The 72089-nt window shown below is 45.0% G+C and overlaps 1 protein-coding gene across 2 annotated transcripts; it reads left to right on the top strand.

The window, feature by feature from the left end:
• The first annotated feature begins 36471 nt into the window (after positions 1–36471).
• NPBWR2 (neuropeptides B and W receptor 2) lies at positions 36472–39726 on the top strand. Of its 2 annotated transcripts, XM_079982468.1 has the most exons (3): positions 36472–36887; positions 37324–37532; positions 37824–39726. In XM_079982468.1, the coding sequence occupies exon 3, from the start codon at positions 38303–38305 to the stop codon at positions 39365–39367; it is 1065 nt and encodes a 354-aa protein (XP_079838594.1). In that variant the 5' UTR covers positions 36472–36887; positions 37324–37532; positions 37824–38302; the 3' UTR covers positions 39368–39726. The 2 variants fall into 2 exon arrangements, with proteins under 2 accessions (XP_079838594.1, XP_079838593.1); XM_079982467.1 differs by lacking the exon at positions 36472–36887 and having other exon boundaries at positions 36935–37532.
• The last annotated feature ends 32363 nt before the right edge of the window (positions 39727–72089 follow it).

Genomic DNA, 72089 nt, shown 5'->3' with positions numbered 1-72089 from the left:
TAGTTGTTGAACATTTCAGAAACCAAACAGGCTTCTGGAATGGATTTCGTTCGACAAGCGAGGTTTGACTGTATCGGCTTTGCTAGGTTAAACTGCAAAAGAGAGAAAATGAGGGTTTTCACTGTCTCTTTTGCCCTGGGCTTTCATACTATAAGTCCATTTATGGCTCATCGTCCAAAAGCAGGTTTACTTCTTACTGAGTATTTGAGCAGAAAACAGTCTGTGTGCTGTTCCTTACAGATCTGCAAGTAAAAAGTTTAAAACTTATGGGTTTAAAAAACAAAAACTGAAAAGTCAAAGAGGGGGCTGCTGTATCCCTTGAGGGGCTGGGCTAGACCATGGGTGAAAAGCAGGAGTTGAAAATTCAGGGTATAATTCAGCAATTATTACACCTTAACCTTCTTTTCCATCCAACTAAGTTATAGTTAATTAACCACAATCACCTTTATGTTCCACTTCACCCAAAGGCCGTGGCTCTGCAGCTCAAGCGGAACCTCTCTAACAATGATAATAACCCATTCTCCTTTAGCAAGATTCTGGATCTGACATTTGTGGGTGTGGGGTTGCTGGGCACCCTCACCCTGACGTGTTGTTAGTCCGACAGCCCGGCTAATTGTTTGCTCTCCTTGTGGTTAATTGCAGGTGCTTTTGAGAGAGGGTTAAATGGACAATTCGCTAATTGCCAATCCAGCCCTCTGGAAATTACGGTAGTCTTGTTTAAGTCAGCAAGAAAGGAAAATGCATTGCTTCAGAGAAATGGGGTGAGGTTTAAAACAAGAATACAGTGGTACCTCGGGTTACATACGCTACAGGTTACATACGCTTCAGGTTACAGACTCCGCTAACCCAGAAATAGTGCTTCAGCTTAAGAACTTTGCTTCAGGATAAGAACAGAAATCGTGCTCTGGCGGCGCGGCAGCAGCAGGAGGCCCCATTAGCTAAAGTGGTGCTTCAGGTTAAGAACAGTTTCAGGTTAAGTATGGACCTCTGGAACGAATTAAGTACTTAACCCGAGGTACCACTGTATGTTGCAGTGCATCCTGAGCTCCAAAGATGAAAGCTCCAGCTCCGGACTTCATCATCTATATTTAGTGTTTTAGCATGGGGTGGTGAGTAATAATAATAATAATAATAATTTATTTATATCCCACCCTCCCCAGCTGAAGCCGGGCTCAGAGTGGCTAACAACAGTAAACATAGTTTACATAAAATCACAATCAATTAATTGAAATTCATTCAAAATCATTTCAGAGTCAGATTAATGGCAACCATTGGGCTAGAGTTCTATGAGGATTACAGAAAGAGAGGGGTCAGGCTGTGCCTTGGCCAAAGGCCTGGTGGAACAGCTCTGTCTTGCAGGCGCTGTGGAAAGATGTCAAGTCCCACAGGGCCCTAGTCTCTTGTGACAGAGCGTTCCACCAGGCCGGGGCCACGGCCGAAAAAGCCCTGGCTCTGGAAAATTAAGAGACCAGGATGAACAGAAGTTTCAAGAAATTTGGAGTAAATACTTGATGTATATAAGAGACAACTGTAAAACTTTAAAGACACTGGCAGGGTTAGAATAAAGTAAAACATAAAAAATGCATGATGTTAGAATTTATATACTTACCGAAGGAATGGAGGGAAGTCCGAAGCTCGGCAGAGCTTAGATAAATATGTGATTTATTTGTATAAGGTATGTATGTATGTATGTTCAATGGAAAATCAATAAAAAATTAATTAAAAAAGAAAAAAAAAGAAAAAGCCCTGGCTCTGGTTGAGGCCAGCCTAACCTAACCTCCTTGTGGCCCAGGATCTCCAATATGTTTTTTTTTGAAGACTGTTAGGTCCTCCATGGGACATACCAGGAGAGGCGGTCCTATAGGTACAAGAGTATAGGATGGGAAGGACTTTTTGTTTAATTCACCTTATGGTATTCCCCCTCCATTCCTAATGTTTACTTCCAGGACATCTACCAAGAGTTAGGTGCTCCAGCAAACTGATTCCTTCCCTCCATTTGGTTTTCAGCTGAAACCCTCCATATTCTGTGGCCCAGCCACTTTCACTGGTAGGATGTATGCAGTTTTGATCAATGCACACCTTTTGGGCAAGCAATTGCCCCGAATATAAAGTAGTTTTGTATGTTATTTTCACCAATTGATTGATTGGTTGGTTGGTTGCACTTTGGTCCTGTGTGTGTGTGTGTATGTGTGTGTATTTCTCATTGAAATACTGCACAAAATTCAGATAAGGATGACTTGGACTGTTTCAGTCCTCATATTGTTTCAGAAAGTGTGGATTTGTTAGATTTGCCCTTTAAATGTGGCCTAAACTGAATTCCCACCCACCCACACCATCCCTTGCTACTAGCCATTGAAAATGCATGGTACGTCCAGAACTAGAAGCATCAGTATGCCTCTGCATCCCAGTCACTGAAAATCCCGAGTGGGAGAATTTTGTTGCAAACAAGTCCTTCTGTTGGCTACTGCAAAACCCAGTGCCAGATTTACGTATAAGCTAAACAAGCTATAGCTTAGGGCCTCACTCTCTTGCGAGCGCAAAAAAAAGGAAAAGAAAACCTGGATGTACATTTCCAAAATATAAGTTTAAAAAGAAATAAAATAAAACCTACATACAGCAACAGTGTTTTGTGCGGTGTAGGCTCTTATGATGTAAGTAATGGGCCCCGCCTGCTGCTAGTCTGCTCCCTAAAATATCACTGGTTTGCTCATTTCTATATATAGGGTGCCTACATTCTGCATGGACTGGTTGCATAAAGGTAAAGGTAAAGGTACCCCTGCCCGTACGGGCCAGTCTTGACAGACTCTGGGGTTGTGTGCCCATCTCACTTAAGAAGCCAGGGGCCAGCGCTGTCCGGAGACACTTCCAGGTCACGTGGCCAGCGTGACATCGCTGCTCTGGTGAGCCAGAGCTGCACACGGAAAGGCCGTTTACCTTCCCGCTGGTAAGCGGTCCCTATTTATCTAATTGCACCCGGAGGTGCTTTCGAACTGCTAGGTTGGCAGGCGCTGGGACCGAGCAGCGGGAGCGCACCCCGCCGCAGGGATTCGAACTGCCGACCTTTCGATCGGCAAGTCCTAGGCGATGAGGCTTTAACCCACAGCACCACCTGTTGCATACTTCTTCTTAATTGTATATCAGTTCAACAATTACTTTGATAAAATACATATTTTGTTATGTGCAAATGGCTTTACATACCTATTAGGTCCATTAATTACCGCACAGTATATGTTCAACACAAAAAAACAGCTTGTTTGTTGTTGACAAAGGACAGCTGGACATATAAAGGGCCCCATTACCTCCAGTAGCTTAGGGCCTCATCAAACCTAAATCCAGCCCTGCTCCTGGAAGCTGTCAACGTGAGACAGCAGCCACACCCCACAAACGGCTTTGGCTGGCTGTCTAAACTACGTGGGGGTAACCGATGAGTCTCAAACCCTCGGTGAGTTAGGGACTTGTCTATTCCCTGCATTCGAAGACAGGCTCAGGCGGATTAAGAAAACAAGACCAATAGTGGGGCGAAGTGTTAAGAAGGTGGTTTCTGCTAGGGTTGTGATACGTCTGGACCAGTGCCGGATTTACGTATAAGCTAAACAAGCTATAGCTTAGGGCCCCACTCTCTTCCCCCCCCCCCAAAAAAAAAAAAATTATGGATGTACATTTCCAAAATATAAGATAAAAACAAATAAAATAAAACCTACATACATAGAATCATAGAATCATAGAGTTGGAAGAGACCACAAGGGCCATCGAGTCCAACCCCCTGCCAAGCAGGAAACACCATCAGAGCACTCCTGACATATGGTTGTTAAGCCTCTGCTTAAAGACCTCCAAAGAAGGAGACTCCACCACACTCCTTGGCAGCAAATTCCACTGTCCAACAGCTCTTACTGTCAGGAAGTTCTTCCTAATGTTTAGGTGGAATCTTTTTTCTTGTAGTTTGGAACCATTGCTCCATGTCCGCTTCTCTGGAGCAGCAGAAAATAACCTTTCTCCCTCCTCTGTTACATCCTTTTATATATTTGAACATGGCTATCATATCACCCCTTAACCTCCTCTTCTCCAGGCTAAACATGCCCAGCTCCCTTAGCCGTTCCTCATAAGGCATCATTTCCAGGCCTTTGACCATTTTGGTTGCCCTCCTCTGGACACGTTCCAGTTTGTCAGTGTCCTTCTTGAACTGTGGTGCCCAGAACTGGACACAGTACTCCAGGTGAGGTCTGACCAGAGCAGAATACAGTGGCACTATTACTTCCCTTGCTCTAGATGCTATACTCCTATTGATGCAGCCCAGAATTGCATTGGCTTTTTTAGCTGCCGCGTCACACTGTTGGCTCATGTCAAGTTTGTGGTCAACCAAGACTCCTAGATCCTTTTCACATGTACTGCTCTCAAGCCAGGTGTCACCCATCTTGTATTTGTGCCTCTCTTTTTTTTTTGCCCAAGTGCAATACTTTACATTTCTCCCTGTTAAAATTCATCTTGTTTGTTTTGGCCCAGTTCTCTAATCTGTCAAGGTCGTTTTGAAGTGTGATCCTGTCCTCTGGGGTGTTAGCCACCCCTCCCAGTTTGGTGTCATCTGCAAATTTGATCAGGATGCCCTTGAGTCCATCATCCAAGTTGTTGATAAAGAAACAGTAGTTGTTTCGTTGATACAGCAACAGTGTACTTTGATAAAATACATATTCTGTTATGTGCAAATGGCTTTAGATACCTATTAGGTCCATTAATTATTGTACAGCATATATTCAACACAAAAAACAGCTTGCTTGTTGTTGACAAAGAACAGCTGGACATATAAAGGGCCCCAGTACCTTCAGTAGCTTTGTTGTTGTTGTTTAGTCGTGTCCGACTCTTTGTGACCCCATGGACCAGAGCACGCCAGGCACTCCTGTCTTCCACTGCCTCCCGCAGTTTGGTCAAACTCATGCTGGTAGCTTCGAGAACACTGTCCAACCATCTCGTCCCCTTCTCCTTGTGCCCTCAATTTTTCCCAACATCAGGGTCTTTTCCAGGGAGTCTTCTCTTCTCATGAGGTGGCCAAAGTATTGGACCTCAGCTTCACGATCTGTCCTTCCAGTGAGCACTCAGGGCTGATTTCCTTCAGAATGGAGAGGTTTGATCTTCTTGCAGTCCATGGGACTCTCAAGAGTCTCCTCCAGCACCAAAATTCAAGAGCATCAATTCTTCGGCGATCAGCCTTCTTTATGGTCCAGCTGTCACTTCCATACATCAGTAGCTTAGGGCCTCATCAAACCTAAATCTGGCCCTGGCAAGACCACAATGATGAGCTAGATGGTCATTTGGCCTGCTCCTGTTCCTCTTATTCTGACTTTAAGGGTGGCACAATTTAATTTCCAAACTGATAGGAACTTGACCACCCAAGTTTGCTATTTGAGGGAAGGATACGTAGACAGAAGGACTTACGATAAGACATGGCATTTGCAAGCCTTTGAGACTTTTTCTGCAGGTTTCAGCTTGCTCAAAGAGTGCCAGAGTAAAAAAAGAAGAAGTGGCATGAGGTGGAAAGGCAGAAACTTTTAAATTAGGCAAAATCAGTCTACATTAGCAGGAGTTTTTTTCCAATAGGCTTTCAGATAAGCACAGGAACCAGATACAGCCAAAATGAGAGGTTTGTTTCTCTCTCACAAAAGGAGAACAAACAAAATTAAATTATTCCCCGCTGCTGCCATTTCAGAAGGATTTCCTATCATTAAAAGGTGTTTCATTTATCAGAGAAAGAGAGGAAATGTTACCAAAAATATCAAATGCTTCCAAGGATCATTGATGTTTCCAAGTTTTTCATGTCATTTTAGAGGGGAGCAGGGAATTTCATATATATTTTTTCCATTAAAAGGACACAAGAAAGTCATCCAATTATTTGGTTTCTATTCCTGGTTGGAAATTAAAGCAATAAAATATGATCTTGCTGTATCCTGTCATGCATTTGGTATCTGAACTGCACTTATTTGCTGAGGCTTACATAGATATTTGCTTGTGCGCAGTGAGTTATTGCATTTTTCCTCTTTTCAAAAACCATATTTTATTAATTTATAATCTGATATAATATTGCTCAAAGAAAATAGCAATAACAATAGTAATAACAGTATTACACAGGTTTTGTTTACTGCAAAATAAGAAAAACAAACAAGGAGAACAGAAACAACTAATCCTCTGCAAGGTTTTGGTCCAATCTAGAGGTAAAATATTCTATTTTAGCACCAGCAAAGCATCTATTAATTTGTTATACTTTATATTCTATTGCTTCGAAATTATACTATTCACATACTGTTATTATAAAAACCATGGCTTGCTTCATATCTAGAAATACATAATACAAATTTTGTGTTTCCTTATGTCCCTGAATAACCTCTATTGCTTCATGTGCCTTATTATTCCAATATATTGTAAATAAACTCCACTGTTGAACAAAATTGTTCTCTAATTGCATCCCTTCTCTAACTCTGATAATATCTCTAACTTAACCATGTATGCTAAACTCCAAACACTAAATAACCAAATTTCCTTTGTATGGAATATTGCTTCCCTTCCATTCTCAACAGAGAGCTTTCCGGGCAGCTGTTATAAAATGAAGTATCTTTCCTAGACCTTGTTGATCCAGCACTGCTTTATTATTAATAATAATAATTTTAAACAAGTTTTAACAAAAAAAGAAAAGACAGAACCCACATACATACAAAAGAAAACTAATTAGAAACCATAACAATATCGCTTCATTTTAGTTAACAAGACATTACATATTTCTTTGACTTCCGATTCACCTCCTTGTGTATTTTATCTGTCATTTACCTTTTCTCACTTTCTATTTTATCCATTCCTTATCTATAATTCTCTACATTTCTCAGTATCTCTTTTCCCCCACAAGATTCAGTCAAATCCTGTCAAAAGTTTCAATTTCCCACAATGCTCTTTTATATATTCTTTTTTTAAAAAATCATTTTTATTGATTTTCCAGTAAAAACGGCCAATTAACATAGCCATCACAATCCAATTAAAAACAATAAACTAAAATAAAAAAACAACCAAATTGACCTTTGAAGTGTTTCTCCAGTATCTTCCATCCTGCCTCTTCTTGTTCTTTTCATATTTTCCACATCCCGATCTTAACGCTCTTTTATATACAGTGGTACCTTGGGTTACATACACTTCAGGTTACAGACTCTGCTAACCCAGAAATAGTACCTCGGGTTAAGAACTTTGCTTCAGGATGAGAACAGAAATCACACAGCAGCGGCAGTGGGAGGCCCCATTAGCTAAAGTGGTACCTCAGGTAAAGAACAGTTTCAGGTTAAGAACGGACCTCCAGAACGAATTAAGTTCTTAACCCGAGGTTCCACTGTATTCTTTAAACTACACAAATATCACCCTCAAGAGATATTTGGGGATTTCATTTGACGTTTTAATCCTTCCCTTCCTCCATGACTCAGTTGTTCAGGGTGGTCTCAGAGATCATAGAATCATAGGACATACCCCCTGAGGGTACCCTAGTCCAACCCCTTGAAAAGCAGGAATCTCAGCTAACGCATCCAGTTCTGGGCACCACAGTTCAAGAAGGACACTGACAAACTGGAACGTGTCCAGAGGAGGGCAACCAAAATGGTCAAAGGCCTGGAAACGATGCCTTATGAGGAACGGCTAAGGGAGCTGGGCATGTTTAGCCTGGAGAAGAGGAGGTTAAGGGGTGATATGATAGCCATGTTCAAATATATAAAAGGATGTCACATAGAGGAGGGAGAAAGGTTGTTTTCTGCTGCTCCAGAGAAGCGGACACGGAGCAATGGCTCCAAACTACAAGAAAGAAGATTCCACCTAAACATTAGGAAGAACTTCCTGACAGTAAGAGCTGTCTGACAGTAGAATTTGCTGCCAAGGAGTGTGGTGGAGTCTCCTTCTTTGGAGGTCTTTAAGCAGAGGCTTGACAACCATATGTCAGGAGTGCTCTGATGGTGTTTCCTGCTTGGCAGGGGGTTGGACTCGATGGCCCTTGTGGTCTCTTCCAACTCTATGATTCTATGATTCTATGATTCTATGAAATATCGGCTTAAAAGCCTCCAAGGAAGGAGAGCCCACCACCTCCCAAGGGAGACTCTTCCACTGTCAACCAGCTCTTATACAGTGGTACCTCGGGTTATATACACTTCAGGTTCCATACGCTTCAGGTTACAGACTCCGCTAACCCAAGAATAGTGCTTCAGGTTAAGAACTTTGCTTCAGGATGAGAACAGAAATCGTGCTCCGGCGGCGTGGTGGCAGCAGGAGGCTCCATTAGCTAAAGTGGTGCTTCAGGTCAAGAACAGTTTCAGGTTAAGAACGGACCTCCGGAACGAATTAAGTACTTAACCAGAGGTACCACTGTCGTCAGGAAGTTCTTACTGATGTTTAGTCGGAATCTGCCGTCTTGTCATTTGAATCCATTGGTTTGGGTCGTACCCTTCAGAGCAGGCGAGAACGAGCTTGCTCCATCCTCATAGTAGATTTCTCCCTGGGTTCAATCCCTAGTGGCTCCTGGTAGAGCAGTGAGGGACCTGTGCCCGGAGTCGAGGTTTGCCAATGCTGGTCTCGGTTCCTTCCTTCCTTCTTTCCCTCCCTTCCTTTTTTCTTCCTTTCTTCCCTAAGAGTCTGGTCTGTCGCCACTGCCATGTCGCCCAGTGCTGAGGTCGGCTGCGCAAACGACTCATCACAACTTTGTTGTTGTTTTTTTAAATGATATTTTATTAAGTTTTAACAAGAAAAAAGTTATAAGACAATAAATAGAAAAAACACAAAAGAAATACAACACAAAAATACAAAAATACAAACATTTAACATAGAAAGAAAAATAAAAAATAAAAATCCCTCTTTTTAATTTCTCACAGTTCATTAACTTATTTTCCTGACTTCCTCACACCTCCCTTTTTTGTATTCCATTTAAAAACTGGTTCAGCAAATTCATACCCTGTTGATTTATCCTTAATTTTTTTTCTCACATATTATAGCTTCAAATTTTCATCTAGTATCAATTCATTCTTACATATTCTTATTTTGCCTTATTACTAGAACCCATTTCATTTCAACATCATCAACATTAAAATTTTTTGCAATGTTTCTGTAAATAAATTTTAAATTTCTTCCAGTCTTCTTCCACCAACTCTTCTCCCTGGTCTTGGATTCTGCCAGTCATTTCCGGACTCATCACGACTTTGAAGACAGCAGAGGAAGACACACCTTCTGCCTACTGGAGCATTTTGAAAAGACATCCATGGAAGAGGTATAAGATTTAGTGGAACAGCCTATGAAAAAAGCCAAGATGCAGGAATCAGGTGAACGACAAGGCAAGTGAACAGCACAGACGATAGTGATCAGAAACCTGAATCCTCAAGCCTTGGTTCAAACCTGTCCATGTCCAATGAAATTATGCCATGCAGTGATTACATCTCAAGGTCATCAAATGAATATAAAAAGGTAAAGGGACCCCTAACCATTAGGTCCAGTTGTGGCCGGCTCTGGGGTTGCAGCGCTCATCTCGCTTTACTGGCTGAGGGAGCCGGCGTACAGCTTCCGAGTCATGTGGCCAGCATGACTAAGCCGCTTCTGGTGAACCAGAGCAGCGCACGGAAACGCCGTTCACCTTCCCACCGGAGTGGTACCTATTTATCTACTTGCACTTTGACGTACTTTTGAACTGCTAGGTTGGCAGGAGCAGGGACCGAGCAACGGGAGCTCACCCAGTCGCGGGGATTTGAACCGCCAACCTTCTGATCGGCAAGTCTTAGGCTCTGTGGTTTAACCCACAGCGCCTCCCGCGTACCTGCACCCAAAACCCCAGAGAGCCTCTGCCAATTGGTGCCAACAATACTGGGCTAGATGGACCAATCACCTGACTCAGTATAAGGCAGCTTCCTAAGTTCCTGACGTTTCTCTCATTGCTCCCCGTGATGCCGTCAGGGCCTGTGCTCCCCCCTCTTACAAAATGTTTAGGGGTACTCTCATTTTGACCCAAGAAAATCACCATTTTATAGTTCAGATCAGGGGAAATACCACACATCCACATTCCACACTGCTTCACACATTAAACGCTTGCTTCGTCGGAGGCGCAGAAAACACGGGGAAAGGAAAGGAGGCCGCCATCAGAGGTAGTAACAACAAAAATGACCCATCACCGTGCTAGATTCCAACTCCTGCTTCACACATTAGACGCTCGCTTCCATCTGAGACCCAGGAAACACCGTGACAGGAAAGGAGGCCACCATTGGGGAGTTGCAATGGAACTGACGATTCACAGTGCTAGAGAATAAATTAGTAGTAGTAGTAGTAGTAGTAGTAGTAGTAGTATTTAAAAAATTAGTTTCTTCTCCTGTTAGATTCACAAAATGTTTAGGGGTATGCGTAACCCCGCATCCCCCCAGAAAAAAGCACTGGTCAGGGCATTCCTGACTTCGGCATTTTGACCACCAAATGATGAAAAGCCTGGGGAAACCCACAGAAATCTTGCAAAAGGAAAACCAGGAACGGGGCGCGGGGAGCTTTCTTATTTGTCTAATCCAGCCATTCTCAAACTGTGGGTCCCCAGATGTTGTTGAACTACAACTCCCATTACCCCTAGCTAGCAAAGCCAGAGCTCAGGGATGATGGGAGTTGTAGTCCAACAACATCTGGGGAATCTCTCCTTCTTCCTTTCCGCTCCCATGAGTAAAATACAAAGAAGTGAGGGCGGCTTGTTTAAGGTTTTTTATTTGCTTACTGCATGCAGGTCTGGTTGTTTGGATACCTGAATCCGAGGAACATATAGTGAGATTTGAGTCCTAATTCCTCATGCTTGGACAAGTGACTTTTCATGTAACAAGTGTTTGGGTAGCAGGACCTGTGTGCTGTTCCTTTCCCCTACTCTCCAAAATAAAAGCAACTTTTCTAAGGACACCCATAAAAGAAGAGAAGGTGGGATAGCCTGGATAATGTAACAGGTACTTTGGCTCTGAGCCCGATGGTTGCCTAATAATTTCGCGCCCTCCTTCCAGAGTGGTGAGTGGCTATTTGTAAAGAAATCCATTTCCAAAGTCGCTTGTCTGCCTTCCGCCTTATCTAAAGAAAAACAGCAATCGTTTGACTCTTGCTGCAAATAGGTTCAAATTGATATCCATTGTCCAGAGTCTGCAGCCCACTGAGCACTTACATATTAAAAAGGAGCTCATAATCATCACATGGTTATGGAAGCATCATATTCATGGCTGAAAGCAGGCATATTCAGGGGATAGAGAGGAGGGGGCAGGGGAGGGAGATGGGAAGGAAGGAACAGAGTTTTTAACTAACTGCTTTGAAGTCCGCCATCCCCTTTGCAAGGAATGCCTGAGATAATTGTTCCTTCCTGTGCAAGTAGTTTATTTAAAGCTGGGTTTCCCAAACTTGGGTCTCCAGCTGTTTTTCAACTACAACTCCCAGTGGGAGCCATTCAAAGCATCCAGCAGGTTTCCCTCCCACTTGCCAGCTTCTGCCAATGTGAATTCATAAGAGCAGCAATGCCTAGTGGGAGGAGTGACCTTCCAGATGCACAGAACTTCAACTCCCATCAGCTTCAAACAGCATGACCAATAATCAGGGGTGATGGGAGCTCAACAAGTGCCTGGAGAGCCACAGGGTAGCCACCTAGCGACTGCAGGGAATGCTGAGCCAATTGGATGCCCACGGTGCCCAAGCCTTGTTAAATCCGTGGGAAGACCTATGTCAGACCATTTAGGTCAGGGGGGACTGGACTGTGGGCCAAATCTGACCTGCCAAGCCACAGAAAGTAGCCCAGCAGATTCCCCCCCCCCCAAAAAAAGAAATAATTATCTCTCGCATTGGATCAGTGTTATGGACTGGCTAGATGCAGAAGAGTGGTGGGAGCAGTGGCCGAGCAAGCCGATTGGGCACCTGGGGTGGTGGGCATGCCCTGCGCCCAGGGGCAGGGCCAGCTGCCTGTGGGGTGGCGCCATTCGCCCATAGGGCAGGGTGAGCCGGGGCAGGACACTCCACAGGGTCTCCGAGGAGTCTGACTGCCTCTTCCCACTCAGCCGCCCTACAGCTGAGGGGGAGGCGGTGGGCGGACTGTTTGGGGCAGCGCGGAGCCTGCGGGCACCCAAGCCACCGTGTCACTCCCAGGAGAGTGTTAGGATATAGTTCGATTCTACCTTAAAAGGGTACAGGCATGACGTTTGTGTATCACATGCCTGTTTACTCCCAGCACTGTCTGCTGGGAACTTCCGTTGTATGTTGCATTTGCTATGTGGCTGTTTTGCTGGACACCCTGTGTGATCGCCACAAAATCTGGTGGCAGCAGTGGAATTCGAACCCACGCCCCCGAACAGCGGCGTAGCGTGGGTTGTCAGCACCCGGGGCAAGGCAAGTAATTTGCGCCCCCTAACCCGGGGCAAGGCAAGTAATATGCGCCCCTAACCCCTAACCTGCCACCGCTGCCAGCTTCTTCTTGCTGCTGCCTGGGCTGGTTGGGTGTGGTTCTCTCCCGCGCTCAGCACTGCGCTGGGTGGCCGCTGCACTGTCCCTCCCCCAGATAGTCCCTCCCTCCCTCGCTCTCTCTCCGCTCCGCACCGCAACGCACGCCTGGCACCCTCTCCCTCCACAGTGGGCAGCGACCCGGCAGCTCGGATCGGATTCGGACAGCCAGCACTACAGTGAGAGAGAGAGAGTGAGCCAGGTAGGGGCAGAGAGCTGCGAGTGCGAGCGCCCCCCCTCCCAAATGTTGCGCCCGGTGCGGCTGGCCCCCCCTGCACCCCCCACGCTATGCCACTGCCCCCGAAGACACAGGGCCCCCGGACATTTGACGGTCTATTGACCCTGTGCCACCACTGTGATTGCTTTTTCCACTGCCACCACCCCGTATCTCACAGAGACACACGGAGTCCAGTCAGCTGTTAACATAAACAAATAAACAAGTTTATTTTTAAATGCAGGAACAAGCTTATGGTTTCAGTTAGTTTTTCTTGACAGTTTCTTAATCTTAGTTTCTAACAACCTCAAACTGATTATCCCCAACTATCTATCTGACTCCACCTAACAATTCCTCTTACTCTCTCACAATACAACTCGACCAACGCACACCTAATCCTCCCTCTTCCTTCTTCAACTCCCAAACCTCAACTGACTTTCAAAATCTCCCACTCTAACTTTTACTCCTCCCTTACATTCCCACTGGCCAATCACATCACACTCATTTTAACCCTTTCCTTATGACCCACCTAGGAGGCAAACACCACAGAGACCATTGATCGTCCAGAGCCAGCTGGGGGCCTGCCTGATGCCCCCGTCTCCCCGGCAGTATCCCAATAACAGAGAGATGCATGGCTCAGGTGTGCTGCAGGCCCCCAGTGAGTGCCGTCTGCCATTTTGTCACCCCCCTCGTAGTGACACCCAGGGTGTACCGCCCCCACCGCACCTCCCTTCCTCTGCCCCTGGGTGGGAGGCACCAGCTGGGGAACCCCAAGAGAAGAAGAAGGCTCAGAGCCAGGGGTGGGATGACGATGAGTCATCAGAGGGAGAAGAGGGAGCAGACTGAGAGGAGAAGGGCAACCAAAATGGTCCAAGGCCTGGAAACGATGCCTTATGAGGAACGGCTAAGGGAGCTGGGCATGTTTAGCCTGGAGAAGAGGAGGTTAAGGGGTGATATGATAGCCATGTTCAAATATATAAAAGGATGTCACATAGAGGAGGGAGAAAGGTTGTTTTCTGCTGCTCCAGAGAAGCGGACACGGAGCAATGGATCCAAACTACAAGAAAGAAGATTCCACCTCAACATTAGGAAGAACTTCCTGACAGTAAGAGCTGTTCGACGGTGGAATTTGCTGCCAAGGAGTGTGGTGGAGTCTCCTTCTTTGGAGGTCTTTAAGCAGAGGCTTGACAACCATATGTCAGGAGTGCTCTGATGGTGTTCCCTGCTTAGCAGGGGGTTGGACTCGATGGCCCTTGTGGTCTCTTCCAACTCTATGATTCTATGATTCTATGATTCTAGGAGGTGTCGGGAGCTAGAGAGGTAACAGGACTTAGTGAGCAGGAAGAGGCTGTGGCAGAGAAGAGTCCAGAAGCAGAGGCAGAAGAGGAGGTTGAAGAGGATTATGAGTCAATTGTGGAGTTGGAAGGGACCCTGAGGATCATCCAGTCCAGTCCCCTGCTATACAGGAATATGCAGCTGTCCCACATGGGGATCGAACCTGCAACCTTGGCATAATCAGCACCACACTCTAACCAGGCTTCTGAAGAAGCCAATGAGTCTCTTGCAACCAGCTCCGCTCCCCCCTGGTCTCCCAGAACCTGAAGAGGTATGAAGAAGGCACAGCAAAGACAGACAAGGTGAAGGAGCCTCAGGTTGCTTTGGAAGGAATTGTCTCATTGGGGCAAGATTTACCGGGAAGAGTTGTTATGCTGGCCTCCCGAGCTGTTCAAATAAAGAGAGTTAACTTCACTGACACCATGAGAGGGGATAAAGCTCTCTTTTCTTTAAAGAGCGGCTTCTCACTCCAGCACTGGGGGTTGTGTGGCGGAAAGTGGCAGTTGTTAATCTTAAGAGCAGGCAGAGGGGTTATCTCCCATTGCAACACGGTGGGGTTTAGCACTGAGATCAGAGATGAAAGGTCTTCTCTGAAGGGCACCCAGAGGGATCGTTCATCACCTGGTTCATTGCTACAGCATCACAGTGCTGTGATTGGAGATTGTCCACATTCACAGCATACATATAAAGCTCTGCACCACCTCTCTAAATACTCACGGCTTTCCCCAAAGAATTATGAGAACTGTAATCCGAGAGTTGGTAGGAGACCCCCATTCTCCTCCCTGAGCTACAATCCCAGAGTTCCCTGGGGAGAGGGATTGATGGTCAAACCATTCTGAGAATTGTAGCTCTGGTAGGTTAAAAAAAAGCTAAAGAACCCCTGGACAGTTAAGTCCGGTCAAAGGTGACTGTGGGGTTGCGGTGCTCATCTCGCTTTCAGGCGGAGGGAGCTGGCGTTTGTCCACAGACAGCATGACTAAACTGCTTCTAGCACAATGGAACACCTTGACAGAAACCAGAGTGCACAGAAACACCGTTTACCTTCCTGCCACAGCAGTACCTATTTATCTATTTGCACTGGTGTGCTTTTGAACAGCTAGGTTGGCAGGAGCAGGGACAAAGCAACGGGAGCTCACTCTGTCGCAGGGATTCAAACTGCTGACCTTCTGATCGGCAAGCCCAAGAGGCTCAGTGGTTTAGACCATAGTGCCACCCACTTCCCTTCTCAGCTCTGGTAGAGGAAGGGGGTGTCTCCAAACAACAGCAGTGCAAGATTTGAATTACATCTGTGTTTTGGTTCACATCTTGTTTTGGGAAGTGAGAAGTAGGTAGATTTGCATTACAAATGTGAACCAAACAAATCCTCACTTCTGATCAGTGTTGAAAGTCTGAGTTTTTTATTTGTCGAATTTATAGTTCTCCTCCTTCCAATTCCATGGCTCATATAATGTGCAATCATTGTTTTTATTTGTTGATATTATTTCTACCTGCTGTTCTGTTCAGGAGGAAGCTCTCAACTCAAGCATCTCTCAATTCCTATATGGGAAACTGCCTTCTCACTCTTCTAAAAAATGAGAAACTAGACTGTCAGTGTTTTACCGTTACCCAGAAGAAGCAGGAGATGCCAACTTAGAATTCTCTAAGGTTGTATCTGATCATCTTGGATACTTATGGAAATGGATTGCCCTCAGCTGGTCTTGGACCCTTGGCAAATGCCCAGCCCTGGAACACTCTGCTTAGCTATCTAGTGCAAAAAATTCTAGTTGCCTCTTCTAGAAAAGGCAGAGGAAAAAGGAGAAGGTCTGGATTGGGGCCCATTTTTGAACAGGCCACTGGGGACATATTTCCTTTCCTTTTGATGCTGCTAATACCTACCTAATGTGCCATTATATTATTTCATCAGGAGGTTCAATAGGGCAGCCCTGCAAAAGGGAGAAAATTGTATCTTGAATTAAGCTGGCATCATCTTTTACCATCCACCAAAAGGCATCGCCGTGTTGAGTTTCTATCATTTCCTCTACTTTGACTGTGTTTCCTGTCTCAGGTGGGCTCTAACAGAAAAACGCAGCCTCTTTAGATGATGTCGATGATCTCTGCTGTCTGACTGCATTTTGCTAAAACAAAATGTGTTCCTCTTGCCAGTGCATGAACGCCTCCCTTGATAGAATGGTAATGTCACTCACCTGAGAGGTTTTGGAACTGAATTCCAGCTGATAAAAGCCCTGCCTCTTGCTCTAAGGATGTGTATGGATTTATTCAAAAGCACTCCTGGACACGTACTTCAGTGAAGAAATTCTTTCCCCAAAAAATCATATTACCTATAACAGTAATGTGAATGTGACTGATGTGTATGTAGGACTCTGTCATTTGACAACAGAGACTCTGTATTTACTATTGTTACCAAAGATAATATAATAAGACTCCCCCTTGCTTCCCTCTCAAGAAACGCTGTCTGTTAGCAATTTGTCCTTTGCTGATATTATTATTATTATTATTATTATTATTATTATTATTATTATTATTATGTGTATGTCAGGAACCATAGATGCCTGATCAAATGGAAGATGTCCACGGTTGTCATTTTAAAGCCCGCATAACACAGAGAAGGAAAAGGAGCTGGAAACTTATACCTAGTTATTTTGCTAGTAATTGTGTCCCAGCTCCTGGGTAGGCTATAGAATCATGCAGTAAGTGATTTATAGGCAATCTTATAGGGTGGGGGAGGAAGCAGTGCCAACTCTTTTTCACCTACCTGCTGTGAGTCAGAATTTAATGTTGGAAATCAAATTAACCCTTCTATTCCTCCCGGCAGCTTTTTTATTGCCTCACAGAATATAGTCTGAAACGCTGAAAAGATTTTACACGTGCAGCTCCATTAACTACACAGGCACTTAAAAGATTCCACTGGCTGTCTTTATGTTACCAGGACAAGTTCAGGGTTCTTGTATTAATTTACAAAAGCTTGAGAACTTGAGTCCAGGACTTTGACTAAGCCTCTTTTAAAGCCATCCAAGCTGCTGCAAAGACATCACTTGTCAGAGCGAATCCCATGGTTTAACAATGTGCTGAGTGAATAAGCACTTTCTTTTGTCTGTCCTCAGCCTTTCCTCGTTCTGTTTCATTGGATGACCCCAAGTTCTAGAGGCAGGGCCAGCCCAAGACATTTTGGCACCTGAGGTGAACGACAAAATGGCGCCCCTCTTATCACCAGGGAAGAAGGGGTGATTGAAGATCTACATCAGGAGCAAGCGGGGAATAAAGATCTACATCAGGAATTTGAGAAGGATGTTGACAAGCTGGAACATGTGCAGAGGAAACCAATAATAATAATAATAATAATATAATATTATTTATACCCCGCCCATCTGGCTGGGTTTCCACAGCCACTCTGGGTGGTTTCCAACAAATATTAAAATACAGTGGTCTGTTAAACATTAAAAGCTTCCCTAAAAAGGACTGCCTTCAGATGTCTTCTAAAACTTTGGTAGTTGTTGTTCTCTTTGACATCTGGTGGGAGGGCGTTCCACAGGGAAGGCGCCACTACTGAGAAGGCCCTCTGCCTGGTTCCCTGTAACTTGGGAACCGCCAGAAGGCCCTCAGAGCAGAAGAATGGGGGTGGAGACGCTCCTTCAGGTATACTGGGCCAAGGCCAGTTAGGGCTTTAATAGTCAGCACCAACACTTTGAATTGTGCTCAGAAACGTACTGGGAGCCAATGTAGATCTTTCAAGACTGGTGTTATGTGGTCTCGGTGGCCGCTCCCAGTCACCAGTCTAGCTGCCGCATTCTGGATTAATTGCAGTTTCCGGGTCACCTTCAAAGGTAGCCCCACATAGAGCGCATTGCAGTAGTCCAAATGAGAGATAACCAGAGCATGCACCACTCTGGCAAGACACAGGTAGGGTCTCAGCCTTCGTGCCAGATGGAGCTGGTAGACAGCTGCCCTAGACACAGAATTGACCTGCGCCTCCATGGACAGCTGTGAGTCCAGAATGACTCCCAGGCTGCTCACCTGGTCCTTCAGGGGCACAGTCTCCTGATAACCAAGCCTTATGAGGAACTGTTGAGGGAGTTGAGACTGAGAGGGTCTTCAAATGTCTAAAGGGCTGTCACACGGAAGTTGGAGCAAGGTTGTTTTCTCCTGCTCTGGAAGGTAGGTTTCAAACCAATGGCTTCAAGCTCCGAGAAAGGAGATTCCGACTAAATATCAGAAAGAACTTTCTGACAGTAAGAGCAGTTCAATAGGGGGAAAGTCTCCCTGAGGAGGTTGTGTATTATCCTTCATAGGAGGTTTTAAGCAGAGTTTGAATGGCCATTGTGGCATTTGCCTCCTAGGTGGGTCATTAGGAAAGGGTCAAATGAGTGAGAATGTGATTGGCCAGTGGGAATGCAAGGGGGGAGTAAAAGTTAGAGTGGGAGATTTTGAAAGTCAGTTGAGGTTTGGGAGGTGAAGAAGGAAGAGGGAGGATTAGGTGTGGGTTGGTTGAGTTGTACTGTGAGGGAGTAAGAGGAATTGTTAGGTGGAGTCAGATAGCTAGTTGGGGATAATCAGTTTGAAGTTGTTAGGAAGTAAGATTAAGAAACTGACAAGAAAAATTAATTGAAACCATAAGCTTGTTCCTGCATTTAAAAATAAACTTGATTATTTGCTTATGTTAACTACTGTCTGGACTCTGTGTGTCCCCCTGAGAACGGGGTGGTGGCAGCAAAGAAAGCAATCACAGTGGTGGCACAGGGTCAATAGACTGTCAAATGTCCGTGGGCCACAGCCATCTTTAGCTGAGATTTGTGCATTTCAGGGGTTGGACTAGATGATGTTTGGAGGACCTATCCAACTCTATGATTCTATGATCTGCTGCCCCTGTAGATCCTGCCACTGAGACAGTCATTTTACCTTGCCTCATGGATGGGCTGGTCCTGTCTAGAGGAAGTAAGAGTTAAGCCTATCCACTTTCTCTACACTGTGCTTTATATTATACACCTCTATTCAGCCCCCATTACTCACCATTTTTTTCTCAACTAAAAATGTAGCAGCTAATGCTGAAGAACTCTTTCCAGGATCCTCTAGAGATGCTACTTTCCAGAGCGCACAATACGAAGATAGTTAAGCCAATGATCTGGCCTACCTATTAAAAGGAACCTTGTTGCGTGGTTGTTGTTTTTTTTTGTTTTTTTTTTTGAGCTGGGCAAAAAACGCTCCTAAAATTGCAGCTTTACAAGAGGTAATAAAATGCTGCATTTGCTGAAAGGGATAATCAGATGATCTGCTTGTTAAGTAATTACAAACACTCAAGAGCAAACGAAATGGACCACATTGAGACATATCATTTACAGGCCCCTCTGCCTGCCGAGGTCTCTGACTTAGCATGGATTTCATAAAAGAGGCATCACTCCCCGATTCTCCCCAGGTTTGCTTTCATTAATTGATTTCCAGGCTGTGAGAGCTTTGCTTTCTTCCTCCCTCTGGAAACAATCCAGCATTTTGTTGTTCTTTCATGATGATGATGATGATGATGATGATGATGATGATCAAAATGTTTATAATCGAGTCAGTGGGGATGCTCTGTGCTACTGCATGAGTTCTGGCTTCTGCCTAGAATAATAATAATAACAGCAATGATAACAATAATAACAATGTTAAAAATAACAACAACAACAATAATTTATTTGTACCCTGCCCATCTGGCTGGGTTTCCCCAGCCACTCTGGGCGGCTTCCAACAAAGATTAAAAATACATTAAAATGTCACACATTAAAAACTTCCCTAAAGAGGACTGCCTTCAGATGTCTTCTAAAAGTCTGGTAGTTGTTGTTCTCTTTGACATCTGACGGGAGGGCGTTCCACAGGGCAGGTGCCACTACCGAGAAGGCCCTCTGCCTGGTTCCCTGTAGCTTTGCTTCTCACAGTGAGGGAACCGCCAGAAGGGCCTCAGCGCTGGACCTCAGCATCCGGGCAGAATGATGGGGGTGGAGACACTCCTTCAGGTATACAGGGCTGAGGCCATTTAGGGCTTTAAAGGTCAACACCAAGGGGAAACTCCTGTGACATTCGTCAGGCTAGAGGAGGTGTGCAGTATCTTCAGCCCTCCATATGTTGCTGAACTGTGGCTTCCATCAAGCTTGGATGTTAGCCATGCTTGCTGGACCTGGTGGGACTTGTAGTTCAGAAACATCTGGAGGGTCAGAGATTCCCCAAAGCTGGACTAGAGATTTAACAGAGAAAATAGGTCATTAGAGCGAACCCCCCCCACTCTCCACATTAAGGGATCTCCTAGATCAGCCTTCCCCAATAGCCCATCTAGTCCATCGCTAGCCCTAAAGCAAATCACTGAATTGCTGCAACCATTATTTCTGTCTCTATGCCAACCTGTTTCAAGCTGTATTCCTGTTGTTTTTATTTGGTCAAACTTGGCTATTGTTTGTTCCCTTGCAGTGGGTCCTTCTCAGCCTCAAGCAGATTTTGGCATTCCTCGCCTCCTAATGCCTCTCAGACTTTAAAGTGGTGGGGGGAAACCAACAGCAATTGCAGCATTCCTCTGGTGGTTGCTGTTCCTGCTGAAGCAGAGAGCACTTTCCCTTTTTTGGAAAAAGGAAAAAGTTTTGCTGCTTTCTCAAGACTCAATGTACTGGCATTCTGTCTGTGTCACGGAGCTTCCACAGAAAAGAATTGCCTGTCATGATGAGACCTCTAGTCTTCAAGCGCCTATTGGAGAGGGAAGGAGGGCCTATTGGAGATGGTTTTGCAAGTGGTTGGAACAATGAGTGTGTCAGAGGCAAAAGGAAAGAGGAGCCAGTTCTAAGGACTTCTGTTTAAAGGATCACTCTTTTCCTGCTCATTTTATTAGCACTGGCCCTGCTTTTAGGCGGAGAGAAGTAGCTGCCTTTTAAAAATAATAATAATTTTTTTTACTAATTTTCACAGTAAACAATCATTACATGAAAAAGAAAAGAACATAAAATAAAACATTTATATACAATCTTAATACTGAATCCATATTTTGGGATTCCTTGAATCCCCTGACTTCCCTCCACTCCCTCCCTGGTTCCTTTGTATTATTTTCATTTATGCATGTCAATAAAGGATATGCAGATGACACAACCTTGATGGCAGAAAGTGAGGAGGAATTAAAGAACCTTTTATTGAGGGTGAAAGAGGAGAGTGCAAAATATGGTCTGAAGCTCAACATCAAAAAAACGAAGATCATGGCTACTGGTCCCATCACCTCCTGGCAAATAGAAGGGGAAGAAATGGAGGCAGTGAGAGATTTTACTTTCTTGGGCTCCATGATCACTGCAGATGGTAACAACAGCCACGAAATTAAAAGACGCCTGCTTCTTGGGAGAAGGGCAATGACAGGCCTAGACAGCATCTTGAGAAGTAGAGACATCACCTTGCCAACAAAGGTCCATATAGTTAAAGCTATGGTTTTCCCAGTAGTGATGTATGGAAGTGAGAGCTGGACCATCAAGAAGGCTGATCGCCGAAGAATTGATGGTTTTGAATTATGGTGCTGGAGGAGACTCTTGAGAGTCCCATGGACTGCAAGAAGATCAAACCTCTCCATTCTGAAGGAAATCAGCCCTGAGTGCTCACTGGAAGGACAGATTGTGAAGCTGAGGCTCCAGTACTTTGGCCACCTCATGAGAAGAGAAGACTCCCTGGAGAAGACCCTGATGTTGGGAAAGATGGAGGGCACAAGGAGAAGGGGGCGACAGAGGACGAGATGGTTGGATAGTGTTTTCGAGGTTACCAGCATGAGTCTGACCAAGCTGCGGGGGGCAGTGGAGGACAGGAGTGCCTGGCGTTCTCTGGTCCATGGGGTCACGAAGAGTCGGACACGACTAAACGACTAAACAACAACAAAGGATATTTATTTCTAATTGCCTTCTCATTTCAACATTCCCCATAACATTATAAGTGGTTTTTTATTTTAAATCCTGCTGGTGTATTGACTTCCTTCCATTGCTTTTGTATATATGCAATAAACATTTCCCATTTCTTTTTTATATTTGTTGTCGTCTTGATTTCTTAGTTTCCCAGTTAATTTAGCCATTTCCGCATATTCCATTAACTTAATTTGCCAATCTTCTTTAGTAGGGACGAGAGGTAGCTGCCTTAGGTGGCCGATGCTGGGGAGATGAGGGACCAAAGAGGTACAGTGGTACCTTGGGCTATATACACTTCAGGTTACATATGCTTCAGGTTACAGACTTCGCTAACCTAGAAACAGTACCTCAGGTTAAGAACTTTGCTTCAGGATGAGAATAGAAACTGTGCTCCGGCGGTGCAACAGCAGCAGGAGGCCCCATTAGCTAAAGTGGTGCTTCAGGTTAAGAACAGTTTCAGGTTCAGAACAGACCTCCAGAACGAATTAAGTTCTTAACCCGAGGTACCACTGTATATCCCACTGGACCTGCCTTGCACTACTATGTACTGCCCATAGATGTGATGGATGACACCATCCTGCTTGCATCCAAGGAAGATAACATAGCCGATCTAGCTGGCTCCTGGAGCAGGAAAGAGTGATATTTGCCTCTTTCCTCTAGCAATGATAGAAGAAGAAAAAGAGTTTGGATTTGATATCCCACTTTATCACTACTCGAAGGAGTCTCAACGCAGCTAACAATCTCCTTTCCCTTCCTCCCCCACAGCAAACACTCTGTGAGGTGAGTGAGGCTGAGAGACTTCAGAGAAGTGTGACTGGCCCAAGGTCACCCAGCAGCTGCATGTGGAGGAGCAGGGAAGCGAACCCAGTTCACCAGATTACGAGTCCAATGCTCTTAACCACTACACCACACTGGCTCTCCAAATATGTCTTGGCTCCCAAATAAAACAGTGGGCGAGTGGTTGGCAGGTTGGTACATTTAAGGAGCCCTGGTGTCCTCAGCCACTGCTTGACCTGGCGGACCTCTGGTACCAGGCCAGATGTCTGATTTTGGTTTACCCAATACCATGCCAGAAGATAACTTGTCGCCAGAGATTCTGCAGACGTTTGCATGGGATTTTGTCATCTGGCTCTAAACTTGGATTCCTTTAAATACCATGCTATTTATTCCAAAGAGTATTTATGGGGAAACGGGGGTGGGGGGATCAATTTGCTTCCCACGGCCTTCCCATTGCGGATGGGTTATTTATGTTTAGGATGAGATTATGTGCCAAAGATTGCTTTTCTCTGCCTTCCATTCCATTTGTATGGAAATCACTTCCAAAAAACAACAACCCCGCTGTCATGGATTTTAATTTGCAAACCCACAGGCAAGACTTTCTGGCCTCTTAATTTTATTTATTGTTTGTTTTGGAAGCACTTTAGGATTATTGTGATTGTGTTGCGTTCCTTTCTTCCACTATGTCTGATTGTACACAAAGATTGCATCAAAGAAATCAAATTACTTTTAAACCGCATTGATATTATCTGCTGGGGAAAAGAGGTAACCAACTGGAATCTGTGTGGTTGGCAGACAAAGGGTGTCGAGGTCAAATCCAGCAATAGATACTGTGTGTGTGATTCTGGGAGCTGAGTCATCCCTCTGTCCCTGCACGTGCACGGTCCCTCATCTCACCAAGCAAGGCACCTTTTTGCAAATGCAGGTGTGGTCCCAGGGCCAAGACATAGGCAAAATCCTGTTTATTTCCACAGATTATCCTAGAGTTATAACTAGAGTTTCCACCAAACTTCAGGTCAGGTTTAAGGTGCTGGTTTTGACCTTTAAAGCCCTATGCGGCCTAAGACCCATGTACCTACGGGACCGCCTCTCCTGGTATGCCCCGCGGAGGACCTTAAGGTCCACAAATGACAACATTTTGGAGGTCCCAGGTCCCAGGGTGGTTAGATTGGTCTCAACTAGGGCCAGGGCCTTTTCAGTACCGGCCCCGACTTGGTGGAACGCTCTGTCCCAAGAGACCAGGGCCCTGTGGGACTTGACATCTTTCCGCAGGTCCTGCAAGTCAGAGCTGTTCCACCTGGTGTTTGGTTTGGACTCAGTCTGACCCTTATGTTTCCCTCCCATTATGGTTTTGATCTATGGGCTACTTTTAAAATGAGGCTGCATTTTAAATTGCATTTTAACCTGTATTTTAAATTGTTTTTCTTCCCCCTATTATGTTTTTACTGTAATTTTACTGGTGTTAGCTGCCCTGAGCCCAGCTCTGGCCAGGGAGGGCAGGGTATAAATAAAAATTGTTGTTGTTGTTGTTGTTGTTGTTGTTGTTATAGCTCCCATCATCCCCAATCAGCATGACCATTGATCAGGGATGAAAGATGGTTGCAGTCTGACAACAACTCTTTCTGAGGGCGGCAGATTCCCCAGCCCTGCCATATGGCATCCACCATAATGTTTTGTCTGGCCTGGTCTGAAAATGATACATTTGGAGCAGTGCCTTTCCCCAGACAAAGAGATGCTACAAAATAACGTCTGCTAAACAGCCTACATTTTCTTCTCAGCTGTGCCCCGTTATTTCAGTTTTAACACCCTCTGAATTTCCTAAGTGACATTCTGTCTAGCCGCCAGGATTCCTTTTCAATGGGTTTTGAAGGAAGAAACAACCAATTTACGTCCAATAAGCAGTGGACAACTGAGTTAAATGAGTGCTCTCCGCTCTGGAAAATGGTAGTCCAAAAGGGGAAGTGCTTTGCTAATGTTTGGTTCCAAATCCTTGGTATATCTTGACCCTTCCAATCGAAATGTTTCATTTGTGGCACTTTTTGTGTTTTCAATTTAGTGCCCCCCCCCATCTTCCTAACATGTCCCATTCCTCAACCATTTTTAAATGATACGCAAGATCTCTTGTCTTATGACACCCCCAAGACAAACACTTTGGAAACACAGAATTAGTTCTACTCAGAGTAAATCAGTGGGCATGACTCAGGTCCATTAATTTCAGTGGGTAAAGCCTAGTTGAATAAAATTCAGTAGCAGCAACTTAGAAAATAGTTTTATATAGCATTGAAAACCTTATATTTCTTCTTCAATAGACCAGCTGGCCAGTTGTGCTAAATCGTTACTGTTGTTTGTGGTTATTTATTCAATTCACATCCTTCTCTTCCTCCTAAAGTTGCTCAGGGCAGCAAACACATTCATCATAATAATGTTTAAAAAGCAGTCTAAAAGCAGTTAGGAGCTTGGGGGGGGGGCACAGCATGCAAACAACTACCATATTTTTCACTCTATAAGCCGCACCAGACCACAAGACACATCTAGTTTTTGGAGGAGGAAAACAAGGAAAAAAAATATTCTGAATCTCAGAAGCTAGAACAGCAAGAGGGATCACTGTACAGTGAAAGCAGCAATCCCTCTTGCTGTTCTGGCTTCTGGGATAACTGCGCAGCCTGCATTCGCTCCATAAGATGCACACACATTTCCCCTTACTTTTTAGAAGGGAAAAAGTGAGTCTTATAGAGCAAAAAATACGGTACGTTTAAAGCATCTCTCATCCAATGATCTCAGGGTTGCCAGGCCCTTTTCCTCCTGGAACAAAGTGAGAAGTGGGGTACCGCAGGACTTTGCCCAGGGCCTGGTTTTGCTCAACATCTTTATAAATGAGTTAGGTGAAAGAATTGAGGTGATGCACATCATATTTGCAGATGGCACTAAACTTGGATACCTCAGAAGAAAAGAAACAGGATTCAAGAGGACCTTAACAGATTGGAGAACTGGGCCCAAGCTAACCAAGTGAATTTGACTAGTGACAAATGTACAGTTCTACACGCAGGCAGGAATAATCAAATGTACAAATATAGGATGGGGGACACTTGGCTTTCCAGCAGTACATGTGAAAAAGCATCTAGGGGTCTCAGTAGACCACAAGCTTAACATGACTCAATAGTGTGATGCAGCAGCATTTAAAAAAAAAAGGCAATGCAATTTTAGGTTGCATCAACAGACATGTGATGTAATAGTTCCATTCTTTTCTGCCCTGGTCATCTGGAATACTGTGTCCAGTTCTGAGTGCCACAGTTTAAGACAGCTATTGACAAGCTGGAACATGTGCAGAGGAGATGATCAAGGGGCTGAAAAACAAGCCTTATGAGGAATGGTGGAAGGAGTTGTGGAGGTTTAGTCTGGAGAAGATAAGACAGAGAGGTGACATGATGAGGTCAGGAGTGCATGCAGGAGCCAGGCCCTGTGACCGGTAGGGCTTCGCAGGACTGGGACTTTCCTAAGTTTGTTCTCAAGAGGCAAGGGACAGCCACGCAGCTGAGGCCGATTGGTAACTCACGGCACCTGGTGGAAGGAGTATAAGGTCAGCATTTCCCTTTGGCACTTTGCCAGAGCAACATGCGTCCTGCCTTGCTGCGTTTGGCTTCTTGACTCCTTGCTTCTTGATCCTTGGACCCCTGACTTCATGACTCCTTGCTTCTTGATGCTCGGACCCCTGACTTCATGACTCCTTGCTTCTTGATGCTCGGACCCCTGACTTCATGACTCCTTGCTTCCTGACCCTCAGACCCCTGACTTCGTGACTCCTTGCTTCTTGATCCTCGGACCCCTGACTTCGTGACTCCTTGCTTCTTGATCCTCGGACCCCTGACTTTGTGACTCCTTGCTTCTTGATCCTCAGACCCCTGACTTCGTGACTCCTTGCTTCCTGACCCTCAGACCCCTGACTTTGTGACTCCTTGCTTCTGGATCCTCGGACCCTTGGCTTCTTGACTCATGGTTTCCTGATCCTCGGCTCTTGGCTTCTTGACTCCTGGATCTTGGACCCTTGACTTCCTGATTCCTGGCTTCCAAACTCTCATTCCTGCTCCCACCCCGCAGTCTTTTTTATTATTATTATTATTAAAATTTTTATTACATTTTCAGTTTACAGAAAAGAAAAAGAAGGACAAACCAGAAAAAAGAAAGAAAGAAAAACAATCCAACTTTCAAAATACATTTCCAAGTTACTAACTGGACTTCCCCACATCTCCCTCACCCTGCGTTCTTTACAATAAACATATCAGCAAATTATTACCTTGTTTCATATCTTATTTATATCTTTCAGAGTGTTTTACTTCTAAATTTAAAATACCTTTTGTCAAATATTTATACCTTAAGATAATACATAAAATAACTTTAAATTTCAACTTTTTCTTACTTATAACTTAACTTTCTATTTTCCTAATCTAATTGCAGGAGCTAAAATTTCCAAGTCATGCAGATTCTTAACATTCATACAACTTATAATGTTTTTGTAAATAGTCCTTAAATTTCTTCCAGTCCTCTTCCATTGTCTCTTCTCCCAGATCTCGGATTCTGCCAGTCATTTCAGCCAGTTCCATATAGTCCATCAACTGCGTCTGCCACTCTTCCAGCGTGGGAAGGTCTTGTATCTTCCAATATTTTGCAATGAGTATTCTTGCTGCTGTAGTTGCATACATAAAAAAAGTTCTATCCTTCTTTAACACCTTTTGGTCCACAATGCCCAGGAGGAAGGCCTCTGGTTTCTTAGGGAAGGTGTATCTAAACACCTTTTTTAACTCATTATAGATCATTTCCCAGAAGGCCTTCACTTTTGGACAAGTCCACCAGAGATGAAAGAATGTCCCTTCAGCCTCCTTACATTTCCAACATTTATTATCAGACCGATGATATATTTTTGCAAGTTTGACTGGGGTCATGTACCACCTATATATCATTTTCATAATATTTTCCTTCAAGGCATTACATGCCGTGAATTTCATTCCAGTGGTCCATAACCTTTCCCAGTCTTCTAACATAATGTTGTACCCAATATCCTGATCCCATTTTATCACCCCGCAGTCTTGCCCCCAGTCCCGACGTCCTCCACCAGGACTTTGACTGCCCATAAACCGGACCATGACACATGATAGTTATCTTCCAATATCTGAAGAGTTATCACATGGAAGATGGAGCAAGCATTTTTCCTGCCTCTCCAGAGGGTAGAATCCAAACCAATGAACTCAAGTTGCAAGGAAGGAGATTCCAACTAAACATTAAGAACTTTCTGGCAGTAAGAGCTGTCTGACTGTGGAAAGGACTCCCTGGGAAGGTGACGACTTCTCCTTCATTGGAGGTTTTTAAACAGAGGTTGGCTGGGCATCTATCAGGGATTCTTTAGTTGGGATTCCCGCATTGTAGGGGGTTGGAATAGATGACCATTCAGACTCCTTCCAACCCTACAATTTCATGATTTTATGAAACATCCAGGTAAATTAAACCTTTCCATCCCAGTTCAGAAGGGGCTGCCCTCCACTTCACTATGTTAAGGAACTTCGCCAGATTCTGCATTTAACCAAACTACTTGTCAAGTAAGAGTTACCTAATTAAAAAACAAAAAAGTGCTCTAGGCGACATGCACCGTAAGAAAGACAGAATAACAGCAATTCAGTAAAATTAGTCACAACAATAAAAGTCCAGCCATCAAACCCAGAAGGACATCCCATCAACCAATCCAAGTAACTGGCAAATAAGAAGTAACTTTAATTCAGCTACGAAAGCTAAAACAACAGTTGAGAGGCTGTATTTAGGAGTGCAACCCAGTCTTTTCTAAAGTTGCATAGCCAGGTCTGGAGCATCCCAGACTCACAGATGTCAGGGTCTAAGAGTCTAGAAAGTGAGGAGGAATTAAAGAACCTTTTAATGAGGGTGAAAGAGGAGAGCGCAAAATATGGTCTGAAGCTCAACATCAAAAAAACGAAGATCATGGCCACTGGTCCCATCACCTCCTGGCAAATAGAAGGGGAAGAAATGGAGGCAGTGAGAGATTTCACTTTCTTGGGTTCCATGATCACTGCAGATGGTGACAGCAGTCACGAAATTGAAAGATGCCTTCTCCTTGGGAGAAAGGCGATGGCAAACCTAGACAGCATTTTAAAAAACAGAGACATCACCTTGCCAACAAAGGTCCGTGTAGTTAAAGCTATGGTTTTCCCAGTAGTGATGTATGGAAGTGAGAGCTGGACCATAAAGAAGGCTGATCGCCGAAGAATTGATGCTTTTGAATTATGGTGCTGGAGGAGACTCTTGAGAGTCCCATGGACTGCAAGAAGATCAAACCCATCCATTCTGAAGGAAATCAGCCCTGAGTGCTCACTGGAAGGACAGATCCTGAAGCTGAGGCTCCAAGAATTTGGCTACCTAATGAGAAGAGAAGTCTCCCTGGAAAAGACCCTGATGTTGGGAAAGATGGAGGGCACAAGGAGAAGGGGATGACAGAGGACAAGATGTTTAGACACTGTTCTCGAAGGTACCAGCATGAGTCTGACCAAACTGCGGGAGGCAGTGGAAGACAGGAGTGCCTGGCATGCTCTGGTCCATGGGGTCATGAAGAGTCGGACACGAGTAAACGACTAAACAAAGAGTCTAGGCAGTTTCCTATGCCTAGGTAAGAAGAATAAGAAGAGGAAGAGTTTGGATTTGATATCCCACTTTATCACTACCCGAAGGAGTCTCAAAGCAGCTAACATTCTCCTTTCCCTTCCTCCCCCACAACAAAATAAAAAAATTCCTTCCAGTAGCACCTTAAAGACCAACTAAGTTAGTTCTTGGTATGAGCTTTCGTGTGCATGTATACTTCTTCAGATACCTTGATGCGTTTGGCTTCTTGACTCCTTGGTATCTGAAGAAGTGTGCATGCACACGAAAGCTCATACCAAGAACTAATTTAGTTGGTCTTTAAGGTGCTACTGGAAGGAATTTTTTTATTTTGTTTTGACTATGGCAGACCAACACGGCTACCTATCTGTATCCCCCACAACAAACGCTCTGTGAGGTGAGTGGGGCCGAGAGACTTCAGAGAAGTGTGACTGGCCCAAGGTCACCCAGCAGCTGCATGTGGAGGAGCGGGGAAGCGAACCTGGTTCACCAGATTACGAGTCCACCGCTCTTAACCACTACACCACACTGGCTCTCTAGGTAAGGGTTGCAGCTGTGTGGCAGAGCATCTGCTTGGTATGCAGAAGGCCCCAGGTTCAATCCCTGATATCTCCAAGTAGGGCTGGAAGGGAACTGTGCCTGGAGCCCTGGAAAGCCACTGTCATTGAGTGTAGACAATACTAAGTTAGATGGACTCAATGGTCCAACTGACTATAACGTGCTATGAGGAAGGCACGCTTGGCAAACCCTCACCGTGATCTACTCCTGCCCGGAAACCTATGTCCCCACTGTGGAAGGACGTATGGATCCAGAATTGGCCTCCACAGTCACTTACGGACTCACTTTCAAAACCATGTTTATGGAAGACAGTCTCCGAAGAAGAAGAAGCTACCTATGAACCTCTTCCTTCATTGAGGACAAGTGATCTTGCAAAAAAGGAAATAATCAGCTCAGCTTTAATACAAATTGGCCCCTGATCTTGCCCCATGGGAGTGGCGTCTGGTAGTGGAAGACCCCAGGCAGACCTCTAAATTATCCAGCTCTTTGCTGTGATTACAACTAATTTGGGGATTCAGTTGCTCAGCAGTGGAGAGAGAGAGAAAGAGGAGTCTATTGATTGCCTCCTTGCTCTCAAATTAACTTGGTTCCTTGACACTGCCTAAGGCCCATTAAGTCAAGATTCTCTCACTTCTTAATTACCCAAAGGGTGTTTGTGTCTTATCAGCAAAAGACAAGTATAGATTTCTGCTTCAGGGCCATCACTTGGAACATTTTCTCCACTCTGGGGTTTTTGCTCTCTGGCAATCGGCCCAATCAACCTTTTTTTTTATTTTTTAAGCAGCTCTGCTGTCAAGAGGAAAAGGGGATGTGTGGAATCCCAGCCTCCTCACAAAGACTTGGTTTGAAATGTGCACTTTGCTGCTCTTAACCGCAACACACTAACTGCTACAGACTTTTAAAGCCAGGATGTCACCAGGAACTGTTGGATCGCCCCCACTAGGGCTGCAGCTGAATCCCAATAACATGCAATGCAAAGCATTGGGCATTGTTAATCTTTGCTCATGCTTTGCAGGCCCCCTTGAAATTCCTTCAGATATTTGTTTCTAACACAGCAAGTTAAATCTGTGGTGGCAACCCCTGCCCACTTGTGAAATGTAGCAAAACCTATCAAGGTATCTTTTAAAACCTCTCCTAAAATTGCCCCAGTGGGGTACTCCATATCTGTAGCTTCTTTCCTCATTTAAATGGACTGAGTGCATTCGAACCTGCCCATCCCATTCTGGTCCTGTCCGCCTGCCTATCCAGTCATAATCCCAGCTGGCATCATGGTGAGGACCTTCTCCTTCCTGGATTTAGTGGGCAATCCTGTTGTAAACAAACATCTGCCCTTGTTGCCTTATGGGGTGTCCAAGAGCCCCTATAGAGTCCTTACGTAGGTTCCCTATTGAGCAGAAATCTGAGTGCGTTGTTTATCTCGTCTGACAGGTTACCTGTTAATGCTCACTTGATTGGATACCCTGGGGAGCCTGGCCAGTCTTTTGTGATGATAAATATTTAGTTCCTGAGCCAGGTCACAGGCTCACCCTATTCAAACGCAGACGTACTCTTAAGACAGGATTTGTGAAGGAAAAGACAATGGGGAGGCTTTTCCATTTTCCTTTGACCTTGCAGAGAAAACATTTGGTCAGTTTGGGAATCAAAAATGGTTTCAGGTCGGTCTTCCTGTGCTGATTTATGTATGTGCTTGGTTGGTACATTTATGAACATTTATTATATATCTAAGACTTTAAAATTCTTATCACAATCCTAACCCCTGGATGGCAATACTGGATGAAGCAGTGCAGCCAGCAACACATTCATGGCCCTGAAGCTCCTGCCAACCAGGACAGAAGGAAGGGGAGCCAGGTTACAAGCTGCACAGCAAAGAGGTCTAGATGGGGCCTGTTGCCATCATTGGATGGCTGCAGGGGTTGGCACAGGATCCAGCCTCACTACATTACAGGGGGTTCCACTGAACTAAGATTAGTCAAATTAAACTTCCAGCAAGTTCATTTCCTGGATAGCTCAGTTGGTTAGAGTGTGGTGCTGATAACGCCAAGGTTGCAGGTTTGATCCCTGCATGGGACAGCTGCATATTTACATTTCTCCCTAAAACCATACAATAAAAACCATATGAAAAGTTAAAACCGGAAATTAGCTAAGCATTATGGGAACATGTAGTCTTCATTGCCTGTGCAAGCTTGATGGAACAGAAAAGTTTCCAGCAAGTGTTTAAAAGCTGAAACAGTTTTGAAGGAAAGAGCTATCTGATCCCCCAAATTGACCCAGAACGTTGCTCAAATGCCCTTTAAAAAGAACCCCTCTCATCTCACCGATGTCATCACATCCAATTTGCATCTTAGACAGAAATGGTGGAGAAGCGTGGAGGGATAGGTTTGCATGAGGAGACATGCGTAATAGCACAAGAGAGAAGTGAAGGCAGGTGGCAGGGGGTGATTTAACGAGCCATTGGCTGAAGATGTAAATTGCAAGACTTCGCTCCAAACTTGCAGGGTGTCTGCAAGAGATGTTGGGATTTGTTTTCGAGCCCAGTGGTACAGAGATATCAGAAATGAGTAAGCCCATTGATTTCTTAATGCCTCGCTGCCTGCCAGCCATTGAATGAACATGGGAGGTGATGAGAATGAGGTAATCAGGAGGCTTTGCATATTGACATCTCTTGAGGTCTGCTGGAATCACATGTGGTGCTTCAAGAGTCTGGCTGCTCATCCAGAGAGGTTGAACAACTGGCCTGAAGATGGGGGGAACCTGAGGACCTCCGTATTCTGTCAGACTAAAACTCCCATTGCCCTTTGCCCATGTTGGCTGGATTTGATGGGAATTGGAGTCCTGAGATATCTGGAGGGCCACAGATTCAGCAAGGCTTGACAAACTTTTCCAGTGCTCATGAAACCTTACCAAATGGAAGTAAGCTTAGCTTAGGTTTAGGTTTATTAAATCTATACACCTTTTCCCACGTCAGTGGCGTTGTTGTGAGTTGGGACTAGGAGCAGCCAAGTCTGTCAATTTTGGTTCTCTAATTTTCTCATTTTTCCAATCTTAAAGGCAGCTCTCTACATCTCTGCAGCCATTCATGATTTTTATTTTTCTAAAAATCCTCATCGGCATTTTAGTGTGACTTTCTCCTATTAACACATTTTTGCATGCAGTTCTGACCAACACACACATTTGTGAGCTATTTGCCCTAATAGATTGCATTTTTGTAAGCTGTTTTCACTAATATGTGCACACTTTACCCTAGCACGTGCATTTTTGTACATGTTTTTAACTTGGAGTACTGCACTGCAAAATTTGGAGAAGTGTGAATTTTGAAAGAGAGCTGTGTTTTGGAAAATCCCAATCAGGTAAGTTCACCTCTGAATGTGATTTGAATCAAATTTCTCCTCCACCCCCCAGTTGTGGCTTCTGCATTACAGCAGTTTGAACTCTAACAAGCTGTTCTGGCCGTACAGAAAGGGTAATTAAAACTGTGCAGCAGGCTAGAACGTCAGCTCTAAAGTTGCCCGCAAAACAGATGCGATGGAGAGCTTGTTCCTTATGCTCAGGGCTTAAGTTGATTATGGCGACCTTCATGACTCCTCCAGCAAATGAAATCTTGCATATGACTCCGGGAACAGGGTGAGCACCCGGGAATAACAGCTTATTCTCCCAAGCAATGCCACGCACCAAGATGTCCTCATTAGAGACAGAGGCGGACAAGCTGTTAAGGCCCGTGGAGCTCTTGATCCAGGAAAGGAGAGCACACTGAGTGTCCACAGGCAAATGCATTATTCAAAGGATACAGGTGACTGGAAGCGGGCTACTGCAATCATTCTTCATGGGGATACTGCAAAACAAGTTGATTGCAGTTCTTAGACATACCAGAAAACAAGCTTTGGTTTCCCACATCCCCCAAATCGCTGGTAAACAACTGTATCTCCAAGAGCTATCCAATGTACTGAAATCATGTTGCAATACTGATAATGCAGAGCACAATCCTGTACATGTTCAGTGGGAGCTGCTGAGTAGCTCAGTCAGTAAATCATGAGGCTTAATCCCATGGTCATGGGTTCAAGTCCAACATTGGGCAAAAGATTCCTGCATTGTAGGGGTTAGACTAGATGGCTCTCATGGTCCCTTCCAACTCTATAACTCTATGATTCTATGTCTTGCTCCAAGCTAATAATAATAATGTTGTTGTTGTTGTTGTTGTTTAGTCGTGTCCGACTCTTTGTGACCCCATGGACCAGAGCACGCCAGGCACTCCTGTCTTCCACTGCCTCCCGCAGTTTAGTCAGACTCATGCTGGCAGCTTCAAGAACACTGTCCCACCATCTCATCCTCTGTCATCCCCTTCTCCTTGTGACCTCAATCTTTCCCAGCATCAGGGTCTTTTCCAGGGAGTCTTCTCTTCTCATGAGGTGGCCAAAATATTGGAGCCTCAGCTTCAGGATCTGTCCTTCCAGTGAGCACTCAGGGCTGATTTTCTTCAGAATGGAGATGTTTGATCTCCTTGCAGTCCATGGGACTCTCAAGAGTCTCCTCCAGCACCAGAATTCAAAAGCATCAATTCTTTGGCGATCATCCTTCTTTATGGTCCAGCTCTCACTTCCATACATCACTACTGGGAAAACCATCGCTTTAACTATACGGACCTTTGTTGGCAAGGTGATGTCTCTGCTTTTTAAGATGCTGACTAGGTTTGTCATTGATGATGATGATGATGGTAATTTATTATTTATACCCCGCCCATCTGGCTGGATTTTCCCAGCCACTCTGGGTGGCTTTCAACAGAGTATTAAAATGCAATAGTCTATTAAACATTAAAAGCTTCCCTAAACAAGGCTGCCTTCAGATGTCTTCTAAAAGTCTGGTAGTTGTTGTTCTCTTTGACATCTGGTGGGAGGGCGTTCCACAGGGCGGGTGCCACCACCGAGAAGGCCCTCTGCCTTTTCCCCTGTAACTTGGCTTCTCACAGTGAGGGAACCGCCAGAAGGCCCTCAGCACTGGACCTCAGTGTCTGGGCAGAACGATGGGGGTGGAGATGCTCCTTCAGCTAAGGTTGTGGAGCAGTTGTCCTGAACCCAGTGCCCTCCAGGTGTTTTGAATCTGATCACCTGACTCCCATTATCCCAGCCATGCATGCTGGGGTTGATGGGAATCGTAGCCCACATTGTCTGGACAGCACAAATTTGGGGAAGGTTGGTGTATGAGGATGTAGCCTTAAATGTCTGCCTAATACTAAATAAATAACATATCAGTCCAGTCTGCTGCTAAGTGGGGTCCACTTCTGGAATGCTCCCCCCACACACACACACACAATGCACAACCCCTAAGCATGCTTTGTGCATGCAACAAATTAGTTGAGTCCACCCCTTACCCCCATGCCTTTAAAGCACATTCAAACCACATTCTTTCTCTCAAAGAATTCTGGGTGCTGTAGTTTGTTATGGGTTGCTGGCCTAGATGCCCTTTGGCTACTCTCATCTCTCAGATTGCCTACCTGCAATGGAGTCCCAATTCTGCCAGCTTGTTTGATGTCCAAAAATGAATCCTTAAAACATACACAGGCATATTACAACTTTGCAGTAATATTAGGGCGTGTGGTTTTTGTTTTTGTTTTTAATTTTATTGGACCACAAAATCTATAAACATACAATACAAATCAAACAATACAAGACAAGACAATACAGTGGTACCTCAGGTTACAAATGCTTCAGGTTACAGACTCCGCTAACCCAGAAATAGTATCTCGGGTTAAGAACTTTGCTTCAGGATGAGAACAGAAATTGTGCTCCGGCGGTGTAGTGGCAGCAGGAGGCCCCATTAGCTAAAGTGGTACCTCAGGTTAAGAACAGTTTCAGGTTAAGAATGGACCTCCAGAACGAATTATGTTTTTAACCCGAGGTACCACTGTACATACAATACATATCTACAAAACATACATTAGCTATATACCTACCCAACGTAAACACACCCTCAGTGAATTGACTTCCAACCATTCTCATTGAGCTAGTTTACATTTAATTAATCTGCACACAATGGACTACAGTAGTACCTTCAGTTGTGGATGGGATCTGTTCCAGAGCTCCGGTTGGATCCCGAGGTTTCCACAACCAGAGGGACCACTTCTGCACATGTGCGTGGCGTTGTAGAGCACTTCTGCACATGCACATGTGGCAAAACACTTCCAGGTTTGCCGCTTTCGCAACCCAAAGTTTACATTACCCAAATGTAACGTAAGCCAAGGTGCTACTGTATTTTTTAAAGAATATCTTTAAAACTATGTGGAGATGGTAGATCTCCTGACAGACATTGAATGAATCAGGAAATAGAGAGAATACAACAAAATGAGCTTGGAAAATATTTGGAAGACTAAAATATTGAAAATGAAATGTGTAGGGCGTGTGGTTTTGAAAACTATCCGTGCCTCTAGATGTGTTTTGGAGTGCCACAAGAGGTCACGGCCCCGAAAAGCACTTTTCCAGGGGGAAATCACAGTGCGGAATCGCGAGAGATCATGGCGTCCAAAATGGCTGCTGTCCTCTCGTGAGGAGAAAAAAAAGGGATGTCCTGGTTTTACCGGGGTACTTGCAGGGTGTGCAATTCTGTCTCCAGGCACAGAGTGCTAGATCTGCTCAACATATGATGGGAAGAGACGTAGTTCAGAGCATCTGAGCTGCAGGTGGACTTCACGTTCAACGCCTGACATCTTCAGGCAGGGCTGTCTGAAGCCCCAGAGAGCTTCTGCCAGTGCTGAACTAGGAGGGCTGGTGGTCTAATTCGGTACAAGCTGACTTCCTATGCTGCATGACAGAAATGGGAGCAGGGAGCAGGTAATGCTTTGTGCAAAAAAACCATGTTTCCTGTGATAGGAAACAAAACTGCCTGTGTTGTTCTATGTGCCTTTTGTCTCCAGTTATCTGCAACTCGGCACAACTTTAAGAAGGGGCACGGGAATTGGGCACAGCTGTCAGGGAATGAAGCTTTTGGAGGTATGTAAACCCCAGTTATCTTTGTTTCAAAAATTAACCACACACAGTTTCTCCTTCTCCCCTTTTTTAAAAAAAAGAAGGAACCACAGCATTTTGTAGTCCCGCTCGGGTGATCGTTACTTAGGCAGACTAAAAGAGAGATAAATAAGTATTGCATTTAGCCAGGGTAATTTATTTGGTTTAGTTACACACACACACACACACACACACACACACATGTGCAGTGGGAATATAGCATGTCAGCCCACTACGGGTTCCTCCTTTGCCTCCAATTGAGACGGGAGAGTCTGAACAGTGAGAAGCAGCTGGGTAGCAGATGTTAAGAGTTAAACGTGAGAAATCCTGACTCGACTGGGTGAGAGGAGCACTCAGAGCTAGAGGGGAGTTTCAGCTGATGAAGTAGGAGCCTAACCTGGATGTTGTCTGATCTAAGCAGTGCCTGAAAGGAAAGGAGGGGGAGAGGATCACAGCAAACTCAACAGCTTAAAATCTAGTGGAGCTCTATTTATTTCTCTGCTCTCTGCAAAGCTGGGGTGCCAGTAAGACGATCTTTGGGGATGTTGTTCAGCACCTGTTTCTTCCACATTGAAGCCACTTGCTGGAAGCTGGACTTGGAGTGAAGAGTAACATGAAATCTACACAAAGGTAAGGCTAGTGACATCTCTTTTTAAATACCATTTTTTTCTCTTATGCTTTGATGCTCTTTTTCGTTTTGGGAGTTTGCTTTCCGATGCTGCACAGGCATGTGAGTTTGAGCATGTTCGAGATCATTTTGGGATGCCTGCATTTTGAAGCCACCACTCAACATGCTGGTGTGTGCAACTTAGACTGGGGCAGGACTTGGTGGCATGGGGGGGGGTAGCTGCCTTTGGGCTTTTAAGAGGTTTATATACCCACGTCTCATTATTCTTTAATGTCCTCATCCCTTTTCTGCAGGGCATTAGGAAGTGTCTGCTGCATCCCCAGGAGCGAATGAAATCACAGCTGTAATGGATGGGGGTACCGCTCTCTTCATTGCCTCTGAGCGGATCTGTGGGGAGCAGCCTTGCCGTGTCCTAATGGCAAGTAGCTAAGTTAAAAGCTACTTTCATTTCCATCCCTGATGCAGAAAAGGGGCCGGTGGATGATTAGATGGGCAAAGCTTGTTCAAGGAGTTAATCGGATGGCAGTTTTCATTTAGAGCAAGAGCAGCTCGGTTTTAAATAGCCGGATGATCGTGACTAATACAGAAGAGGCACAGCTCAAAGGGATGCAGCTTTTGACATGGAAGATCACTTTCCTTTCACTTTCCTAGCTTCGATTTGGTCCTGCCCTCGACAAGCATTTGTGCTTTGGGATGTGATCTAAGACATTTAGCACAACCTGCGCATTGCCCTCAGCTAGACCTTCTGAAAGCAGCCAGATCACCCTGGGATATGCTTCCGGTCCCCACTTACCTACAATATAACTTGACAAGCAATTGGGAAACAGAGCGAGGAGGTATGGCAGACCCTGGGGAGGATGGAGACCTGAACACCACCTGCAATGGAACAGGTGACCCCTGCGGCACAGGCAATATTACAAGCTACAACCTCACTTCCCACGAACAGTCCCCGGACTTCTATGTCGTCCTCCCTGTCATCTACTCCGTGATCTGCGCTGTGGGTCTGACGGGCAACACGGCCGTCATCTACGTGATCCTCAAAGCCCCTAAGATGAAGACGGTTACCAACATGTTCATCCTCAACTTAGCCATCGCCGATGACCTGTTCACTCTGGTCCTACCCATCAACATCGCTGAGCATCTCTTGCACTACTGGCCTTTTGGAGAGGTCCTCTGCAAGGTCATCCTCTCCATAGACCACTACAACATCTTCTCCAGCATCTATTTCCTCACCGTCATGAGCATAGACAGGTACCTGGTGGTCCTAGCTACCGTCAGCTCCAAACGGATGCCCCATCGCACCTACCGGGCAGCCCGTATCATCAGCTTCGGCATCTGGTTCCTAGTCACCCTTATCGTGTCCCCTTTCTTCATCTTCGCCAACGTCTACGAAGACGGTCTGGGCATCAAGAGCTGCGGCCTCAACTTCCCCCGGCCCGAACAATTTTGGTTCAAAGCCAGTAGGATCTACACGCTCATCCTGGCCTTCGCCATCCCTGTCTCCACCATCTGCATCCTGTACTCCATGATGCTGTACAAACTGAGGAACATGCGCTTGAACTCAAACGCCAAAGCGCTGGACAAAGCCAAGAAGAAAGTCACCATCATGGTCTTCATCGTCATGGCCGTGTGTCTCTTCTGCTGGACACCGTTTCACCTGGCCACCATCGTGGCCTTGACTACTGACTTGCCCCAGACCCCTGTGGTCATTGGCGCCTCCTACTTCATCACCAGCCTGAGCTATGCCAACTCTTGCCTGAACCCCTTCTTGTATGCCTTCCTAGACGACAGCTTTCAGAAGAGTTTCAGGAAGATGCTGGAATGCAGGGCTGCTTGAAATATCAGCCGTGCCTCCTGGAGCCTCACCAAGGCCCCTTTCGTATTCATCATGGCTGTCGATGGCAACTCCTGCAAACTTTGCAACACGTGTCTCCGAAGAACTTTGCAGCAGTGTTACACATTCATTCAGATTCTGCTTATGTCTTCTCTGTAAGGGCCCTCCTGCTGCGCTTTCGTTGCTTTTCGATTTTGCTTTGTTAGAATGCCTATAAAATATATATATTGTCAGAAAGGGGAAGGAAAAGAGATCTTGAACTTGTAGAAATGTCCTTTTTGTGTGTCCTTAGTCTGTGTCTGCCCCCTGGTGGACAATAACAGGGGGGAAATCCTAATTAAATAAACAGCATGAAAATGAGAGGTTGGGGGTCTGTGTGTGGATGAGCTTGGGTGGTTATTTTTATTTATTGGTAAAATATTCGTACCCTGCCTGTCACCCCAGAAGCAGCCTCCCCAAGGCAGCTCACAGGTAGCTAAAATATACATTTCAATACAATGCTTTGTTTAAAGGGTGGATTAAAAACACAATTGTACAGCAGGTAATAGAATCATAGAGTTATAGAGTTGAAAGAAACCCTGAGGATTGTCTGGTCCATCCCCTCCAATGCAGGAACACACAGCTGTCCCATATGGGGATTGAACCTGCAAACTTTGGCATCATCAGCACCACACTCTAACCAACGGAGCAGATGAGAAAGTCAAATCAAACACTTAGAATCGTAGATTCTTAGAGTTGGAAGGGACCCCAAGGGTCATCTAGTCCCATCCCCTGCAAATGCAGGAATCTCAGCTAAAACATCCATGACAGATGGCCACCCAACCTCTGCTTAAAAACCTCCAAGGAAGGAAAGTCCACCACCTCCTGAGGGAGACCGTTCCAGTGCTAAGCAGCTCTTACTGTCAGAAAGTTTTTTCTAACGTTTAGTCACAATCTCCTTTCTTGTAACTTGAAGCCATGGGTTCGAGTCCTACCCTCCAGAGCAGGAGAAAACAATGACGCTCCTTTGATGTAATAGAAATAATTGTTTACACCTGGCCCACCTAAATGGCACAAAAGAGGGAGCCAGGTGAACCTCTCTGGACAGGAAGTTCTACAACATGGGTGCCACAACGGAAAAGGCTCCGCCTTGCATACTAGCAAACCACATTTCTGATTGCAGTGGGGTGCAAGACAGGGTGTCAGATGATGTACTCAGGGAATCGGGGGAAATAAGTTTATAGGGATTTCTGGAAAACAATAATCATTGTAAATTGTAACCAGAAACAGACTCGACTCTAATGCATACAAAAGCCCTGCTAGATCGGGCTAGAGGTCTAGCTAGTTCATTATCCTGTCCTCAGATGTGGTCAATGAGATGCCTCTCCTGGGAAGCTTGAGTGAAATAGCAACTCTCCCTAATTGTGATCGCTAGCAGCCAACGCTCAGAGGCTGTATGCCTCTGACAGTGGACATGCAACATAGCCATCATGGCTAGTAGTCACTGATATCCATGAATATCCTCCATGAATTTGCATTACATTACATTACATTTCCTACAAGTTCAAGGCAGTGGAGATGGTTCTTCCCTCTTAATTTTTATCTCACAACGACCCTATGAGGTAGGCTATTCTGAGAGGCAGTGACTGGCCCCAGGTTGCCCAGTGAGCTCCATGGCTGAGTGATGACTTGAACCCAGGTCTCCCAGTCTGACGTTCTATCTGCCACACCACACTGGCTCTTATGCGTTTGTTTGATCCTGTTTGAAAGCCATGCAAGTTGGTGGCCATCCCTACGTCATGTGCTGGTAAATTGGAACAGTAGCTATGTGCAGTTTTAACTATTGGTTGCTTGAAGGAGTCCTCCCAGCTACTTCTAGGTGTGCACCCAATAAGGCAGTTACCACAACAGAGAGGGTCTGTCCCTGTCCCAGCTTCTGTATCTCTCCCTCCCAAGCTGCATGCAAGCAGGCAAAGCCTTGGCCAGTGTGTAACCTTCTGCTCCTCCCTCTTCAACCCTCTTCTGGTCCTGGGAGACAGTGGAGCAGGAGAGGTGGGGACAGGAAGAGGAACTGTACAAGCCCTTGACTCGACACCTGCCTGACCTATCTCTCCCTTCTGCACCTGTTCTTCACTCTCCAAACCTGCAGCTTCTCTTCTCTCTGACTCTCATCTCCCGGCTGCTACAGGTCCTCCCAGTTCCCTGATCCCTTATTTAAAGTCAGTGTCCAAACCCACTTCTCTCGGTGTCCTCTTATCAGTATCCGGCCAGCACTCCTCAGTCTCCAGCCAGTCCCTGCGCCAATCAGATGTTCTCCTGAGCATCTTCAGCACTGACCTGCTGGACAGCTCCTGGCCTCCCTGGCAGGATTTTGAAACACATGTTAGAGCTGGTAGGGATGAGGCCTGAATCCAAGTGCACTTAAATACCAGGTGAGAGAAATCTCAAGCCTGGGGGCCAAATGCAGCCTTCCTGGTTTCTTTTTGTGGCCCTCAGGAGTGTCTCCAGACCACACACTTCACTGGCTCTGCATCACCCCACAAGGGATTTTGCCTGGCTGGAATTTGCCCTTGAGTGCGAATAATTCTTCTTGCATGCCTGGATGGAGAGGGGTGGGTGGATATGGGTGTAAACTAGCCTATTCTACAAATATAAAATTTACATGTGTTACTTCAGTCAGACTAGGCAGCAGTGAGCTAGATGGAAATGCAGTCTGAGCGAAATGCCTGCCAAGAAACCATGTCTTGTTCCACGTTCCTGACACCCAACTCTACCTGTCTCTAGACTCTGATAAGAGACTATTCTTCCACCTTAATGTTTCATTTCCTGGAACTGCTTCCCCTTGAGATGTCAGAGTGTTTGTGGACATTTAATAAAACGCCTAAAATCTGAGATCAGAAAGGGAAGGCATCACAGAAAACAGGCGCTCTGAGTCATATTTCCCCTTCCCTTTCCATTTGGGAAATAGCAGTTTGTTCTGGCTCTTAAATGGATCCTATTTTTGTTCCTTTCCTCTGCTCTCTTTGCCGTGATGGCATGATTCACACATTTGAAGACAGCACAAAAGGGGTTTATCAAACATCCAGCATCAGGGCACAGCGTCCTCAAAGCACTTCACTGAATCTGCGCCTTGGTACAGTTCTGAAAGCCATGAATATTTCTTTCCCTTTATTTTTTAATAAGTGCTTAAAAAACAAAAACACCCTTCTGTCTCCAAAATAAATCATGTGTAAAAGTATTTGGCACTCGGGGACTCTCGCAGGGAACTTGGCGTTCTGTGTGTGAGTGTGATTGCATCGCTGCCAAACAAATTGCATTTTCCATGCTACATGTCGTCTGCTTCTCTGACCTTGTTTCAAACATGCAAAGAGATTGATGGCAGCTCTCTGGGGAATTTAAGAAGTCTCACAGCCTGTGTCTCAAAACCCCTGTGAAAATATTCGACCTCAGTTGCCTTGCTGGACAATCTTTGCTTGGAGATATCAATGAAATCATGAAAGGGGGTGAATCTTGGTGGCAGATGGTGGGATCTGGGTCTGCACATTGGATGGCACCAGCTAGGAGAAGTAGCTAGGACAAGTAGAAGTAGGTAGGACACCCCTGCAATCAATGGGTCCTACCCCTGATGGCTATGTTCTGCCTCCACAGCTGGAAGCCACAGGAGAGAGAGGGCTCTTATTCTTGAATCTGGTGTTTAGGCCTTCTACAGGCATCTGAGCGGCCACTGTGAGAACAGGATAGTGGAGTAGATGGGCCTTTGGCCTGATCCTGCAGATTCTTCTTATTCTCTGATGTCCAGCAACATGTGGAGGTTCTCCAGCCCTGATCCACACTTTGGAAAGGGTTCAAAAAAACCTTCCCTTCCACCTCCATTTCCAACACTGGCATTCATTTCATAAACAAACCCTGTGCATTGCAATTTAAGCGTTATTAATATGGGACTGTAATTGATGGAAGCCAGCCTAAAGATGAATCAATAAGGTATTAGATGTCCAAAATTCTGACTAGGGAGCCTACAGCAAGGTAAAAATCAATGTGCACATGCTCGAGATTTTGCCAAGACGAATTTATTAGGCGACTCAACACAGTCCTCGTTCTTTAGAGTCATTAATCTCAGAGCTTAACTCCTCTCTTGAATGACGTGCCAAAGCCATTTGGACACATTAGCAGGCCCTTTGGGTCCTTTGTGATGACAACCACAGGCAAGGATGGCGGTGGAGGGATAAATAGAACTAATTGCACTGAGAAAGTATCTCAAGTGCAGTCTGTCTTCCTTTTTTGCAATTTTTTTTTTTTAAGATGAGGATACCAACCATAATAACAAAAGCAAGAAAATTCCCTCCCCTTACTACAAAGATAAGTAAATGCAAATAAACTCTATGGCCAGTGATTCATGTGATGGTTCTGTTTCTCATCCCAGAATCCCAAGGATACAGCATAGAACCCCAAGGATATTGGCAAAGGGTTCCTATGGGAGGTCTCTTTGATTTCTAAGGTAAAGGTAAAGGGACCCCTGACCATTAGGTCCAGTCGTGACTGACTCTGGGGTTGTGGCGCTCATCTCGCTTCATTGGCTGAGGGAGCCGGCATACAGCTTCCATGTGGCCAGCATGACTAAGCCGCTTCTGGTGAACCAGAGCAGCGCACGGAAACGCCGTTTACCTTCCCACTGGAGTGGTACCTATTTATCTACTTGCACTTTGACGTGCTTTCGAACTGCTAGGTGGGCAGGAGCAGGGACCGAGCAACGGGAGCTCACCCTGTCGCGGGGATTCGAACCGCCGACCTTCTGATCGGCAAGTCCTAGGCTCTGTGGTTTAACCCACAGCGCCATCCGCGTCCCTTTTACTACAAAGGTAAGTTAATGCAAATAAACTCTATGGCCAGTGATTCATGTGATGGTTCTGTTTCTCATCTCAGAATCCCAAGGATACTGGCAAATGGTTTCTATGGGAAGTCTCTTTGATTTCTAAAAGGCAGCTGCTATTGTGCTCCTATCTGCCTTGTTAACAGATTTATTGCTTCTAGAGCTAGATGAAAATGCCCCATCCCCACAATTCCACACTTTATGGAACATGAACCTGAAATTTATTACAGTCAGAGACCAGCTTGTGAAACACAAATGGAACTACAATCCCAGTAGCAAAACAAACATTTAAAACAATGGATTTTAAGTTTTAAAATGCGATATAAACACTTAAAAACTTTAAGATAAACTACCTTGGAGAAATGACCCAGAGTCACCCGTGGATCTGAGTTTGGGAATTTTCTTAACAAACTAGATTGAATCGGAGGGGTGGTCAGCACCTACAGATCTGTGCGCAGGATCTGGGTACAATCCGGGTCGTCTTGTGGTCTTTGCCTAACAGGAGAAGACCGAATTTTTGCTTTACCGAGAGGTCAGCAAGCCTCACCAGCAGGGGGTCAATGGTTTCTCTACATGCCTTATTGTAAAAGGGACATCTAGAAAATATGTGTTTGGGGCTTCCTATATCCCCCAGTGGACAGGCGCAAATTCTCTGGTCATATGGGACTTTTTTAAAGGATCCTTCCAAGAACGGCGAGGGCAGAGCCGAGCTTCAGACAATCCACACTTTATTCATTTCTTGCATCTCTCCTGCATTTATAGCCCACTGTTTTCTCCAAGAAGCTCAGGACGGTACACGTGGTTCCCCACCCTCCTCACTGAATCTCCACTACGACCCTGTGAGGTAGGTTAGGCTGAGAGAGACAGCCTAGGCTGAGCTTCATGGCCAAGTGCCATTTGAACCCTGGTCTCCCAGGCCCTAAGGGATGCGGGTGGCGCTGTGGGTTAAACCACAGAGCCTAGGACTTGCCGATCGGAAGGTCGGCGGTTCGAATCCCCGCGAGGGGGTGAGCTCCCGTTGCTCGGTCCCTGCTCCTGCCCACCTAGCAGTTTGAAAGCACCTCAAAGTGCAAGTAGATAAATAGGGACTGCTCTCCGGCGGGAAGGTAAACGGCGTTTCCGTGTGCTGCTCTGGTTCGCCAGAAGCGGCTTAGTCACGCTGGCCATGTGACCCGGAAGCTGTCTGCGGACAAGCGCCAGCTCCCGGCCTATAGAGCGAGATGAGCGCACAACCTTAGAATCAGTCATGACTGGACCTGATGGTCAGGGGTACCTTTACCTTTACCTCCCAGGCCCTAGTCTGACACCCTGACCGCTATAACACACTGGCTCTCTTTTATCACAGTCACTGTGTTCCCACTGTGCAGCCTTTTTCTGGAGACGGAGGCACACATTTGAGAAGGGATAAAACTTCCTAGAGCTTGGCTTGCTTACTCCAATCAACTGGACACTATCCCTCTTGGAGCAAGGAATGGGGGAAGAGGTTGGTGGATACCAGCTGTGTATGTGTGTGTGTGTGTGTAAAGGTAAAGGGACCCCTGACCATAAGGTCCAGCCGTGACCGACTCTGGGGTTGTGGCGCTCATCTCGCTTTATTGGCCGAGGGAGCCAGTGTACAGCTTCTGGGTCATGTGGCCAGCATGACTAAGCCGCTTCTGGCGAACCAGAGCAGCACACGGAAACGCCGTTTACCTTCCCGCCAGAGTGGTACCTATTTATCTACTTGCACTTTGAGGTGCTTTCGAACTGCTAGGTTGGCAGGAGCTGGGACCGAGCAACGGGAGCTCACCCTGTCACGGGGATTCGAACCGCCAACCTTCTGATCGGCAAGTCCTAGGCTCTGTGGTTTCCCTTGTCTAGGGAATGTTTTTGGCCCCCAGGCTGGATAGCTAACTGTTCCCACCCCCACCCCCCATATGCCAACTTTCACAGGTGAGTGGGGCACCCCGCCTGTCAATCACTTGATGTCATAGTGACATCAGATTTCTGACCGATGGCTTGGATCCAAACAAAATTAGTTGTACCATTTCCAACGAAACGAATGAGACTTCAAGTCATTACAGTTTTTTCTTAATGGTTGAAACAGGACTTAAGTTCCACTGAGATGTAAGTTTGACTGACCATATCAAGGATCTGGAAACCAAGCCTTATGAGGAAAGATTGAAGGAGCTTGGTATATTTAGCCTGAAAAAGAGGAGACTTGAGAGGTGATATTCCCCTCAGTGTTTGCCCCAGATGTCGTGTGGCAAGCCCTGTTAAACACCTTCTATAGCAAGCAAAGCTCCAAACCACGTAAGCTACAGAACCATGTATTCATTATCAAACACCCATTGCATAAACTCACATAGCTGGAGAGTAGCACTGACAGTCCATAAATCATCAGAGCTTGAGCATGTGCCAGGAAGCTTAGCTGCCTTGAGCCAAAGAGTTTGCATAGCATTACATCAAAATCTAAATTGGAGATTTGGATGTTTGGATGTGTCAATGATGTGGCCGCCTGCTCGGTGGCATAACCCTTGCATCACCCATCACTGCCACCAAATCTGCCTTTAAACAAAGCTCTTCCTAAGCTTGTTTTCCCCTGCTCTGGAGGGTAGAACTCGAACCCATGGCTTCAAGTTACAAGAAAGGAGATTCCAACTCAACATCAGGAAGAACTTTCTGACAGTAAGAGCTGTTGGTCAGTGGAACGGTCTCCCTTGGGAGCTTGTGGACTCTCCTTCCTTGGAGGCTATTAAGCAGAGTGAAATATATTTGGAGTCCTATAGTGATTTCATGCTCTTTATTGCAGCTTGTAAAAAAGCGACTGAATTGCCCCCCAAACCTCAGGCTTTTATATACATTATTTACACAATCAGTCCCATCTGATTGGCTGTTTCTACCTCCCTCCTGCAGCCTGACTGGTCTTTTCCTGCAGGCCAATCAGTTGTTGCATTCTACAATCCTACCAGACTGATTAACTTCTTCCTGGAGCCTGATTGGTCTTCTCCTCCAAGTCAATCAGTTGTTGCATTCTGGGATCCTACTTGCCTATTGTTCTAGGATCCAAGGTTAGTACCTAACACAGAGGTTGGGTGGCCATCTGTCATGGATGCTTTAGCTGAGATTCCTGCATCGCAGGGGGTTGGACTAGATGGCCTTTGGTGTCCCTTCCAGTTCTATGATTCTATGATTTTAACTCTCCAGTTCTGTGATACTGTGGTATGCCTCTCTAATCGCTGGCTGTTGGGCTGATGGGAGATATAAGGCAGTTCCATATCTTTAAAGCCCATCCAATGCACATTCAAAGCACACCACTTTCTGTAAAGAATCACCAGAACTGTAGTTTCCCACTCGCAGAACTGCAATTCTCTGAACACTTAACAGACTGCAGTTCCCAGGATACTATGGGGAAAGCTATGTACAATGGGGGAAGTATGCTTTTTAATTATAATTGTTTTTAGAATGTCTTAATCTATTTCTACTATGATTTTGTTTTTAAATTGTATGTCTGTTTGCTCTGGGGCTCCTGGAGGAGGAAGGGCAGGATATCAATTCAACAAAAAATAAAATAAGAATAAACATGTAATGTAGATATACTGGATAGTTCACAACAGCTGGGTAGACCCTGTTAGCTACCCCTTTCTCATTCATTGTGTCAATCGTAGCCAGTATTGGATCTCCACTGAGAAGCCAGCAGCAGCTTCTAGCATCTTATCTCAGAAGATACCAGGTGTCCTAAGAAGCCAGTAGGGGCTTCTAACCAGTGCTATATAACTGCTGCCTTTTGCCTTCCTGCACAAAACATGTCCCTGCAAGATTCTAGACCAGCCACTCTACCCATAGGTTTGAGAAATCCCACATAGCAGATTTCATCTACAATCCTACCAAAAGGCCTATTTTCATGCATTTAGCAGGCATTGAAAGCTGTTCAAGGGAGGTGCTTTGATCTGCAAAGGAAGGAGAAATGAACTCTAGCTAATGAATCCTGCCTTTGTTTATATATAAAAAAAGTGTTTTGAGAAGAAAGGGCTTCAGGAGATTAAGAAAAAGAGATATAAAACAGCACCAGGAGAGTAAAAGCTGCCTAAGGTTGTAGCCATGGCAAGCAAATTCATCTTGAAAATGGAATATTGCTGCTTCAGATGCATATTATTATTATTATTATTATTACCCCCACCCATCTGCCTGGGTTTCCCCAGCCACTCTAGACGGCTTCCAGCAAAATATTAAAACAGAATAATTCATCAAATATTAAAAGCTTCCCTAAACAGGGCTGCCTTCAGATGTCTTCTAAAAGTTAGGTAGTTGTTTATTTCCTTGACATCTGATGGGAGGGCGTTCCACAGGGAGGGCGCCGCTACCGAGAAGGCCCTCCACCTGATTCCCTGTAGCTTCACTTCTCACAGTGAGGGAACTGCCAGAAGACCCTCGGAAGAGGAACTCAGTGTTTGAGCTTGACAATGTGGGTGGAGATGCTCCTTCAGATATACAGGGCCAAAGCCATTTAGGGCTTTAAAGGTCAGCACTCTGAATTGTGCTCAGAGCGGAATGCTACATTCCTAAGAAGTGATAACTCCTATGAAACTGAGAGAGGGAGGGAGGGAGGAGGACAGCAAAAGACCATTCATCATGTGTGTGGGGGGGTATGCATCCTACTTTACAGAGGGTGGTCCTCTGCCTGAATGACTGTCAGAGAATAGAACTCCATTTGAAAGAGACCTCTGTCTGAAGGGCTGTCCAGTCCACGTCTTAGAACCCTAAGATAGGGAAGGAGGAAGGCTTGAAGTTGTGCAGGAAAGTTGAGCAGGCAAATCTATTACCAACTCCAAGTCTTCCCCACTATGGCGAGATCAATTGTGTTTCTCTTTAATTCTCTAAATTGTTGCATTCATATGAATTAGTATACATTGTTTTTACGCAAAACTCCATCCTCTTTTGCAGTTTTATTTAATGTTGATGATGCATGTCGGGTTTTTTGTCAGCCACCTGGTCTTAGAGCAAAACCCTCCAGACCACCTAAAAGGTAAAGGTAAAGGTACCCCTGCCCGTACGGGCCAGTCTTGTCAGACTCTGGGGTTGTGCGCCCATCTCACTTAAGAGGCCAGGGGCCAGCGCTGTCCGGAGACACGTGGCCAGCGTGACATCGCTGCTCTGGCCAGAGCCAGAGCCAGAGCCAGAGCCGCACACGGAAACGCCGTTTACCTTCCCGCTGGTAAGCGGTCCCTATTTATCTACTTGCACCCGGAGGTGCTTTCGAACTGCTAGGTTGGCAGGCGCTGGGACCGAGCAGCGGGAGTGCACCCCGCCGCAGGGATTTGAACCGCCCACCTTTCGATCGGCAAGCCCTAGGCGCTGAGGCTTTAACCCACAGCGCCACCTAGTGTTGCCTTAATTGATGGAAGAAGACTGAGCAGGCACACGATGGCTCTGGGCCCCCTTAGGAAAGACCTGGGGGCTCAGTGCCTCAACAGGGTCATTGTTGGGGAAGGGAGAAAGGAGGAATTGGACTCAGAGTACACGGCAAAAGGGATTCTGTATTTCAGATTAAGTCCCCCACAACGCCAGACACACATAGATGATGGTGGGGAGCAATGCTTTTTCGGGGGGGCACAGGGGTACACATATTCCTAAATATTTTGTGAATCTAAGCTTGGCCTCATTCAGGGGCAGTATTTCAATATGAGTAGGAAAATGAGAGTACCCCTATATTTTTTTTAGAAAAAAAGCACTGGTGGGGAGCAAAGTTCTTGCCAGACAAAGTGATGCCTCCTCCCTCCCGCCCTGTTCTGGGGGTTCTCCCAACCAATTTTGGGGAGCACAGGGAAAGAAGAGGGGGGGAGCCCTGTTGAAAGAGCAGAAGTCCTACCCACCCTGGAAGAATGGCAGATGAAGGTGATGGAGTACATGGAACTGGCAGAAATGACTGGCAGAATCCGAGACCAGGGAGAAGAGTCGGTAGAAGAAGATTGGAAGAAATTTAAAGTCTATTTACAGAAACATTGTAAAATTAAGGAATGTTAGAGGGAGGTTGGAATGAAGCGAAGTGGTTTTAGCAATAATCTTATTAAGAAATATGTGAAAACGGATTGTTAACATGTAAAAAATGTAAAGTTATAGTATATTACGATAAAGCATTAAGATAAATGCAAAAAGGGTAAGGACTTGCTGAAACAACTATTGAACTAGAATACAAAAGAGGGTGGTGTGAGGAGGTCAGGGAAATAAGTAAATGAAAGATAAGACATGGAAAGATTGAAATGTTTTTAATTTTTTTTATTTTTTCTGTATTTGGTATTTTTTGCTTTTTTTCTTCCTTTTTTCATTTTTGTAATTTTCTTGAAACTTTAATAAATATCATTTAAAAAAAAGAAAGAAAGAAAGAGCAGAAGTCCTTGCATAGACTTCTGGTGACGAAGCTAGTTAGGCAAACCCTGCTCTTTGAAAGCAATTTGAGGGCAACAGATGTCACACCAAAGCACATTTTATGAAATGTGTAGAGGCAAAGGTTAATAAGCATTGGGTTGCATTCAATGCTAGTTCTACTCAAAGTAGACCCATTGAAATGAATGGTCATGACTAACATAGTCTCATTAACTTGAGTGTGTCAACTCTGAGTAGGCCTTGGTTGGAGATAAAATGGCATTGTTTAGGGCAGGGGTCATCAAACATTTTCAGCAGGGGGCAGGTCCACTGTCCCTCAGACCTTGTGGGGGGCTGGACTATATTTTGAAAAAAATAATGAACAAATTCCTATGCCCCACAAATAAACCAGAGATGCACTTTAAATAAAAGGACACATTCTACTCATGTAAAAACATGCTGATTCCTGGACCGTCCGTGGGCCGGATTTAGAAGGCGATTGGGCCACATCCAGCCCCCTCTGGCCTTAGTTTGCCTACGCATGGTTTAGGGTGCTAAACTAGGAGCTGGGAAACCAGGGTTCAAATTCCCACTCAGGCATGAAGCTCACTGGGTGACCTTGAACTAGTTTCCCTCTCTCAGCCTACCTCACAGGGTTCTTGTGAGGATTAAACAGGGAGGCCGAAAACCGTTTAACCATCTTGAGCTGTTTGGAGGAAAGGTAGGATATAGATAAATAAGTAAATAACTGCAAAGATCATTACAGGAAGGAACGTCAGTGCAAGTGGCGTTTTGCTTCCCCTTAACATTTTAAGAACCTCCTGCAAAGGTTCTTCGCAGAGCATAGAACTTAATTTGGAACCGTGAACAGGAGCACTTCTCTTAGGGCAAAGAACAACTGCAACTTTTTCATGTACTGTACGTAGCATAGCCCAAATGTGTTGTGATGACCTTCTTTGTACACCAGAGAGTGCTCTTATCCCAGTTTTCAAATGCTACCTTGGGTAATAGTTTTTTTTTTTTAAGGGAATAACGATAGCTGCTAATCTGGCTATAGGTGTTATAGAGTAATCAGCTAAAGATTTACAGTAGTTGCTTGAACAAGTGTGTGTGTGTGTGTGTGTGTGTGTGTGTGTGTGTGTTGCAGGGGGTGTCAGTCTGAATCAATGGCTGCAAACTCTGATCAGTAGCTGTGCAAGTGACTTGCACATTTGCTTATTTCTATGGCTGTTTGTCCCCTTCATGGAGCACTGCCTTGCCGTGGCGAAGGGGCTTGAAGAACTCAGAGAAGCTATGAACTATGCCGAGCAGGGCACCCAAGATGAACAGGTCATAGTGGAGAGTTTTGACCAAACGTGATCCACCTGGAGGAGGAACCGGCAAGCCACTCCAGTATCCCTGCCAAGAAAACTCCATGGACAAAGACAACAGGCATATAAAAGTTATGACGCTGGAAGATGAGCCCCTCAGGTCGGAAGGCGTCCAACATGCTACTGGGGAAGAGCGGAGGGCAAGTACAAGTAGATCCAGAGCTGATGAAGCGGCTGGGCCAAAGCCGAAAGGACGCTCAGTTGCGGATATGCCTGGAAGCGAAAGGAAAGTCCAATGCTGTAAAGAAAAATATTGCATAGGAACCTGGAATGTAAGAACCATGAACATGGGTAAGTTGGAGGTGGTCAAAAATGAGATGGCAAGAATAAATATTGACATCCTGGGCATCAGTGAACTAAAATGGACGGGAATGGGTGAATTCAGTTCGGATGACCATCATATCTACTACTGTGGGCAAGAAACCCGTAAAAGAAATGGAGTGGCCCTCATAGTCAACAAAAGAGTGGCAAAAGCTGTACTGGGATGCAATCTCAAAAATGATAGAATGATCTCGATACGAATCCAAGGCAGACCTTTTAACATCACAGTAATCCAAGTTTATGCACCAACTACTGGTGCTGAAGAAACTGAAATTGACCAATTCTATGAAGACTTACAACACCTTATAGAAGTGACACCAAAGAAGGATGTTCTTCTCATTATAGGGGATTGGAATGCTAAAGTAGGGAGTCAAGAGATAAAAGGAACAACTGGCAAGTTTGGCCTTGGAGATCAAAACGAAGCAGGGCAAAGGCTAATAGAGTTCTGTCAAGAGAACAAGCTGGTCATCACAAACACGCTTTTCCAACAACACAAGAGACGACTCTACACATGGACATCACCAGATGGGCAGCATCGAAATCAGATTGATTATATTCTCTGCAGCCAAAGATGGAGAAGCTCTATACAGTCAGCAAAAACAAGACCTGGAGCTGACTGTGGCTCAGATCATCAGCTTCTTATAGCAAAATTCAAGCTTAAACTGAAGAAAGTAGGAAAAACCACTGGGCCGGTAAGATACAATCTAAGTCAAATCCCTTATGAATACACAGTGGAAGTGAGGAACAGGTTTAAGGATTTAGATTTGGTGGACAGAGTGCCTGAAGAACTATGGATGGAGGCTCGTAACATTATACAGGAGGCAGCAACGAAAACCATCCCAATGAAAAGGAAATGCAAGAAAGCAAAGTGGCTGTCCAATGAGGCCTTACAAATAGCGGGGGAGAGAAGGCAAGCAAAATGCAAGGGAGATCGTGAAACATACAGGAAATTGAATGCAGATTTCCAAAGAATAGCAAGGAGAGACAAGAAGACCTTCTTAAACAAGCAATGCAAAGAAATAGAGGAAAGCAATAGAATGGGAAGAACCAGAGATCTGTTCAAGAAAGTTGGAGATATGAAAGGAACATTTCATACAAAGATTTCCATAATAAAGGACAAAAGTGGAAAGGACCTAACAGAAGCAGAAGACATCAAGAAGAGGTGGCAAGAATACACAGAGGAATTATACCAGAAAGAAACGGATGTCTCATATACCCCAGGTAGTGTGGTTGCTGACCTTGAGCCAGACATCCTGGAGAGTGAAGTCAAATGGGCCTTAGAAAGTACTGCAAATAACAAGGCCAGTGGAAGTGATGGTATTCCAGCTGAACTATTTAAAATTTTAAAAGATGATGCTGTTAAGGTGCTACACTCAATATGCCAGCAAGTTTGGAAAACTCAGCAGTGGCCAGAAGATTGGAGAAGATCAGTCTACATCCCAATCCCAAAGAAGGGCAGTGCCAAAGAATGCTCCAACTATAGCACAATTGCACTAATTTCTCACGCTAGCAAGGTTATGCTTAAAATTCTACAAGGAAGGCTCAAGCAGTATGTGGACCGAGAACTCCCAGAAGTGCAAGCTGGATTTAGAAGAGGCAGAGGAACCAGAGACCAAATTGCAAACATGCGCTGGATTATGGAGAAAGCTAGAGAGTTCCAGAAAGACATTTACTTCTGCTTCATTGACTATGCAAAAGCCTTTGACTGTGTCGACCATGGCAAACTATGGCAAGTTCTTAAAGAAATGGGAGTGCCTGATCACCTCATCTGTCTCCTGAGAAATCTCTATGTGGGACAAGAAGCTACAGTTAGAACTGGATATGGAACAACTGACTGGTTCAAAACTGGGAAAGGAGTACGACAAGGCTGCATTTTGTCTCCCTGCTTATTTAACTTATATGCAGAATTCATCATGCGAAAGGCTGGGCTGGATGAATCCCTAGCCGGAATTAAGATTGCCGGAAGAAATATCAACAACCTCAGATATGCAGATGACACAACCTTGATGGCAGAAAGTGAGGAGGAATTAAAGAACCTTTTATTGAGGGTGAAAGAGGAGAGTGCAAAATATGGTCTGAAGCTCAACATCAAAAAAACGAAGATCATGGCTACTGGTCCCATCACCTCCTGGCAAATAGAAGGGGAAGAAATGGAGGCAGTGAGAGATTTTACTTTCTTGGGCTCCATGATCACTGCAGATGGTGACAGCAGCCACGAAATTAAAAGACGCCTGCTTCTTGGGAGAAGGGCAATGACAGGCCTAGACAGCATCTTGAGAAGTAGAGACATCACCTTGCCAACAAAGGTCCGTATAGTTAAAGCTATGGTTTTCCCAGTAGTGATGTATGGAAGTGAGAGCTGGACCATAAAGAAGGCTGATCGCCGAAGAATTGATGCTTTTGAATTCTGGTGCTGGAGGAGACTCTTGAGAGTCCCATGGACTGCAAGAAGATCAAACCTCTCCATTCTGAAGGAAATCAGCCCTGAGTGCTCACTGGAAGGACAGATTGTGAAGCTGAGGCTCCAGTATTTTGGCCACCTCATGAGAAGAGAAGACTCCCTGGAGAAGACCCTGATGTTGGGAAAGATGGAGGGCACAAGGAGAAGGGGGCGACAGAGGACGAGATGTTTGGATAGTGTTTTCGAGGTTACCAGCATGAGTCTGACCAAGCTGCGGGGGGCAGTGGAGGACAGGAGTGCCTGGCGTTCTCTGGTCCATGGGGTCACGAAGAGTCGGACACGACTAAACGACTAAACAACAACAATGGCTGTTTGTGTACACATGAGTATGAATATTATTTATTTGTGTGTAGCAGAAGCCACTGGAAAAAACCAAAATACATAAAACAGAGTGAAGTATATCACATGGTGTAATGGTTATAAGGGGTTGCTCGTGCGTAAGTTACCTCCACTCCTGGCTAGGTAGCCTGGTTAAACCTGTTCTGGCTGGACAGCCCTTCACTTCGTGGCTGTTCAGTCGCTAGCAGAATCCGTCAGTGGGCGTTTCTTGAACTTCTTCCAGCAAAGAAGTTCTTTGACACCAAGTCTATGCCTACATTCCCTGCGCGAAAGTCTTCTGCGCAGGGTGGGTGTGGGTAGCGGAGGACCCGTGCTCTCCCTGCTGGTCTCCAGCGAAGAGTCTTGGAGCCCCCTCGCCAATTCTCCCATCTGCCCTCCTCTATCCCTGGTGTTACGCTGATTTCCTTCCCCAGCCGATGAGCTCCCTCTCTCCCTGCTGGGCCCCTCTCCAGCATCGCTTGAGAGCCTTGCCTCCACCTCTGGCTCCGATGTCAGTTCCTTGACACATGGCTAAAATGATTACAGTCATACCTCGGGTTACAGACACTTCAGGTTGCGGTTTTTCGGGTTACGGACCCACTGAAACCTGGAAGTACCGGAATGGGTTACTTCCAGGTTTCGGCGGTCACGCATGCAGAGAAGTGCTAAACCATGCTTTCCATATGCACAGAAGCGCCGAATCGCAACCCGCGTGTGTGCAGACCCGCTGCTGCAGGTTGCGAATGCTGAGGGTTGTGAACATGCATCCCACATTCGCAACCCGAGCGTCCACTGTATTAAAACCAGGCATGCCTTCAGATAAAGAGTTTGAACCCCTGTATGCACAGAATCTGGTGGTTCTGATCCAATCAAGCTTATGCCAAAGCCACTTGTGCATTGTCATCTTTTTTAAAAAAAACGAAAGCCCAACTCTCTCTCTCTTTCTCTCTCTTGTCATGGATCGGCTGGCTGCAGAGGAATAGTGGGAGCTGGGGAACCCAATCCCCAAGGGAAGAAGGCTCAAAGCCAGGGGACTGGTGGTGGTGGGACGACATACATTGAGCAGTCAAAGGGAGAAGAGGGAGCAGACTTGGAGGAGGAAGCGTCGGAAGCTGAAAAGGTAATAGGGTTTAGGGGCTAGGGTTTAGGAGGCGGCTGTGCCAGAGGGTAGTGTAGACCCAGAGGCAGGAGAGGAGAAAGGTCAGGAGATAGAGATGAGACAGGATGCTGAAGAATCCAGGGAATCTCCCCGTCCTGCTGCGACCAGTTCCTCTCCCCCGGTCTCCCAGAACAAGTAGAGGAATAAAGAGAGCATAGCAATGAGGGACTAGATGAAGGAGCTGAGATTGCTTGGGATGGACCTGGGGGGCAGGGAGGAGTCTTAGGGAGCAGTGGGAAGACACAGACCTTCAGTCCTCGCAACTGCCTCATTCGGGCAAGACCTACTGGGAAAGATTGCTGTGCTCACTAGGCCTGCGCTGTTTTGTTTCTTGGAATAAAGAGCTAACTTCTTTAACATCAGGTGCTTGGTGGTTTTATTGCTGACCTATGCCTGACTCCAGGGACATGGGTGGTGCTGTGGGTTTAACCACAGAGCCTAGGACTTGCCGATCAGAAGGTCAGCAGTTCAAATCCTGTGATGGAGTGAGCTCCTGTTGCTCGGTCCCTGCTGCTGCCAACCTAGCAGTTCAAAAGCACGTCAAAGTGCAAGTAGATAAATAGGTACCGCTCCAGCGAGAAGGTAAACGGCGTTTCCGTGCGCTGCCCTGCTTCGCCAGAAGCGGCTTAGTTATGCTGGCCACATGACCGGCTCCCTCACCAATAAAGCGAGATGAGGGCCGCAACCCCAGAGTCGGTCACGGCTGGACCTAATGGTCAGGGGAACCTTTACCTTTACCTTTGCCTGACTCCACCTCCTGACATAGAATGATACCTATACATGCTGTGTTTCTGTGTCATAATTTTAAATTAATGCACGCACATTTTTGTAGAGTTATATGAACACTCTATTTAGGTACTGGATAATTTAATATTATATATAATATATTTAATATTATATGTATAATCATGCATATGACATGCAAGAATTGTCTGCCTTTTTAGTGGAATTGGGGTGGGTGTGAGGCTCACTTTTCGTTGAGATTAAAGAGTGAGCTAGAAATGGGGGGAGGGTCTGGGTTGATAAACCCAACACTGAGATTTTCGGAGAATCTCACCCCCTCAGCTACTTGCATTTTGCCTTTCGTTCTTCCCATTAGCCAGCTCATGAAGGGAATATTATTATTCATTTTGCTTAGTGCTGTGTGGCCTTTGTTTTGTTACCTTGCTAGAGAGCAAGCAACATGACTCTCTTTTTACGACAAATATCTCTTTTAAAATTAATCATTTTGCTTTTCTTTAATTGGGAGGAGAAATAGAGGAGGGCTTGTGTATGCATTGCAACAAACTCAGCATTGACTGTTTCCCTTCATTCACTCATTACATAGGAACCTGGGAAGCAGCTTTCTGCTGAGCCAGACCATTGAATTGTCTTGTTCAATACTGTCTACACTGACTAGCAGCGGCGCTCCAGGGTTTCAAGCAAGGAGTCTCTCCCATCCCTATCTGGAGACACCAAGGATTGAACTTGGGACCTACTGTGTGGGGCTTAGATGTTTAGTAGGAAACCACATAATGACAAACCTAGACAGCATCTTAAAAAGCAGAGACATCACCTTGCCAACAAAGGCCTGTATAGTTAAAGCTATGGTTTTCCCAGTAGTGATGTATGGAAGTGAGAGCTGGACCATAATGAAGGCTGATTGCCGAAGAATTGATTCTTTTGAATTATGGTGCTGGAGGAGACTCTTGAGAGTCCCATGGACTGCAAGAAGATCAGACCTCTCCATTCTGAAGGAAATCAGCCCTGAGTGCTCACTGGAAGGACAGATCCTGAAGCTGAGGCTCCAATACTTGGCCACCTCATGAGAAGAAAAGACTCCCTGGAAAAGAGAAGGGGACGACAGAAGACGAGATGGTTGGACAGTGTTCTCATAATCTGGTGAACCGGGTTCAATTCCCTGCTCCTCCACATGCAGCTGCTGGGTGACCTTGGGCTAGTCACACTTCTCTGAAGTCTCTCAGCCTCACTCACCTCACAGAGAGTTTGTTGGGAGGGAGGAAGGGAAAGGAGAATGTTAGCCACTTTGAGACTCCTTAGTGTAGTGATAAAGTGGGATATCAAAACCAAACTCTTCTTCTTCTTCTTCTTCTTGAAGCTACCAGCATGAGTTTGACCAAACTGCGGGAGGCAGTGGAAGACAGGAGTGCCTGGTGTGCTCTGGTCCATGGGGTCACGAAGAGTTGGACATGACTAAACGACTAAACAACAACAACAGGAAACCACAAAGTGTATTTTCCCTGACTATCTGTTAGTGCCAACCCTGCCCTCTATTGGCCGGAGGGATGCAAGGTTGCTTATACCAAACACTTTCTCCCTGTGCAACATTGTTAGTTGGATCTGCCGATAAGCCCTATTTCTTTTGGGTGAGGAACAAGGTTTCTATTGGAACCTGCATTCATGAATGTTTATGAGAAGGCGAGAGCTATTTCACTGCTCCCCTCCCCCCCATCTTTCCCAACCTGAAGAGCAAAGGAGAAGTTAATCTTAATTGTAAATCCACATTTCAAGTTGGATGAAAATCAAGACTGCATCTTTCCGGCGTTTGCTGCAACCCTGAAGAGGAAAAGATCAAAGATGTATGTGAACATCTTTGAACATCTTTTAAATATCAGCATTTGGGGCATGTAAAGGCCTTGGAGGAAAATACCACCCTCAAAAATGCACTCTGGAATTTAGTGTTTATTAGCTCGCTAGGGTTTTGGAAAGAGCTCTTGCCTCTTTGAAATTTCCTTACAAGGTTGCAACTTGGAGATAAAAACAAATCAGATAGTATTCAATCATTCATTCATTCTATTCAGAAAATTTGTAAATTTATATTTTTTTTAAAAAAAATATTTATTCAAATTTTAAAGGTTACAAAGAGAAAAAGAAGAAAAAAAGAAAAAAGAAAAAACAGAAAAAATACAAACAATTAAAAAAAGAACAAGTCAAACCTTTACATCACTTGCTTTCATTCACTTACTTCCTTGACCTCCTCACACCTCCCATTTTTGTATTCTAATTCAATTAGATATTTCAGCAAATCCTTTCCAACTTTGTTTTCATCTTAATAGTTTATCTTAATATTTTATCTTAATATATTGTAATTTTACATTCCCTTCTTTCACCAAATTATTTTTACTTAATCCTTTATATCTTTTTTGCTAAAACCACATAATTCTATTCCAACATCTTTCTAACATTCCTTAATTTTACAATATTTCTGTAAATAAACTTTAAATCTTTTCCAATCTTCTTCCACCGACTCTTCTCCTTGGTCTCGGATTCTGCCAGTCATTTCAGCCAGTTCCATATAGTCCATCACGTTCGTCTGCCATTCTTCCCAGGTGGGTAGATCTTGTGTTTTCCAATACTTTGCGATAAGAATTCTTGCTGCTGTTGTGGCATACATAAAGAAAGTTCTATCCTCCTTTAGCACCAATTGGCCGACCATGCCCAAGAGAAAGGCCTCTGGTTTCTTCTGAAAGGTATATTTAAATACCTTTTTCATTTCATTATAGATCATCTCCCAAAAGGTCTTAATCTTTGGGCACGTCCACCAAAGGTGAAAGAATGTACCTTCAATCTCTTTACATTTCCAACATTTGTTATCGGGCAAATGATTAATTTTTGCAAGCTTGACTGGTGTCATGTACCACCTGTACATCATTTTCATTATATTCTCTCTTAAGGCATTACATGCCGTAAACTTCATGTCAGTGGTCCATAACTGTTCCCAGTCAGCCATCATAATGTTATGTCCAACATCTTGTGCCCATTTAATCATAGCAGATTTAACCGTTTCTTCCTGTGTATTCCATTTCAACAGCAAGTTATACATGCTTGACAAATTCTTAGTTTTAGGATCTAACAATTCTGTTTCCAATTTTTATTTTTCCACCCGAAAACCAATTTTCTTATCCAAATTAAAAACCTCCCTTATTTGATAGTAATGAAGCCAGTCTCGTACTTTGTTTTTTAATTTGTCAAAACTCTGCAGTTTTAATCTGTCTCCTTCTTGTTCCAAAATTTTCCAATATTTCGGCCAGTTTGCCTCCATATTGAGTTTTTTCAGAGCCTTAGCTTCCATTGGTGACAACCACCTTGGAATTTTATTTTCAAGCAAGTCCTTATATCTTATCCATACATTAAACAGCGCTTTCCTGACGATATGGTTTTTAAAGGCTTTATGTACTTTGACCTTGTCATACCACAAATATGCATGCCACCCAAAGACATTATTAAAACCTTCTAGATCCAAAATGTCCGTGTTTTCAAGAAGCAGCCATTCTCTCAGCCAGCAAAAAGCGGCTGATTCATAATAAAGCTTCAGGTCTGGCAGGGCAAATCCACCTCTTTCTTTAGCGTCGGTTAAAATCTTAAATTTTATTCGAGGCTTCTTGCCCTGCCAGACAAATCTAGAAATGTCTCTCTGCCACTTCTTGAAACAGTCCATCTTGTCCAAAATTTGCAATGTTTGAAACAAATACAACATCCTTGGCAATACATTCATTTTTATCGCAGCAATTCGACCTAGCAATGATAACTTCAAATTTGACCATATTTCTAGATCCTTTTTCACTTCCATCCAACATTTTTCATAGTTATCTTTAAATAAATTCACATTCTTTGCAGTCATATTAACCCCCAGGTATTTCACTTTCTTAACCAATGTTAATCCTGTCTCCTTCTGAAACTTCTCTTTCTCAGTCACTGTTAAATTTTTCTCTAACACCTTAGTTTTCAGCTTGTTCAACTTAAAACCCGCAACCTGACCAAATTCTTGAATTAATTGTAATACTCTTTTAGTACTGGATTCTGGCTCCTGCAATGTCAAGACTAAATCATCAGCAAATGCTTCAATTTATACTGTTTGGCTCCGAGTTGTATACCTTTAACCAATTGGTCCCTTCTAATCATATTGAGCAGGACCTCCAGGACCGATATAAAAAGCAATGGGGAAATTGGGCAGCCCTGTCGTGTTCCTTTCTCAATCTTAAATTCTTCTGTAATTACATTGTTCACAATTAGTTTTGCTTTTTGTTCTGAATAAATTGCACCTATACCGTTTTCAAAACCTTGACCTACCCCCATTCCCTGCAAATTTTTCTTCATAAAGCTCCAAGAAATGTTGTCAAAAGCTTTCTCCGTGTCCACAAATATCAAAACTGCTTTAGTGTTAATATTCACTTGTCATTTTTCTAAAATATTAATTATATTCCTTGTATTATCTGACAAGTGTCTCCCCGGGAGAAAGCCCGCTTGATCTTTATGAATTTCTTCTACCAATACCTTTTTTAGTCTTTTAGCCATGATTTCAGCAAAAAAATTTTATTCCACATTGAGCAAAGATATGGGGCGGTGATTCTTAAGCTGTGTCTTCTCAGACTCTATTTTCGGTATAAGTGTAATATATGCTTCTTTCCACGACTCTGGTGCCTTTTCCCCCTCCAATATTCCATTGCAAACTTCCTTCAAAGGCTGTACTAGCCATTCTTTCAAAGATCTATAGTATCTTGAAGTCAAGCCATCCGACCCTGGAGATTTGCCCAATTTCATATTCTTAATGGCTCCTTCCACCTCTTGATCTGTTATTTTATAATTCAGCATTAACTTATTCTCTTGAGAGATTTTTTGTAGTCCATTTATTTTCAAAAATCGGTCAATGTCCATTTCTTTCTGGGTCTCCTGTGTATATAACTGTTTAAAATACTCCTGAAAACACTTCCTAATCTCCACAGGATTCTGTATGTTCTTTCCCTCCACTTCCAAATTAGTAATAGTGTTAAGTTTTTGTCTTTTTTTCATTTGCCAAGCCAGCAGTTTCCCCCATTTGTTAGCTGATTCAAATGTCTTTTGTCTCATCTGTTTAATCCTCCATTCTATTTCCTGATTCATCAATTTCATATATTGTACTTGATATAACTTTATCTCTTTCAGGATCTCCTGTGATTTTGGTTTTGCTCTCAGTCTCTTTTCTCCTTCCTTTATTTTCTCCAAAATTTTATCCTTTTTTTCGTTTTGAGCTCTCTTCTTAATTGCATTCTGTTGTATCAAAAACCCTCTGATAACTGCTTTACTTGCGTCCCATATTACTCTTTTTTCAACAGTGGTATTCATGTTTATCTCAAAATAGTCTCTCAAGATTTTTTGGGCCTTTTTAATCACTCCTTCATTCCTAAACAAGGTGTCATTCATCCTCCATCTAAAGGAGCCAATTGGTGTTAGTTTCATTTCCATCTTCACCGCATTGTGGTCGGAGCAAGTTTTGGGGCAAATTTCCACTTTTTTAATCTTCAGAGCCAGAAAATTTGTAAATTTATAAACAACTTGTTGGGAGCCGCCCAGAGTGGCTGGGGTATAAATAATAATAATAATAATAATAATAATAATAATAATAATAATAATTTGATCAAAAAAACTATTCTAGCAGTTTATCAAGTACCAGATTTTCCCAACCTCCATCAGCGGCCTCCACCAGCCTTAGGATCACCACAAGAGTGTCAGCTCAAAGTTCAGAGGGTTGTTGTTGTTGTTTCTTTTTTAAAAAAATATTTTTGCATTTTAAATTTTACAAACAACAACAACAACAAAATACAAACATCCTATCCCCATTGTCTTTCCTCTCCGCCTCCCCCCCCCCCCCTTTGTGGATCCTTATGTTATAATTTTCATTCTGCATCTCCTCACTAACTCCAATTATTGTAAATCCTTAATCAAGCCATAATTTAAATTCTTACTACAGGTCAAACCTACTAATGAATGTAGTTGTTTACAATAATTTTTCAAATGCATACAAAATTTTCCCCATTCTTTATTAAAATTTGGTTCTTCCTGGTTCTTGATTCTTCCTGTAAGTTTTGCCAATTCAGCATAGTTCATTAATTTTACCTGCCTCTCTTCTCTTCCTTGGTCGGAACGATATATTCTTTCCATCTCTGGGCTAAGAAAGTTTGGGCAGCTGTGGTCACATATATGAACAATTTCTTCTGGCCCTTCGAGATCTCTCCACCTAGAATTCCTGAAAGAAAAGCTTCTGGTTTCTTAGAAAAGATTATTTTCAACATTTTTTCCTCCAGCTCATTATATATCATTTCCCAGAAAGCTTTTACCACCTTACCTCAAAGTTCAGAGTTGGGGGGGGGGGGAGTGAGGAAATCTTTTCTGTTGTGGGAGAAAATTCCCTTGGTGGGTTCAATACAGAGACCAGATTCCCAATTAGTCAGGCTTTATTCAGTAATGCATTATGGGATGGGAAGCCCTCCTTGCACCTAACCCAGAGTTCTATATTCAGGTGGGTAGCCATGTTGGTCTGACGCTGCCAAAATAGTAATAATAATAATAATAATAATAATAATAATTTAAAAAATAAATAAATTGTCCAGTAGCACCTTAGAGACCAACTAAGTTTGTTCTGGGTATAAGCGTCCGTGTACATGCACAAAGAAGTGCATGGTATCTGAAGAAGTATGCATGCACACGAAAGCTTATAACCAGAACAAACTTAGTTGGTCTCTAAGGTGCTACTGGAGATATTATATATTGACTTATGCAGAGTTGTTTTCCACTCCAACAGTCAACGTTAGATTTTCTCTTAAGTGGTTCTTACCAGTTTTGTGGTCAGGGAACACTCTCGCATATGTGACAATGGTTATGCTGATAAACGGTTTTGTAGAATTTCTACCTCACTGAAATTCCCTAGTAATTTTTTCCGTGTGTGCAAAATGTTATTGTGTATGCAAAGGATGGAGGTTTGCTGCCACCAAACAGATCTTCCCTATTCTGGACCTGTTCTTGTGATTATAACAGCCACAACAGAGAGCTTTCTTACAATTTATGTCTTTTCTTTATTAAGATATTTTTATGTCACCATCAGTCTTGAGGCCATGTAGGGAAAAAATTGAAGAAAAAATTGAAAACCTGACATAAGCGCAAGAAGATGATGTGATACGCCAAAAATTGGAAACCGCAAGAATGACCGCTCCCCACTTAAAATGGGGGGCGCCCTTTGTGTGGATGCGTGCAGCCCTGGATCTGGAGTGGCCCCATCAGCATAGGCTTTGCCTTCCCTCAGGTGAGATACCTGGAGGTCCCCGCCTACCCCAGTGAGTTGTCCAATCCCACCTGGGGGAAGCGTTGCCAGGGAAACCAGGCCAGGTAGGGGGAGGGATTACCTGCCCACACAATAGAGGGAGGATCTTACCTGGTAATCCTCACTTGGCTCCAGAGCTTCTCCCACCCTACCCACCCTCAGTTAATGTCTTCTTTTGCAGGTTAACTTTTCTTCATAGGTTTTGCAGGTTAACCTTTCTCCACAGGTATGCGGGTGCTGCTACGATAAGGTTGCTGTTAAAGGGCCGGAAAGGAATTTCCCTGCCTTGGCAGGTTTCGCCTTTCCCGTAGCAAAACGTCACAACTTTGGCGGTATCAGGCCTTGGGCAGAATCCTTTAGTCCATCTTCCTCTTTGCGGCGGCGATACCAGGGTTCCCCGTTAAAGGGGTTTTTGAAGGGAGGCTTTGGCCGTACGCCGAAAGGTCGTCATTGCTCTCCCCTGCGGCAGCGTAACTGGGGCGGCTATCTCTGCTTGAACATATGTTCTCCAGAGCCGGCCCATCCCCCCCCACACACACTGGATAACCCTGATGCTCCCTAGGTCCCCGGCTGGGGACTGGGGAGGGAGAACGCCCAATGCCTGAGCCAAGGTCTACCCACATTTGAAATTTAATAAAGTTGTGGCAAATTTAATCCCATAGCACGTTGTCTAGAGTCGTTATTCCACATGACGGGGGGGGGGACCCACTCGGGATCTGGGGACTCCGCCTGTCCACGTAAATACCAACAATAGAAGAATGGCAGATGAAGATGTTGGACCTTTTGGAGCTGGCGGACCTGACTGGAAGAATCCACAACCAGAAAGGAGAGGAGACACAAGAGGATTGGAAGAAATTCAAAGAATATTTAGCTAAATATTGTAATATAAGATAAATAGAAAATCCTTGGAAGTAACAAAAAGGCTTAGGGGTAGAATAAGGATATGTGGTAGTAAATATTAAGGATTAGAATATTAATAAAGGAAAAGAGGTTAGTAAATAAAAGGAGTTATTAGAAATATGAACTTGGAGAACAAAACTGTTATAAAGGTGATATAATGAAATTCAGTTAGAGGGGATTCGAGGAAGTCAGTTATCAATGTTTTGAGAATTAGGTATTTGAAGAAATAATTTGTTCTGTGTTTAATTTTATTGTATTGTAGTGTTTTTTTCTTTGTTGTGTTTTTTGTTATGCCATTTTGTGATAAATGTGGAAAATCAATAAAAAAAGTTTGGGGGGGGAAATAAGATGATGTGATACAAAATAAATGCAGCTGAAACTGATCATGAACAAATTGCACACTAGAAAATGCCTGATTGATGAAGAGGGAACAAGGTTTAGTGAGCAGGGAGAGGCTGTGGCAGAAAGCAGTCCAGACTCAAGGGCAGAAGCAGAGGCTGGAGAGGGGAGGAGTCAAGAGGCAGAGATGAGGCAGGTTGCCGTAGAAGCCAGGGAGTCTCTCCCTCCTGCTGTGACCAGCTCACCTTCCTCCTGGTCTCCCAGAGAGGTATGAAGAGCGCAGAGCAAAGATAGACAAGGCAAAGAAGCCTCAGGTTGCTTGGGGAGGCCTCTGGGGAGGACGAAGCTTAGAGAGCTGTGGGACAAGACCTACTGGGAAGATTTGCTGTGCCCACTAGACCCGAGCTGTTTTGTTTCTTTGAATAAAGAGTTAACTTGACTGGCACCTTGTGAGTTATTGCTGACCTGAGCCCGATTCTCGCCTTGAGACAGCAGCACTAAGACCGCAGCATGCGAAAGGCAACACTGTTATGTACTGAAGTTCTCACTCTGGGCCAGCAGGGGGATACTGTAGATCGTTTTCACTCAGGTCCACATATGCAAATAAGGGATTGAAAGTGACGTTCAGTGACTGGATAGTTACAGAAAGTGGTTACTGTTGCGTTCTAGTGGAGCTCTATATAAGCCGGCTGACTGAACCCTTCAGTTCAGTTCTGTTCTGGCCTGTGAATAAACAAGAGCTGTTTGAAGAATCGCTGTGTCGTCTGATATGTTCACCCACAACTTAACAAACACCATTGCTAAGAATGCTTCATCGCTTAAGTCTTTGTTGCTAAGGCATCCCTTGCTGAGCAGTTTTGTATTTCAAAGGCATGCAGGAAGCATCTCCCATAATCTCCCCTCCATCAGCCAACCACATCGCATGATTCAGTTGCCATTTTATGCAAGAGAAGACTTTGTCCAGAATCAGAAGCCTCTTGGAATTCAAAATGCTCACCAAGAGGCCTGTCGTACTGCGTAAATTTAAATATTCTCTCTCGCCCCCCCCCCCACTTTCTGCATTAAATTTACTTCTGTCCTGGGGAAAGCAGATTAATCTGCAGAAATAAATCTGTTATGTATACTAAAATGAAATTGATTTAGAATCATAGAATCATAGAGTTGGAAGAGACCACAAGGGCCATCGAGTCCAACCCCCTGCCAAGCAGGAAACACCATCAGAGCACTCCTGACATATGGCTGTCAAGCCTCTGCTTTGTTGTTGTTGTTTAGTCGTTTAGTCGTGTCCGACTCTTCGTGACCCCATGGACCAGAGAACGCCAGGCACTCCTGTCCTCCACTGCCCCCCGCAGCTTGGTCAGACTCATGCTGGTAACCTCGAAAACACTATCCAACCATCTCGTCCTCTGTCGCCCCCTTCTCCTTGTGCCCTCCATCTTTCCCAACATCAGGGTCTTCTCCAGGGAGTCTTCTCTTCTCATGAGGTGGCCAAAGTACTGGAGCCTCAGCTTCACAATCTGTCCTTCCAGTGAGCACTCAGGGCTGATTTCCTTCAGAATGGAGAGGTTTGATCTTCTTGCAGTCCATGGGACTCTCAAGAGTCTCCTCCAGCACCATAATTCAAAAGCATCAATTCTTCGGCGATCAGCCTTCTTGATGGTCCGGCTCTCACTTCCATACATCACTACTGGGAAAACCATAGCTTTAACTATACGGACCTTTGTTGGCAATGTGATGTCTCTACTTCTCAAGATGCTGTCTAGGCCTGTCATTGCCCTTCTCCCAAGAAGCAGGCGTCTTTTAATTTCGTGGCTGCTGTCACCATCTGCAGTGATCATGGAGCCCAAGAAAGTAAAATCTCTCTTAAAGACCTCCAAAGAAGGAGACTCCACCACACTCCTTGGCAGCAAATTCCACTGTCAAACAGCTCTTACTGTCAGGAAGTTCTTCCTAATGTTTAGGTGGAATCTTCTTTCTTGTAGTTTGGAGCCATTGCTCCGTGTCCGCTTCCCGGCAGCAGCAGAAAACAACCTTTCTCCCTCCTCTATGTGACATCCTTTTATATATTTGAACATGGCTATCATATCACCCCTTAACCTCCTCTTCTCCAGGCTAAACATGCCCAGCTCCCTTAGCCGTTCCTCATAAGGCGTCGTTTCCAGGCCTTTGACCATTTTTGGCAGCCATTGCCAAAAGTCAACCAGTCCCGACCCTCTAAACTCAAGCAATCAGGTGGTGAAGAAGTTGTTTTGATACACCAAAGGCTGAAATATATATATATATATTTATGGGGAGGGGGAATCAAAGAGCAATGCAGCAAACACAGCTCTGTGCCACAGGATATATGTTTGCTACCCTGCTCTTTGATCCCAAAAATTACCCTTCAAATTCTGCTTTCAAGCAGCAGTGAAAAGAGAAACTTAAATTTTAACAGAACATGCTAAACTAGAATAATAGAATTGTAGAGTTGGAAGGGACCCTGTGGGTCATTTAGTCCAACCCCCTGCAACTGACATTACATACTGGATTTCCCAGGCCAAAGCAAAACATCTTTACCAGGTGCTGAAATGTCTACTCAGACTGGAAGTTGTTCTCCATGATCTCACCGCGAGAATCCAAGTTACAGGGGACCAGGCAGAGGGCCTTCTCGGTAGTGGCACCCGCCCTGTGGAACGCCTTCCCACCAGATGTCAAAGAGAAAAACAACTACCAGACTTTTAGAAGACATCTGAAGGCAGCCCTGTTTAGGGAAGCTTTTAATGTTTGACAGACTATTGTATTTTAATATTTTGTTGGAAGCCACTCAGAGTGGCTGGGGAAACCCAGCCAGATGGGCGGGGTATAAATAAAGGTAAAGGTACCCCTGCCCGTACCGGCCAGTTGTGTCCGACTCTAGGGTTGTGCGCCCATCTCACTTAAGAGGCCGGGGGCCAGCGCTGTCCGGAGACACTTCCGGGTCACGTGGCCAGCGTGACGAAGCTGCTCTGGCGAGCCGGCACCAGCGCAGCACATGGAAACGCCATTTACCTTCCCGCTATAAAGCAGTACCTATTTATCTACTTGCACTTAGGGGTGCTTTCGAACTGCTAGGTGGGCAGGAGCTGGGACCAAAAGACGGGAGCTCACCCCGCCGTGGGGATTTGAACCACCGACCATGCGATCGGCAAGCCCTGCTGCGGTTTTACCCACAGCGCCACCTGCGTCCCCATAGGGGTATAAATAAATTATTATTATTATTAGTAGTATTATTATTATTATTATTACTACTACTACTACTACTACTATTAATCTCAGACTAGAGTCTTTCCCAGCCCTGAAACCTGAAATCCCTTAGTGGAAGATGCTGGAAATGGGACCTGATATCCTCTGTCTGTGTTCTTCTAGTGCAGGGGTGGCCAACTCCCGAGATACTGCGATCTACTTTCAAAATTAAAATCTGACAGTGAGGGGTCCAGCTTTTTTCGGGAAGGGGAAATGTCCCATTGGGGGGGGGGTTGGGGACTTTTTTGCAGCTCTTCTGAGGGAAGGAGGAACAGAAGCAGCCACTAACCTTACGATAGCTGGACAGATAACAGCCTCCGTTTCTAAACTCCCGCTTCCCTTCTGTAACAATAGAGGCCGGCACAGGGAGAGGGGGGCGGGGACGGAAGGGAGCCAGCGATCAACCACGATCTACCAAAACATTGCAGGGATCGACCAGTAGATCACAATCAACTTGTTGGACATCCCTCTTCTGGTGCATGGGTCGGCAAACTAAGGTCCACGGGCTGCATCAGGCCCAATTGCCTTCTGGATCTGGCCCACAGATGGTCTGGGAATCGCCGCGTGGATCGCCAGCACACGTGTTCTTTCCCTCTCCCTCCCTCTCCCTCCCACACCTCCTCCCTCCCTCCTCCTGTCTTCTCCCCGCCCTGCCTAGAGGAGGAAGGGGGCTGGGCTTTGTTGGTGCCAACAGCAGCAGCAGCACCAGAGCAGCCGCCATTTTAAGCAGCCCCTGTTCAGAGACTTTTCGTGTGCCACCCATCATCCCTCCTCTGCCGCCACCCCCAGCGCCTGCTGCACGCAAGACACAGATGAGCAGCCGCCTCATGGTGCTCTTGCATCATCCCCCCCCCCCGAAAAAAATATATAGTCCAGACCCCCACAAGGTCTGAGGGACGGTGGACCTGCCCCCTGCTGAAAAGGTTTGCTGACCCCTGTTCTAGTGTAATGTTCCTTATCCGAGAATCTCCTTTGCACATCAATAAGGAGAACTGCATTTCCCAGCTGCAATTGCCTGATAATGGAAACTTAGCAGCAAAAAATGCTGTGCTTCCTTGAGGATACCCCTTTAGCTAAATCTGAGACTTTAAAATCTAGAGTATGTCTCATATTTTAACATTGGCCCTGGAAACTCTAGCAGGGGGAAATGTTCTGACTGTTAATCACTGCGGGATGAATGTTTGTAAAGGCAAGACCAGCCCAAGTCACTGCTGTTTTATGACATCTCAAGTTAGTTTCTGTTATGGAAATTACAGGGGTGGGGCACATCTTTAAAGTTGTCAAATGTTACAAATATTATGCCTGAATGTACCCTTTCAACTTGACAGCTCAGGGAAGTTGCCTAGCTTTAAAAATAATATAAAATCAACTCCTTTGCCAGTTTCCTCCATTCCAAAGCTATTTTCCCCTTGAAAAAGGACTCCAGGAAGTTCCCAGAGGTGACAATTGCTGGGCTCATTGTTAGCCAAGGGAAGCCAAATCTCATCACCTGACGTGCCTCAGGCTCCAGACATGCAAAGGAAGTTCTATTGTTCCTTTGGGTGGTGGGTACTTAAGACATATTTGTCTATTTTCATCTTATACTTGTGTATTGCCCTGACACATCTGTCTATGCTAATCATGTGTAACCCTCCCCTTTTGTGACATGTAAGTGATGTAGTAATGATGTATCAATGATGCTGTACGAACTGTATTCTGGGATATGGTTGGAAAGCTTTAAAAGTCCTTATCACCCCATCCTCATGGTTCAAAATTCCTCTTTGAACCTGTTGTGCAATAAAATTTGGTCTACAGCTATTTGCTCCGGTGGCTGAACTCCTTCCTTTATTCTGCAGGGACCTGGGGGCTCTGCCCGACAAGCTGGGTGACTGAGCAGCCTCACACCTAGATTTTTCCGCAACAGTTTCCAACAATTTGGGCAAGATTACCTAAAATACAGACAGAGAAGGATTTAATCATGCGCACCGGTGTGTATGCATTTTGTAATTAACTATGGAAAAGACCTGCTCACTGGAAGGACAGATCATGAAGCTGAGGCTCCAATACTTTGGCCACCTCATGAGAAGAGAAGACTCCCTGGAAAAGACCCTGATGTTGGGAAAGATGGAGGGCACAAGGAGAAGGGGACGACAGAGGACGAGATGGTTGGACAGTGTTCTCGAAGCTACAAACATGAGTCTGACCAAACTGCGGGAGGCAGTGGAAGACAGGAGTGCCTGGCGTGCTCTGGTCCAGGGGGTCACAAAGAGGCGGACACGACTAAATGACTAAACAACAACAACAACAATGGAAAAGACCAGCGGTTGCTAATTAATAATGTCAACTCTCTGTGTAATGAGAGAGGTTGCATGGGGCTATGCAGTTCGGCTCTTTTGTACTTATGCAAATAATACAGTTAGTTAATTACATTTTGGCTTCCGGTCCCACCTCCCTTAATGGAGGCAGCCCCCATGACAGTGGAAACATTGCAGAGCAAAGCCACCGTTGAAGGAGGCACAAAGGGTTCACAATCCGCATGAAGCTGTGGTATATACAGGCCCTAAATATCATGGATAAAGCTGAGCATCTGTGTTTTTTCTCCAACACGGATATGCGGAGGAATGGCCAAACCCTCGGGGTCAGGTCGTTCACCTTCTTTTTCTCTTAATCCCCAAGGGAAGGTGATTATCTCTCTCAATCCGCTATGCATTTTGCCAAAGAAAATATGCTTGAAAAGGCAAGATTATAGGCTATTCAAAATGCGAGACAAATAGCCTCTACTAAAACCCTGGGAAGTGCTGGCTTTCATATAAAGCTCGCCGTTTGATAATACACATGGAAGTGCAGGAATTATGTTGCCACCCAGGCTTTGTTTGGTGGAGCTGAAAATTTAAGGAAGAAGAAGAAGAAGAAGAAGAAGAAGAAGAAGAAGAAGAAGAAGAAGAAGAAGCAGCTTGCTTTGGCCAAGTGGGTTAAAGCCTCAGCGCCTAGGACTTGCCGATCGAAAGGTCGGCGGTTTGAATCCCTGCGGCGGGGTGCGCTCCCGCTGCTCGGTCCCAGCGCCTGCCAACCTAGCAGTTCGAAAGCACCTCCGGGTGCAAGTAGATAAATAGGGACCGCTTACCAGCGGGAAGGTAAACGGCGTTTCCGTGTGCGGCTCTGGCTCTGGCTCTGGCCAGAGCAGCGATGTCACGCTGGCCACGTGACCCGGAAGTGTCTCCGGACAGCGCTGGCCCCTGGCCTCTTAAGTGAGATGGGCGCACAACCCCAGAGTCTGTCAAGACTGGCCCGTACGGGCAGGGGTACCTTTACCTTTACCTTTTTATCATGTATGCAGGGCCGGATTTAGGTTTGA

The sequence above is a fragment of the Podarcis cretensis genome (assembly GCF_951804945.1).
Source record: "Podarcis cretensis genome assembly, chromosome: 6".
NCBI lineage: Eukaryota > Metazoa > Chordata > Lepidosauria > Squamata > Lacertidae > Podarcis > Podarcis cretensis.
The sequence above is the reverse complement of the archived record's forward strand: the minus strand, read 5'-3'. Positions and strand labels throughout refer to the sequence as shown.

What these genes read in the sequence shown, in the direction of transcription:
- NPBWR2 (XM_079982468.1), top strand. Translation starts at nt 38,303, where the DNA reads ATGCTTCCGGTCCCCACTTACCTACAATATAACTTGACAAGCAATTGG.